Here is a 61898-nt window from a genome sequence, read left to right as displayed (position 1 = left end):
TTCAATCCTTGAGAGGGCCACTTGAGGATCTGGGGCAAAATCAGTACTTGGTCCTGCTAGTGAAGGCAGGGGGCTGGACTCAATGACCTTGCAAGGTCCCTTCCAGTTCTAGGAGATAGGATATCTCCATTAATTTAGAAGCAGCTGAATTGTACACATACATATAGCAGAACTGATTAAACAAAAAGTGTACTTTTTCTGCAGTCACAATAGTGGAATCTTTCATGTAGGTTGAGAAACCTAATCCCAAAGGAAGATAAAAGCACGTCACTCATCACTACAGCCACCTCTAGGGTGGAACACAGCTGTTGAGTACATAGCAACACTGTGCAACAGCTAAGAGAAGGGAGGGCGGGGGAAGTATCAAACCAAAACTGCAGGGGGAATTTAAGCCTCTCTGTTTATAAAACAGTACAAGGATATTTCCAATGACAGTGGTCAATATCTCTCCTTTATATATATGCTGAGATTAGTCTCACAGCCCCCTGTTTTTCTAGACCCTCCAACATGAGGTTACAGCGCCATCCAGCTACGAAGAGCCCTTAACTGTTAAGATTCCCAAATCTACATCCTTCTCATGACTCCATGTGGATGTGAAGATTCTGCACCTACAGTGGATTTTACATCTCTCATGACAAACTTCCATTCAAGGGAAGAGTGCCATGTATTGTATCATCAATATCCATTACTGCTTATTCTTCCCTCCAAATAGCAATTGAACTCACCCAGGCTTAGTATGAGATGACATGATCACACTGAGATATAGGATTCAAAATTTTATATGGTAAGTCTGCAGATATGCAAACTTATTAGGATTTTCAGAACTTGTCAATGTTGGCCTAATTCTATTCCCATCTGAAGTCAATAGGAGAGCTATTAACTTCAGTGGGAGATATGTTAGCCTATAATATTAGCATGAAGAAATATATTATGTAATAAAGATGTTATGTTCTTGGCTAGTAGTTGGAGTAGATTAATAACCAGGTTTATGAGGTAGCATAGTTGAGTGCTTAGAGTATGATATGCTAGCCAAGACCTCAGAACTCTAATCCCTTATTGTGCAGCCTTGGGCAAGTAATTTATTTTGGTTCCCCATCTGTGAAATGGGAGATAAAATCTGTCTCAGAGGGGGTTGAGGTTGAGCAGTGATTGTATAGTGCTTTGGAAATATGAAGTGCTAAAATTTAGAAAAGTGGTGTGTTATCTCATTAGCCCAATACAGTTATAACATACTACATTAGAAACTTTACTAATACCATATAACCTCCAGATCCTATGCAGTTACCTCAATGCCTGAAAGCACAAGGAAATTGCATGCATTTCTTCAGGGGCTGGGATAGTGACTAAGGCCTGGAGCATGTTCTACATAACCTTAAGTACAAAGCTTATATAACACAGTGTATACATTGCACCCATGTTTGGTTTCCACATGAAAACACTTGCTGTCCTTTCCCTTGCACTGTGTAATGACGTGTTCATTACATTTGCTTTTGAACACCCAGCTGCTGCTATGAAAACAGTTTTGTTTTGCTTCATTTACATAGTCACAAACTTCTAATGACTCATATGTAAACAACTGAAATTCCTCTCTTCCTCTCCTCTCCAGTCACTTTGGGAATAGGGTGTGTGGGAAGGAGCTGGGGATGGGAGGTGATGAGAATGGAGAGAAAAGACAAGGTCATTGCTTCACAGTAAATACACAGCCATATCAATCAAATGTTTTTAGGTAGTAGGCAAATCTTGTGTACTTAACAGGCAGGAATGCCAAGCAAAGCTAAATCTGCAGGCGTGTCCTTTCAGATCTCCAGAGAGGGTGGGCCAATTGTGGGGGCATGGGAGAAACTAAGCAAACAGAAGATAAATGTGGAACAGTAAAGAAAGTGAGACGGAAACAGAATAGTGGAAAGGATGATAATGGGGAACACAACAGACCCAATAGGGCTGACACTGAGAAACTACCAAATCTATTATTGACCATTCCTGTCTCTGCTATCCTAATAAAACCTGCACACTTATATCCTCTCTTTCAGCTGGAGATCACAAAGCGCTTGACTATCCAACTTACTAGATCTCTGCAAGTTAGGTACTAACCATTGCACAGGCAGGTAGACTGATCTGACTTGCCCAAGATCACACAATAAGTGCATGAGAGAGCTGGTACTAGAACCAAGTAGTTCCAACTCCTAGTCCTCTGTTCTAGCCATTAGACCACATTCCTTCCTTCGCTTCCATGACAAAGTAAAAATGCAAAGAATCCAAACAAATAACCTTTTGCATGTTTAAATGTAATTTAGTTTCTAAAAGTCTAGTGCTAAAACTATTAAAGACTAATTTGGACTTATTCTGTAAGGGGGGGAAATTCTGACATCTTTTCAAAAGAAACTAACAACTTTTCAGGTAGTCATTGCATGAGACCAATGTATGATAGAAAACAACAGATGGTTTAGGTCCCATATGCAAAATAAAATTATGCTAAGTCAGTCACTGAACTAAAATGACACTTTGCACTTCTGCTGCATAGGGTTCTTCAGCCTAGGATTTGATTGTGCTTTATAGATACTAATAAAATATTACTCGTGATAGTGAAGGTAGAATTATATCCCAGTTTTACAGAAGAGGAAATTGAGACACAGGGAGGTTATGACTTGCCCAAAATCTTAAAACCAGTCAGTAACATACATGGGAACAGAACTCAGATCTCCTGACTCCCAGTCCTGTGCTTCAACAACAAGCTCACGCTCTGTCACTAGAGAAGAATAAAAAATCAGGACTGAGTTACTCTCACAAGCAACTATTCATGTGATCAAGCTTTTGCTGCTGATGGAAAGATGTGATGGCCTGCAGGAAGTAATCAGTCCAGAGAAATGTGCTTGATGTGAATGACATGTAGATCAGTTAAAATAGCACTTAGGTTATGCTGGATAGTGACTAGGGTGGGAAGGCAAGCAGAATGTGGTGGTGTGTGAGGTCACATTTACTGTACAGTGCAGATTCCTAAACTTCGTAAGCCTTTTTATCAGCAAGAAGCAGAAACTGATCCAGAATGATAGTCTTCTGGTTAGGGCCCTATCAAATTCACAGTTATGAAAAACACATCACAGACCACGAAATCTGGTCTGCTGTGAAATCTGTATAGTATACGGTAAAAGCACACAAAAGACCAGATTTCATGGGGGAGACCCAAAAGGGAGTTGCGGGTGTGTGTGTGTCACATGGTTATTTTAAGGGGGTTGCAGTATTGCTACCCTTACTTCTGCGCTGCCTTCAAAGCCGGACAGTGGGATAGTGGCGGCTGTTAGCCGGGCGCCCAGCTCTGAAGACAGTGTCCCACCAGCAGCAGCACAGAAGTAAGGGTGATAATACCATACCAGGCCACCCTTACTTCTGTGCTGTGGCCTTCAGAGCTGGACAGCCAGAGAGTGGCGGCTGCTGACGGCCCAGCTCTGCAGGCAGCAGCGCAGAAGTAAGGGGGACAATACCATACTATGCCATCCTTACTTCTGCGCTGTGCTGGCAGCAGCGCTGCCTTCAGAGCTAGGCTCCCAGCCAGCAGCTGCTGCTCTCCTGCTGCCCAGCTCTGAAGGCAGCGCCGCTGCCAGCAGCAGCGCAGAACTCCTTTTTAGGTCAGGGCCCCTACAATTACAACACCATGACATTTCAGATTTAAATAGCTGAAATCATGAAATTTATTAACTCCACCAGAGAGGTCCTTTGGGGCCATCTGCCTGTCCCAAGTCAGGATAAAGGAGGAGGGTTGGGCGTGGGGCTAGCAACTCCACCCCGTAAAAAATCAACCTGCTATAGAAACGCCAACAATAGAGATAACAGAGACTTTTAGCCTGGAAAAAGAAGGGTCTTCGACTCGAAGACGCATGACGCTGGGTGGTGAAAGTCGTGAGGAAGCCACTAAGCTGATTACCCTTCTTGCAACCAGGAGGATTACCATTGGTACATGGAACGTGAGGACCATGTACGAGTCAAGAAAGATGGCACAGGTCGCAGCAGAGATGAGGAGCAACAACTTGACCCTACTAGGCATTAGCGAGACAAGATGGACGCAAGCTGGACAAAGACGACTGTTGACAGGAGAGCTGTTGTTGTATTCCGGACATGAAGAGAGTGACGCACCCCACACACAGGGAGTAGGCTTCATGTTGTCCAAGCAGGCACAGAGGGCACTGATTGGTTGGGAGGCACATGGTTCCAGGATCATCACAGCATCCTTCAGAACTAAAATGAAGAGGATTAAGATGAATGTTGTACAGTGCTATGCTCCAACCAATGACAGTGAAGAGGGGGACAAAGACTATTTTTACAATAGACTTCAGAAAATATTAGAGATTCTCCCAGACAAAGACATTACCATCCTTATGGGAGATTTTAATGCCAAAATTGGACCTGACAACACAGGATATGAACAAGTCATGGGGACCCACGCTCTGGGAGAGATGAGTGAGAATGGAGAGAGATTTGTGGATCTGTGTGCACTTAACAACTTGGTCATAGGAGGTAGCATCTTTCCTCACAAGCGGATCCACAAGAGTACCTGGGTATCGCCAGCAGGCATGATAGAAAACCAGATCGATCATGTCTGTATTAGCAAGAAGTTCAGAAGATCTTTGCAGGACGTTAGAGTTAGAAGAGGAGCAGACGTAGCGTCCGACCATCACTTAGTGGTGGCCAGATTGAAGCTGAAGCTGAAGAAGAACTGGATAGACGCGTCAGATAGAAGAGTGAAGTTCAACGTTAGCCTTTTGAAGGATCATAAGATCAAGGAAGATTTTGGACTGATGCTGAAGAATAAGTTTTCAGTACTACAGGATCGGTCTGAGGAAGAGGAAGACAGTGTATCCAACAGATGGCAGAAAGTGAGAGAGACACTTAGGTCAGCATGCCAGGAAGTGCTTGGAATTAAGAAATATCAGCAGAAAGAGTGGATCACAGCAGAGACCTTGACTAAGATAGAAGATAGAAAGAAGAAGAAGGCAGTAGTTAATAACAGCAGGACTAGAGCAGCAAAGGCTAAAGCGCAAAAAGAGTATGCTGAAGCCCATAGAGCAGTGAAGAGGAATATTAGGAAGGATAAGAGAGATTATGTGGATGGACTGGCAGCAGAAGCGGAGCAGGCAGCATACAACGGTAATATGAAACAGCTGTATGACATCACCAAGCGACTGTCTGGAAAGTTCAGCAAACCAGAGCGTCCCGTCAAAGACAAGCAGGGAAAGTCTATAACAGAAATAGAACAACAGATGAATAGATGGGCGGAGCACTTTGAGGAACTCCTGAATAGACCAGCACCATTAAATCCACCAGACATTGACCCAGCCAACGAAGACCTTCCAATCAATTGTGATAGACCAACCAGAGATGAGATCAGAAAAGCCATCACTATGATGAAGAATAGGAAGGCGGCTGGACCTGACGATATTCCAGCAGAGGCCCTGAAAGTAGATCTGGATGTTTCAGTGGAAATGCTGTACCCCCTCTTTGAGAAGATATGGGAAGAAGAAGTGATTCCAGCAGACTGGAAAGAGGGATATCTTATTAAAATCCCCAAGAAAGGAGACCTCAGCAATTGTGCCAACTACAGAGGAATCACACTTCTGTCGGTGCCAGGGAAGGTCTTCAACCGAGTTCTCTTAGAGAGAATGAAGGATGCCGTTGACCCACAGCTACGAGATGAGCAAGCAGGTTTCCGGCAAAATAGATCATGCATGGACCAGATAGCAACGCTTCGCATCATAGTCGAGCAGTCTATGGAGTGGAACTCCTCATTGTACATCAACTTTGTTGACTATGAAAAAGCATTCGATAGCGTGGATCGAGAGACTCTCTGGAAGCTCCTTCGGCACTATGGCATCCCAGCAAAGGTGGTCAACCTGATTAAGAACTTATATGATGGCATACACTGTAGAGTGATCCATGGAGGGCAGCTTACAAACAGCTTCCAGGTGCGAACCGGAGTCAGACAAGGATGCTTGTTGTCACCATTTCTCTTTCTCCTTGTCATTGATTGGATTATGAAGACATCCACTTATGAGCGTAGGAACGGAATCCAGTGGACGTTGTGGACCCAGCTTGATGACCTGGATTTTGCCGATGACCTTGCACTCCTTTCGCATCGCAAACAGCAGATGCAAGAGAAGACCAACGTAGTGGCAGCCCTGTCATCACAGGTTGGCCTCAACATCCACAAGGACAAGACCAAGATCCTCAAGATTAACTCCATCAGTAATGACCCAGTCACACTGAATGGAATCCCTCTGGAAGAAGTGCAGTCCTTCACCTACCTAGGCAGTATCATCGACCAACAGGGTGGCACGGACGCAGACATCAAAGCAAGGATTGGTAAGGCAAGAGCAGCTTTCTTACAGCTCAAGAACATCTGGAGCTCTAGAGAGCTGTCTTTGGCAACAAAGATTAGACTGTTCAATTCCAACGTGAAATCAGTCTTATTGTATGGAGCTGAAACCTGGAGGATAATTAAAACAACCACCAGGAGGATCCAGACCTTCATAAATAGTTGCCTTAGAAGGATTCTCCAGATCCGCTGGCCAGACACCATCAGCAACATCTACCTCTTGGAGAGGACCCATCAACTTCCAGCAGAGGAAGAAATTAGAAGGAGAAGGTGGGGTTGGATAGGACACACACTACGCAAGCAGCCAACCAACATCACTAGACAGGCATTGCGGTGGAACCCCCAAGGCAAGCGGAAAAGAGGCCGTCCAAGAAACACCTGGCGATGCGACCTTCAGGCTGATAGCAAAAAAATGGGCTATACCTGGAACCAGCTAGAGCAAATGGCCCAGGATAAAGGACTCTGGAGATCTGTGGTTGGCGGCCCATACCCCGACTGGGGTGACGGGCATGAGTGAGTGAGTGAGATGAAATTTATTATTTTTAAAATCCCATGACCGTGAAATTGACCAAAATGGACCATGAATTTAGTAGGACCCTACATATGGTGAATTAAAGTGTGATGCAGAGATGAATTCTGGGGGTGGGGGTGTTCTCTCCTTGGTACCAAGTTTGACATTTGGATTTTTAAATATTGTAAAAGCATACAAAGCAATGTGGATGGTCACTTATTGTATGCTTCTAATCTAAATTAGTGATCCCTGGTTGACAGAATGGTTGGTTAGTGTGCTGACCCAGTCAATATTTCTTATTATATGCACAAAACTGAACTTAAAGCTGGGACAGATAAGTGTTATTTTCTTTCATTAAAAGTAAAGTTCCTGGAAGTTATAAATGAAGATCTGTTAGGTAAACTGATTAGATGATCTTATCAATGCATGACTGTCCCCTACAGTTGACTGTCAAAGGTGTTTGTTCAGTGTAGCTTTAAATAATTCAAGCAGTAATTCAATTTCCCTTGGGGGACTACTCCACAATCTAGTAGATGTCACTATTAATAAGCTTTTTCTTATATTCAGACTAACTTTTTTTCTTTTAATTGTCTTCCTATTTTCCCTCTAAACACCTCCTCCTCCTATCTTATATATGCTGCTATGACACAAAGCTACTTAAGAGCTGTGAGATTCACAGCAGAGGGAAAAAAAGATATTTCCCTAGGTGTTTTTTAAAGCTTCCCACTTAACAGTTCCAAATCTCAGCCAAAGTTGACAGAATCAGTCTTGAATAAGTATATGCACAATGGCTGCCCATAGTTTCCCCATTTCATAGAGCTGCTGCCTGTATAAAAGGGATCTTTTCTCATTTTGAAAAGATGGCAAACTCAAGGGTGATGCAAATTAATTTCAAGGTAATTTTATCTGCATTCTAGACAGCAGCACAATCTACAACAGAAGTCAGAAACTGTCTGGTCTCTTTCAACACACTAACAGCTGAATTGTACCTCCAAGTAAACATGAGTTAGCAAGTGTACCTTAGAAGTGAAACATCTGTAAAATGGGACAAAGAACTATTTACAGTAACACCTAGAGGCCCCAACTAAGATTGCCTTTACTGCTATTGTTACCTGTGCTAGCTCAGGTAGACTAGCCCTGTGCACAGTACTAGCACACAGCACTTGGTGAAACATCGCATGCTTTCCTCTTTTGAGCCCTTTTTAACTGACAGGGCACCACACTGTATCAAATTTGTGGCTCAGCAATGCCTTCCCCCTTGGACCTCTGCCAGAACACTGCTTACCACCTGAAACTGATCATACCTATTGCCAGTTCTGAGCACTCCTAGCCCGATCACTGTTCCGGCTGATATTGAGTCATCAGATGGACAGTACTCTTTCATCATGTAGTGTAGAGAATGTGGTTGGAGAAAACAACAGGACAGGCTCACCCTGTATGTGGTTCTTTGTGGCACATTTGTAACTGTGTCTTAGTCTTCAGCCTTCAAGCTGATAGCATGTCAGGTCAAGACTGCACCTCAAAGGAGTCTGATGCCAATGTGAGCAAAACTGCATTTACCTTTAAAGTTGAACAAATAACTGTTCTCTTTAGAAATGGAAGCATCCAGTACAGAGAGAGAGAGAGTGTGTGTGTGTTGGTTTTTTTGTTTTGTTTTGATTTGTGTGTGTGTGTACAACAATCCAAGTTAATTGCAGGCTTCCAAAGAAATTCTCTTATATTTGCCCTCACAGTGATGTAAGAGGGATGAAAGGGTGCTTTGTGACTTAAAACACAGGTCTGAGACTCAGGAGATATGGGTTCTAGTTTTGTTTCTATCACTGACTTTGATAACTCACTTATCTGTGCAGTGCCTCAGTTTCCCTATCTGTATATTTAGCTTAATATTGCTCTACTTTGGAGGGTTTTATGAGGCAGCCCACCTGCATACGCTGTCTGCACAATCTTTTGAGATCATGGAAGGGATCATACTATAGATGTGTTAGTGTTCTATTTAGTTTCATGTTATATTGCTTTAAGCTAGTTTATAGTGTGTGCATGATAAATTTGACCAAATAGATAGTATATTTGTAGGGGGTCATGGAATTCACAGCCTTATGCTGGCATTTTCATAATAATTACAATTTAACACCTCACAAAGTGTTGTTACAAATATTAACTGAATGCTGAAAGCACTCCTCTGTGGTAGACAACATCCCCTTTTCTCAGGTGAGGAAACTGAAACAGAGGTTAAAGAGCAGCTTTACAGGGCTGCCTTTGAAAATGACTTGCTTAAGGGCATGCAGAGATGGTGGTGGGGCAGGGATTAGAATGTGGAATATTTTAACTCCTTGGTACTCCAGGCCACATTATACTATTAAAAAGGAGAGATACTATTAGAAAAATAGAATTACGTTTAAAAAAAAATACTAGCAAGGAAATGGTGTGTTTGTGCCTTTGCTAACACAAGAAATACTGTGTTAGTTATCCACATTCCTATAGAGCAAGAAATTCTGCAACAAAGTTATGTGGCAACTTCTTTAGGCTTAAGAATCAAATTACTTTGAAGAAAGCAGTTTAACTCTTATCAGGAGAAGGGTTTTCTGTATGATGCCAAATTAAATTTCTTGTGCTATGAGTCATGGGTTGGATAGAAGTAGTGGATGTTTCACCAATGTTTTCACCTCCTCCCAGGCAAACACCATTAGAGCTGGTTGAACATTTTCTATGGAAATGTTTTTGACAGAAAATTATTCTTTCTACAAAACAGAAATGTTAATGAAATGTCTATTGTTGTGGGGAGTTTTTGGTTGCCAAAACAGCCTTGTCAGGAAATGAATCTATAGTAACGCATTATATTTTATACCTCCCCATACACGAACCATCTTTAGCATAAAGCCACCCACCCTTATACCTTAAGCATCAGAGGGGTAGCCGTGTTAGTCTGAATCTGTAAAAAGCAACAGAGGGTCCTGTGGCACCTTTAAGACTAACAGAAGTATTGGGAGCATAAGCTTTCATAGGTAAGAACCTCACTTCTTCAGATGCATGAGGTTCTTACCCACGAAAGCTTATGCTCCCAATAGTTCTGTTAGTCTTAAAGGTGCCACAGGACCCTCTGTTCCTTATACCTTAGATGCATCAGGTATGTTGAGACAGGTCTTTCCAGGTGTGAGCGTCTTCAGTCTCATTTTAACTGGAAAGTTGGGAGTGAATCTTTAGGAAGGCTGTTCTGTCTCCTGCGGGATCGCTACGCCTTGGGTAAGTTAAAGAAGGGTTACTCCTCCCCCCAACTCAAACAAATTGGCTGACTCCGGGCCCTTCCCCAGCTCAGTTTTCCTGACGTTGTAATTTCACTGCTACTCCAGCCCTCGGCCGCAGCGCCTTCTCCCAGGTGGACAAGCCCTGAATGTCTAATGTAACCAGGCAAGCAGAAGAACCCCCCTCAGCCGCTTCATACTTTTACACGGCAACCAATCTGCCAGCGGGGCAGCCCCAGGTCCGAAAGCGGCACGGGTCCACGCTCTCCCTGCAAGCGAGGCGAGCCGGGCTCGAAGACGCTCGCGTCTATGGGTCTCTTGCAGGGGAGTGGGTGGGTGATAGCAAGGGGCAGGCACCGGGGGCTCCCCTTTGCCAGAACAATTAAACAAGGTTCCCAACCCCCTCCCCCAGCCTGGGGGCGCTCCCGGAGCTGCAGCAGGAGGGCGGTGGTAGGGCAACGCACCAGCCTATGTGCCAGGGTGTGCCATCCGCGGCTGCACTGAACGAGCTGCCCGGCCATGAGAGAGGGGCGGGCGGCGGCTGCTGCTGCTGCTGCCGGGGCTGCCCTAGGAGCAGAGCCGCGGCCCAGCCTAGGGGTCCCCACCGAGCCCTGCGCGGGGCGGGAAGCGCCCCCCAGCGGCCTGCGTCAAGCCGGGGCGGGCACGTTCGCGTTAGCCGGGGCCGGGGCCCAGCTCTAGGCCTGCGGGCAGCGGACTCCTGCCCCCAGGGGTAGCTCAGGCGCAGCCGGTGGTTACAGTTCCCGCCTCGCCCCGCTAGGTGGCGCCCCGAGCCCGGTGGCGGGGCTCTAGAGCGGCCGCAGCTGGAGGCTGCCCCGGCAGCTCGGAGGCAGCGGCTGGGCGCGTCCGGGCAGCCTGGCTGAGGGAAGCGCTCGGGCGGCGCTCGCTGTGCAGCCGCCGGGCCTGGGCGGGGAGGAGCCGGGGCTGCCATGAGCGCAGGCGGGGGCCGGGAGGAGGGAGCCGCCGCCGCGGTGCTGCAGCTGCTCCGGGAGCAACCGGAGCCCCAGGCGGAGGAGAGCGGGGCTCAGCGCTTCGCCCTCTGCCTGCCCCCTGGGGAGGAGGTAGGCGCGGGCCGGGCGGTCTCGGCGGGGCGGGGAGGCAGCGGGGTGTTAGGTTGCAGGGGCCGTGGCGGGGATTGGGGGCGTCCCCGGCAGCCTGGGGGCACTAGGGGGCTGGGTAGCGTGGGGGGTAGGATGGTGGAGGGGAGGGGTCCCCAGGTGCTCGGGGAGGATGCTGAGGGCACGTCGCTGCCTTTTCTTTGCCCCCCACTTTCAGCGGAGGGAGGGGAATAGCTCGCTCTGCGGCAGGCGGGGGAGGAGCGGAGGTGACCGAGGGTAGCCCCCCTCTGGCCTGTAGCTAGCTCCCACCCGCTAGCGCAGGGGCGGGCAAACTTTTTGGCCCGAGGGCCATATCGGGGTGCGAAACGATATGGAGGGCCGGGTAGGGAAGTCTGTGCCCCCTAAACAGCCTGCCCCCCGCCCCCACCAACTTTCTGCCCCCTGATTGTCCCCCTCAGAACCCTGCCCCCATCCAACCCCCCCCAGCTCCTTGTCCCCTGACCACCCCCTTCCAGGACCCCCACCCCTAACTGCCCCCCGGAATCTCCCCATCCAACCACCCCCTCCCTGTCCCCTGACTGCCCCGACCCCTATCCACACCTCTGCTCTCTGACAGGCCACCCGGGCCCACACCCTCTATCCAATCCCCCCTGTTCCCCATCCCCTGCCCCTCCCCCCAAACCTCTGCCCCATCCAATCGCCCCCCTGCTCCTTGTCCCCTGACTGCCCCCCAGGACTCCCTGCCCCATATCCAACCCCTTCGGCCCCCTTACCATGCCACTCAGAGCAGCATGTCTGGAGCTGCGCCTCCTGGCCAGAGTCAAACACATTGCCACGCTGCCCTGCATGAGCGCGCCGCCCAGCCGCCCAGAGCACTGCAGTGGTGTGGCTGCGGGGGAGGTGGGACAGCAGGGAAGGGGGCTATCTGCCTGGCCAGGATGGTCCCGCAGGCCGGATGTGGCCTGCAGGCCGTAGTTTGCCCACCTCTGCGCTAGCGGGTCTGGATGTGATGGGGGGTGATTCTCTTCTGTTCCTTGGCTCTGGATGTTGTCCCCAGGCCAGGCAAGATGATTAAAGTTGTCCCCTGACATGGGAAAATCTGCCCCCGGATCATTTCTCCTCCTATGCCAGCTCCTCTTCCTCTTTCCTCTGTTGGCAGTACAGTTCCCTGCTTATTTATTATCTAGGTCGGAGGTAGTGGTGGGGAGCCAGGGGATTCTTTACACTGCTCTAATTGTTCAAACACTTCCCAAGCCAAAAAGTGTAGTATCCCCTGTCACACCCCTGTTCCCCTCCCCGCCCCCCGTATGTTTTTTTCACCCTCTGACTCCTCCTCCTCCCCTTTCATCTCCCCAGGTATTTTTCTCTGTACTGTGCATTTTAACCAGGCTACTTAGCTGAGCCCACAGCTTTGAGATCTTTGCATGGCTTCCCCGCTGTACCTATTCAAGGAGATAAATCCATGCAGTTTCCCCGTCACTGAGATCCCCAAAGAATTTCCACTCTTATTGTACCATTGAGACCAGTTATCAGATCCAGAATTTGATCAGCTGAATTCTTCAAAGCTGTTTAAGTGGACATGGGGCAAGCATATTTTTAATAATACAACCTACAAATACATAAACAAAGTGGAGGGAATTCTGCCTAAAATGCAAAATAAGATGTTCTGAAACTTGACTAGCTATCCACTTTTGGTGTTTTGTGCTATCAGTCTCAGACTTAGAGCCATTCATTGCAGAAATAAGTTTTATTGCAGTGTTACTTTGAGTGTAAACTCTTTGGAGCAGGAACTCCATCTTTATCTGTCTTGCAAAGCACCATAAGTAATACTTACTAAAACCCTAATATGTAAGACTAGAACAGGGGTTCTCAAACTTCATTGCACCGTGACCCCCTTCTGATAACAAAAATTGCTACATGGCCCCAGGAGGGGGAACTGAAGTCTGAGCCTGCCCAAGCCCTGCCATCCTGGGGGGGGGGGGGGGGGGGGAGAGGGGGAGTGTCACAGCCAAAGCCCCAAGGAGGGGTGGGGGGGCGGAAGGAGCCAAAGCCCAAGGGCTTCAGCCCCAGGCAGGGGCCTGTAATCTGAGCCCCACTGCCCAAGGCTGAAGCCCTCAGGCTTCGACCCCAGTCAGTGGAGCTCGGGCTTTGGCTTCGGCCCCTGGCCCCAGCAAGTCTAAGCCAGCCCTTGCAACCCCATTAAAATAGGATCGTGACCCACTTTGGGGTCCCGACCCACAGTTTGAGAACTGCTGGACTAGAATATTGATTATCCCACATTGAAATTGGCTACATCTTCCAAGTTGCAGCTGAGCACCCAAGCTGTTTGGTCCTATAGGAATATAAAAACAACATAAGATCTTTTTTACTTGTAAGTAACTTTCCGTCCTGCCTCTCCAAGTGAAATTAACCACTTATTTTAGCACTGTTCTCTATGTGCTCTTGCATACTCTTGTATCCTGTTCAATATAGATGATATGACAGAAGAATCCAATCTATATTTACAAATTAACTATGGCATGTGTGGGATATTCTTAAATGTTTCTTTCCAGAGGGGCCTGCCCTTGCTAGCTCAGCTCTATGTTCCATCATCATCATCAGCAAGAACTGAATTTAAACTCAAAACACCCAGTAAACACCAGCAACTGTCTAAAACTCATGCTATTACATCTCTACCTCGATATAACGCTGTCCCTGGGAGCCAAAAAATCTTACCGCGTTATAGATGAAACCGCATTATATCAAACTTGCTTTGATCCACCGGCGTGCGCAACCCCCCCTGCCCCCCCCTGAGCACTGCTTGACTGCGTTATATCGGGTCGTGTTATATCAGGGTAGAGGTGTACTTATTAAAAAAAATTAGAAGGAAAAGTTAACGTACAACATATGCAATCTTCTTCATGGAGAAGATAATTTTCAATTCTGTTCATTGACTGGTCATGGTAATTGAAACATATGATGCTGGATGAAGAATGAACCTATAGAAGCATGACAAAAGCATTGTGGAGTCCAGAAGAGCATTTAACAAACCCAAAGTTACATCAGACTCTAAGGTGTGACTGCTAGACCCATGCTCCATGGGAGTAAATAACTTTATCTGGTCCAAATGTATCCTCTAGAGTTGCAAGAGACTCTGATTTATTTTTTGGTTTTGATCTAAAGAAATCTACTTGTCTCATTTACACAATTCTGGGCTCTTGTTTCCTGTTCTGTTTTGAATGTTTTTTTCCCCCTCTTTACGGTTTTCTTCTTGCAATATCCTGAACCTGACATTGGAGGGCATCTTACTGAAGAACCAGTTAATTTCCAGAAACATTGGAATGTTTCTGTGTGCACTTACAGTATTTTTTAGAGATGTGTAGTTCTTCAGTTCAATTATTTTGAAGAGTCATCTATTTCATTTGGTCTCCATTAGCTTCCCAGGGAGTCCTTCAGGTACTGACAAAGGAAGTTTAACTTTTGAGTGGGAGAGCTTGGAGGAAAACCTTGTAGAAGAAATTTGATATTGTTTCTTAATATTCCCCATTGTAAATTAATATTAGTAATATTGCCTGCTGTAACATGGCACTTTACAAACATTCCCTGCCCTGAAATGGTTACAGACTAAGATACACCAGACCCAGGACAGCAGTTTGTGTAAAGGAGGGAGTGCTTACTGATGTGGAGCACAAGGAAGACAGGCTTCCTGGAAGAAGAGTGTTTTAAAGAAGAGATAGAGAGGGCTCTTGAAGCACAAGAACTAGAAAATGGTTCAGGGATGAATAGGGGCATAGTGCTGAACCTGGGAGTAAATAAATGATGTTTAGGCAGGGCTGAGATTATATAGGACTTTGAAGGAGAGGCGGAGGAGTTTGAACTTGATGTGGTGAGAAACAGGAAGCCAGTGAAGGGGTTCACAGGGGAGTGGCAAGAGAGGAAAGTGGCTTTAAATAGGTGGGAGAAGTGCAGAGAAGAGAGAACCAAGTTGCAGAAAATGTTTCAGGCCTTGTGTTTTGGTCAGTGGTTTTGAATGAAGGAATAAGCAGAAAGGAAAACTCCTCTCAAGGCCAGACCCCACATGTATTTTTTTCATCTTAGTCTGAGAAGTGAAACAGTGATTGTTTTCATTTCACCTTTATTTGTTTACAACAAAGAGCATTGAGAACTTCAGAGGTCTTTATTTATTAAACACTTCAAGTTAAATATGACTGCAGTCCCAAAAGGGGACAGAGGCGGACTAATATGCCAACCTGAACTGGTGCTTTTGTGCCTTAGTTAAGAATCAAATGCCACCCTGTGTTGTTTCATAGCTCTGAAATGTTCTGAGTGGGTTTTCTCTCAAACCCTTAATGCTGAGATGCTTTGGGTATCTGTCATATAAATGTGATAATTTCCATAATCACCTGAAAGGAGCTTGTTACGGTCTGCTCAGTAAGTGCTTAATTACAGGTGGTTGAAAATGAGTGTGATTTATGCTGCAGTTTGTGATAGCCCCTCTGAGCCGTTACAGAAAGTGCTGTAAATACTTAATTAGGGGCTCAGACTACTTTTTCCTGTTTTCACAATTGCTATGAAACAGTTGAACACATGCAGCTGAGTCCAGTGTAAAAACAGGATGTTGGCTTTGTCAAAGCCTGCTTTGCCATCCTATTGGGGTATTTTAAAAAGACAGTGTCAAGTAATCTCTTAGAGTTTGTATCTCTTCTCTTTTTTTATTATGTCCTCATATGGAGTGCACATTGGTCAGTAATGCTTCCAACAGTAAAGCATTAAATAATATCAATCTCGCTGGAATTGGCTTAAGCTATTTTTTAATGAACATAAACATCACTGTCGATAAACATCACTCCTGTCCTGTATCCTTTCTTATTCCAGTCCTTGTGACCAAAGACTGCCAGTCACGGGAGGGTTAGTGATGTTGACAAATGCCCTCTCCTGGTGTGCCTGCTAGACTTTGGGCTGGTCTACAATACCTCTTAGGTTGATACAACTTACGTCGCTCAGGGGGTTGAAAAAGACACCACCCTGAGCAACGTAAATTACATCGACTTAAGCGCTGTCCACACTGCGCTATGTTGGCGGGAGACGCTCTCCCGCCAACATAGCTTCTGCCTCTTACAGAGATGGAGTAATTATGCTGATGGGAGAGCGCTCTCCCGTCGGCATAGCGCATCTTCACCAGATGCGCTGCAGAGGCGCCGATATAGCACAATAGTGTAGACTTGCCCTTAGTCAAAGCAGGCCAGGAGCCAGGGGGCCAAATGCAGTTTCAGTACATGGATGCAGCTTCCACTGAAGTTAGTGGAATGACACTTACTTTGGTTTTCCTGTGTCTCACTTGCTAGTGTGTTAACCTTTACTGCTTATACTCTAAAATGTACTACACCTCTTACCCCTATATAATGCGACCCGATATAACACGAATTCGGATATAACACGGTAAAGCAGCGCTCTGGGGGGTCGGGGCTGCGCAATCTGGCGGATCAAAGCAAGTTCGTTATAACGCGGTAAGATTTTTTGGCTCCCGAGGACAGAGTTATATTGGAGTAGAGGTATATTTGCAAACAGGCTAGAAATTGTGTGGGCCCACCATTCCTGGTAAGCTATAACTGGATGCATGCTGGGAAAAATAGATGAGTGTGACTTTTTTGAATCCCTTACAGGGCTTCAGTACAAGAAATAAAATTCTCATGAATTAAATGCGCACACATATCCACATGCTAAATCTGTCCTTTAGTGGTGTGAGCTCACGGGGAACAGCTGTAGGCTTTATTTGAAGAGAATACGTTGTGGTTTTCCCCCCCAGCAGTGGCCTTCTCCAGTGCTATCATGCACAGAACCTGCCGAGGGGAAACATTTCTCCCCTCTCTTCTGGAATAGAGAGTTCCACCTCATTGTGGTAAAAGTTATGCTAGGGAATTGCACTGCAAAAATCCTTACCTTATGATGGACATGATGGGCCAGATCCTCAGCAGGTGTAAATTGACATAGTTCCCCTGACATCATTATGCCAGTTTACAGCAGCTGAAAATCTGTTCTGGTAAGTCTTAGAGAGACAATGTGGGTGGGGGTAATATTTTTTTATTGGACCAACTTCTGTTGGGGTGAGAGACAAGTTTTCGAGCCACACAGAGTTCTTATTCAGGGCTGCACTGCATACTGATAAGTCCTGTTCATGATTCCTCAAAGAGTCCACAGGGCTGTGACTCCCCTTGGAGAGTCTCCTCCTATCCAAAAGGGAAAGAGAAAGAGGCTGTAGTATAGAAATATTTTTAATCTCTGTCTGCAGCTGGGCAGAAGATCCTTCTGATTGAGACAACTACCATTTAGACATTTAAGGCCAGGTTTTTAGCATTCTTTGGGCAAAACTTGTATGTGCGAATAGTGTGATGACCTATGCCATCACAGAGATTTCACACACAATTCAGAAAATCTAGTACTTGATGCGTGACTATACTTAAATGGCTACTTGGATGTTACGTGACTGTGTCGCAGATTTACAAGCTGTAACAATAAGCGCATGTTACCCAAAATTGGGCCAGCTAGTAAGCTTAGGGAGGACTAATGACCCACCAGAGTTTGGCAGAAAGCAGCACTTTTATTATACTGATAGCTAAGCTCAAAAGAAGATGCGGGAGGTCACACTCACACTTGCATACTCACGCACCCAGGACACGCACAGCACTGGAGATGACAGGATTCTTCAAGGTAAATGTCCCGCAGCACAACGATGGATGGTGCGATGAAAGTAAGTCTTTCTGAGGCACGATGGAATGCAATGTGGCAAACCACTGGCCAGGCGGTCCGGGCGAAGGGTCTTCACGGGAGGTACAATCTTGTGAGTGCACTCCTGAGCACGTGGCCCCTTCCCCTTTTAAGGACCTGCTCCTCCTGGCCTGTGACTAGAGATGACTTGGCTGCGTCTGATTGGTCACACTCCACCTCGGGCAGTGTCCGTGCAGCGTTCATGCACTGGGCGTGTGAGCGCTGCCTAATTAGAGTCCCAGACACCTTGTCTACCTGGGAGCTCTTCTGATCTTCCAGCTGTTCAAGCAGCCCATTCATTCCACAAGCATTCCAGGAGGGACGGGGAGGGGGAAAGCCACTTCACAGGTATTCAGAGAGAGAGAGGAGACAAAATGGGGAGGGGGAAGTGTAACAGACCTTTTGAGCATACAGATCACTGGTGCTCCTACAACAGCGCACACTCAGTAATTGCTCAAACAGATGATTTATCTATTTGCATGTGCAATTATTGTCATCCACAACCATGCAAATCACATTAGGAAATAAAGTGTACAAATCTGCAAGTGCAATTGTGAGACCTTCTGCCCATATTTATATGTGCATGTAGATAGGGCCATGTGATGTTAATGGGAGTTGTGCACTTAAATCTTTCCTTCTGTGCTTTGAAAATGCAAGGTGCCTCTCTCATGAATCAAGTTATTGGCTTATGAGGAGAGGAGGTTTTTGCTGCTGGCAGTGCTGCAAGACTGTGGAACGGTAAAGCTCCATTCTGTAATCTTGTGTATCTTCCTCAAAATTCCCTGCTGAATTTGGATTCCATGATCTTTATTACTGGTGGCACTTTCTCAAGTGGATAAAAAATAGCTTGGTTTCCAGACACCAGGTTGAGCCTGTAAGTGCTGCAACTTAGAAAATTTCTGCCCTGACTTGTAAACTGAACAAATCTGATCATTAAATAAATTGGTGAGGTGATCTAGAGCATTCAAGATGCTGTTGTTGTATTATTTTATTGATTGTATGTTCATATTGCAGTAATATCTAGAGACCTTGATCAGAATCAGGATCCCTTTGTCCTAGGTGCTATACAAGCACAGAAGACGACATCGTTTCAGGCCCAAAGAGTTTGCCATCTAAGAAGGCAAGCAACATACAGAGGGTGAGGGGAGGGATACAATCAAACATATGGGCTTATGTGTACATTTGCTTTTTATATATAAGTACATAAATATTGTCTCTCTCCAACTGCCTCTAGATGTCATTAGCCAGCTGGCTACTTGTCTCCTTTGTACAGTCACTTTTCTGACTGTTGCTGAGGCTTTCTAAAGATAGCCAAATTTCCTTCCATTCTTCCTTCCTGTTACAGTGCTTGGTCTATGGAGGAGGTGGAAGCTCTAGGGCAGGGGTAGGCATCCTATGGCACGCATGCCGAAGGCGGCACGTGAGCTGATTTTCAGTGGCACTCACACTGCCCAGGTCCTGGCCATCAGTCTGGGGGGCTCTGCATTTTAATTTAATTTTAAATGAAGCTTCTTAAACATTTTAAAAACCTTATTTACTTTACATACAACAATAGTTTAGTTATATATTATAGACTTATAGAAAGAGACCTTCTAAAAACGTTAAAATATATTACTGGCACGCGAAACCTTAAATGAGAGTGAATAAATGAAGACTCGGCACACCCGTTCTGAAAGGTTGCCGACCCCTGCTCTAGAGACACATTACAGGTTAAGCATATCAAAGACCTACAAAATATGGGGATATTTGTGACCAGAGTGTATCTCATTTATTGTGGCCTTTATACTTTAGCCTTCCCTCCAAAGCAATAGTATCTTAAGAATAAAGCAATTGTGGAACCTCCAAGATGCATCCCCTAACAAAAGAAACGTGATCTTATTAGTAGCACGAGTCCTGCTTGTTTTCCCCAGCCTTACTTGCCAAATGCTTATCTTCTGTTGTCATGCAATGTCATAGGGTCTGGTCTACTTCCTGTTGAAGTCATGGCAAAACTTCCACTGATGCCAATGGGAGGGGAATCAGGGCCCTTAGAAAGTAAGCTAAGGTAGGGATTCTCTCTCTCCTTTGCCAGGCCTGTTCATAGTGTTGTATGAACAATACACTTATTTCATAAAATTATGGAAATGTAGGGCTGGAAGTGACCTCAACAAGTCCTTATGTCCAGCCTGTGCTGAGGCAGGACCAAGTAAACCTAGACTAGGGTTACCATACATCCGTTTTTTCCCGGACATGTCCGGCTTTTCGGCAATCAAACCCCTGTCCAGGGGGAATTGCCAAAAAGCTGAACATGTCCGGGAAAATGCCAGCCGGGCACTTCCCCTCCCGCGGCGGCTCTGCTCCTCCCCTGACTCTTCGGCTCTGTTTACGAGCCGAGCTGCCCAAGCGCTACAGGCTTTGGGCAGCCCCCATGCCTCCGGACCCTGCGCCGCTGGAGCCCGGGAGGGCAAGTGCCCGGCCGGGGGCGCAGGGTCTGGAGGCATAGGGGCTGCCCGAAGCCCAAGCGCTACCGGCTTCACGGTTTGCTGGGCAGCCTCCAGACCCTGCGCCCCCGGTTGGGCGCTTCCCCTCCCAGGCTCCAGCTGCACTGGGGAAGCGCTGGCCGGGGGCGCAGGGTCTGGGGGCTGCCCGGCAAACCGTGAAGCCGGTAGCGCTCGGGCAGCCCTTTTCATGTGGCTGGGAGTGGGAGGGAGGAGGGGGCAGAGTTAGGGTGGGGTTGGGGCGGGGCTGGGGTGGGAAATGGGCGGGGCCAGGGGGTCCTCTTTTTTTATTTGTTAACTATGGTAACCCTAACCTAGACCATACCTGACAGATGTTTGTCCAACCTGTTCTTAAAAACCTACAATGATAGGGATTACACAACCTCCCTTGGAAGTCTATTTCCAGAACTTAACTATCCTTACAATTAGAAAGACATATGTGAAGATTTTTATCAGGTCCTCTCTCAGTTGTCTGTTCTCAAGACTACATGAACCATTTTTTTTAACCTTGCCTCATTGGTCAGTGAAATAAAACTAAGACTTTTTGGCGGAACTTCATACAATATCTGACCAAGAACCCACACCACTCAGTAAATGGTACATATACATTTCCTGTGCAAATACACACTGCATCCCGTCCCTCCTCTGGTAATGCTGCCATGACTGAGTTCTTTTGCCAAAGCTTTGGTCTTACCGGCTGGGTAGGTGTATAAGTCTTAGATTCCTTCCTTAATTTGAGCAGGTGCCTGAGAGGTCTCCTACTGCCTTAGTGCCACAGACTCACTGTGTGCTTTAAGGCAAGTCATTCTGCTACTCTGTGGCTCAGTTTAACCATCTGTAAAATGGAGGTGGGCTTTGTAGCTTAATTTCTTAATGTTTGCAAAGAGTGAGATATCACGGAGATGCAAAATATTACCATTAGTAATTGTGTGTTTGCAGGTTGAATTGATCTTGTTCCTTTGTGCAGCTTATTGTGGTGTTGCTGCTTTTGTGAAAACAGATGTCAGGTTTATTTCCTGCCTCCATGTGCTTGGTGCCTTGTTCTGCTCCTCCCCTCCACCCATTTTGTGATTTCATGCTTTTCCCTTCATGGCCTCTGAGTGTTGCTCTCCTGAACTTTTCCCCTCCTACTCCTCCTTAGCTGCTGCTGCCGCCCTTGCATTCCATCCAGACTGCGTTCTCTTCCCTTAGCCACTGATCTGCTTCTGCCTTCAGTAGTAATCTTGCTCTAGCTGCATAAAGACTCTCATTAGTTCGTGGGTTCTCAGATGGAGGGGGGGTCATGACACCCTGTCCTTTCCATGTTGCTAAGTGGGAAGGGTCCTGCTATAGAATAGGCAGTAGTATTTGTTTGCTTTATTAATTATGTCTTTTGCGATAGTGCCTAGGAGCCCCTGCCATGGGAAGTGAATTTACCTTACACACTTGTAGTTTTTAGTGTGAATGGCGTCAAAATCTTTAATCCAGAGTGTGTTGTAATTTTCTGCTGCTAAGATTATACAGTTATGTTGACCTTTTCTCTTCTGCTTATCCACATATGTAGTGAGCGAGCTGGTGCTGCCTAAATATCATCCTCACTCCATAGGAAGCAAGTTTCCTATCCGTGTCTGGATATTACTCAAACTATTAATTAACAGTGTGAATCTTTGTTCACTAGGGGTGAAATGCAGATACCCAAGAAGGCAATAGCCTGGATTAGTGGCCACAGTTTACAAGGAGGGTTTGTTCCACTGAATGCATGTAGTCCTGTTGTCTATCCTTGGGCTACTTCCAGTGGCAGACCCTCCCCGAGTACTAAGAATGCAGAGCTGATGTTTGTGCAGCACTTGTATTTCCTTTCTTCCTCTCCCCCACACTTGTGGCATTAGGCTTTCCCCCTTCCTTCCATGCAATCTTATCAATGTTGGTGCAGGAGCTGTCTCCTCTGCAACTCCTGACATCTGGAACAGACTCCCTGCCTCACTCTGCTGCACTATCCTGACTGTTTCACTATCAATCTCAACTGCAAATTGCTCTTATGCTTCCGAAGGTCTTTGACCTTTTGCTGGGATATTGAGTCAAACTATGTGAAGTATTTCGGTTGTACTGTTTGTATAAATGACATTTTGCAAAGTAAAACTGGATGATGAATTGCACGGCATGGAACCCACCTTCAGTCCATTCAAAATAGCCTCCAAGATCATCTTCCTTGCCTGTTTCCCTGACCACATCACCCCCTTCCATTGGCACCTGCTCCTCCACCATATCAAGCTACTGTATTTTACTCTATTAATAAAAACAAAGTTTGTACTCCACTATGCTGTGCACTAGCCCTCACTAAGAAATGTCATTGTTATTACCCCATCCTTCCTCCTCCAACCCCCTCTCTTCCATCTTGTACCTTTCCTTTATTATGTAGTATCTGATATTAGCATGTAAGCTCCTTGGGACAGGGATTTTCTTATCTGTATTGTCAGGCACCAGTACGCTGTTGAGTGCTGTAGTGATATCTACCCAATCTGAAGCTCATGGTGGCAACTTAAATTAATCTTCTTTTCTCCATGCAAAATAATAGTAAATTTAGGATAAAAGCTGAACAAATCATTGTTAGTATGAGTTAGAATGATAAAGGACCCTACTTAGACACCTTTACTCTTGTTTCTCTCTTTAGTTGGCTTTCTCAAAGGACATTGAAGCAAACTAACCTTAACAAATGGGATAATTTCCCTTTGATCTGTAAAACTTTCTTCAGTTGCAGTATTTTCATGATGTGGATTGTGTGGGGAGAACTGAGGCTGTGTTAGAAATCACCTGTTCACTGCATGTCCCAAGACAGAGGCAGAAGGTTGGATCCAGGATTCAAAAACTGATTAAATTTGAGGGACAAATTGTACTGAAAATACACTTTTTCTGTTTACAATCTCTCTATTTTTAATATCCCGATGATTTAATTTATTTTTTAAATTATTACCAGAATGAATTTTCAGGCTATGGATAGTCCTGTCTGCCTTATAGGTCACACCACTTTACCGAGATCTTCTATGATCACAGCTTTTTACTGACAGATTTCATATAAATAGCAATAATTCGGCAGGTTTCCTGTCTCTCTGCAAACAGAGGGTATGTTGAGTGTCTTGGCTTCAGACAGCCAGCCACACGTGTAACTCTTCTGTTGAGATCTGCAGTATTTCTGAATTTTTGCTTCATCCTTGATAAATTTATGAGAAAACAGTAAAGCGACCCTGCCGAAAAATGTATTCCAAGATTTTTTGGCTTTTCTTCAAGTGAGTTGTGCATTAATATATTCAAAGTGTTTTTTTTTCTAGGTATGTCATGTAGGTCTTTTAATGGATTTTTTTTTTAATTCTGTCAGTAAAAATAACATGGGTTATAACAGGTGTTTGAGTTTTAAATCACACTTTGGTATTATTTATATCCAGGTGTTAGTGATGATTTTGGAATGGAGTGATTTATTCTGTCTTTGAAACACAGGCTGAGCTTTTAAACAGTAAGGGCTGTTCCTGCAACGAGCCGTCTCTGGGTGGACTGCCATTAAAATCTGTGGAGTGATATAGAGAACTTATTGCAGGATCAGAACCTTAAAACACCTATTACATGTGCAATGGAGTCACCTTACATAGTGGTATACCCAGAAGATACCAGGCTTGGAAGAGAATCTGGCTGATTGCATTGTTGCCAGCTCTTATGTCATTATCTCAAGTTTTGTGATTTTTGGAGCTTTTCATGAAGCCCCAGTTCCTGGAATCTTCTTGTATGAGAGATCTTACTTTTTTTTTTTTTTTTTTTAATACATGAAAGTCAAGGTAAGTATCAGGACCTCCTGACTGAGGAAGTAAGTTTGAAAACATGAAACCCAAAAGCTCAAAAAGCAAATAAAAACAAAAACTAAAATTATTTAAAATCTCACGATTTTTAAAACAATCCTATGATTTTGGGCATCCAACTCATGGTTTTTGAACTCTTGGATTTGGCTAGACTGGTTGCTTGAAAATTCCTCAGGTTGACCTAGATTCTGTATTTCTGAGTAGGAAAGAACGATGTGCCATATCTTATGGATAACCTGAAATCAAAACATTTCCTTCCATTCCCAGACTTAGCTTTTGACAAATAAACATACTTTTGATCAAAACAGGATTCGGCTCACGCTGATGTTCATTCTGACAAGGCTGCACTGCCTTTAATTCACAGAAGCAACTAAATACATACATACGTACATATAATAAATATATATAATTTGTTTTTCAGGTAAAAGAAGTAGAAGAAACCATAGAAGAGATGTTAATAAGGCTGGATGAGTTCTGTGGCATGACTGATGTGGTATGTGCTTAGCTTATACTCTGATTCACCCCTACTGACGCTATTATCAGCTCTCTCCAGTAGGTTTCTGAGGAGGCCATGTTGGTAGTGATTTAGAAACCATGCTGCTCAAACAGGGCAGCAGTCAGCAGTGGGGAGGGGAAAAAAACACACACAAGTATTTCCTGAGGCAGCCATCTTGATAACTCTTCCCTCCCCTGAGATGGTTTTATTACACAGAGCAGTGACGGTTGAGCCACAAGGTGGCAGTCTCGTGCACTAATATTTAAGACCCTAGAATGGAGCACTATATTTAACTTTCACAAGCTCCATACAGTTCACTGTACAGGCATCTAGGAGATCTCTTGATCTGCTGTTATTTGTACATGTGAAAGTGCAACACGCACAACTTTTACTTTTTGCTTCTTCTTTTTTTTAAGTTTCAGAGTAATAGCCGTGTTAGTCTGTATCCGCAAAAAGAAGAACAGGAGTACTTGTGGGATGCTCTAATAAATTTGTTAGTCTCTAAGGTGCCACAAGTACTCCTGTTCTTCTTTTTTTTAGTCTTTTCCCCAGCTTGGTTAGTATCATGCTATATTTTTCCCTCTGAGTTTGATAGATATAGTCAAATAAACCCTAATGACATACCAGAGATAGAATTGAATGGGTTTTTTTTTTTTCAGAAGACTTTATTTCTCTTGGGAAGCTTCCCTTTATTTAAGAGGCGTTTTATGGAACATTCTTTGAAGACTCCATGCTCTAGTGTCTCAATATTTGGATCACTTCCAGGTGGTGGTGGTGCCAGGCTGGCTGATGTGGGGGCAATGGCATCATTTATTTAATATTATTATTTACTGTTTGCACTATGGTAGTAGCCAGAGGCCCTGGTCAAGAATTAGGGCCTTTTTGTGCTAGGTGCTGTACAGACATAAAACCAATCTCTGCTCCAAAGAACTTGCTGTCCATGTGTAAGATGAGACACAACAGGGATGGGTGCAACAGACAAATCAGGGGAGACCACGGTAACACAGGGATGATCATGATTGTGTGTTGAGCAGTGGTTGTACCATACAAGCTCCCCAGCCATTGTCATTCCCTAATCATTTGTGATGAACTTGAGAACAGCAGGAGAGTGGATGAGATACCGTTGGACCAAGGAAGTATATTGCTTTGCTTCTCTGTGGTCTCCTGCACTGAGAGATCCAGGTGCATGCAGGCTATTTGGAGGTGGTCATGATAGAAAACAATGTCATTTTTCAGACAACTTTACCTCTTCCTTCCTCCCCCTGATGTGGAAGAGTTCAAACTGCCTAGGGCAATCCAAAGCTGCAGTGTGCATCTTCCTTACACATTAGCGGGTAGGACGCTATTTCAGAGGTTCTCTTACAGTTTCATAGTGTGGATCATGTTTGAATAAAGGGATTATCTCCCTTCCTATTCACTAATGTGCAGACCATCTCCCTGTTCGTTAGCAGCCACACGCATTCCTCCTCCACACCCACTTGCACTACTGCATACATACCTGTGGCAATTACTACATGTGAAAGTGATATTGAGTAAGTGTTAAATGTACCTTTAACAATCTTGGTAAAGAAATGTAGCAACTGGAAAGCAGGAGGAGAGCCAGTTGCATCTGACCAGCCAACAAATTCTCCATGAACCAGAGCTTGGGGAACTGCTTCTTTATGTGATTCTTGGGAATTATGTAGCATAAATGAAAGGGGCAGGAAAAAGTCCTCACCATCCAAGATCTCCTGTGATAATGAGGAGGGGCTATGGGAGAGTGGGGGGAATTAGAAGGTCAAGGTTGTTTGGGCAGTTGCAAAACAGATATTCCCCATTTTATATTTTCTTAAAGTGCAAGTGAAAGGTCTGACTGACAGCCCTGCAGAGTGAGTCCTCTGCTATCCACTTCTTCTTAGCATATGCACAACATGCCTCAGGTGTCACGTAACCAGGATTCATCCCCAAATTTGGTTCGCTGGTTGGATCACTAGCTTCCCTGGCCTGGGCCGAGTACTCACACGGAGTGCGATGTGAACACTGATCGATGCACCCCCAAACAGATACCAATAGGCAGGCGTGTGAACTTCCTTCTGCTGCCCTGCCCATGAGTCTCATTGTTGTCCTGGAGGGAATGTCATTTCTAAGGGGAAGAGGATAATTCTGTCTCCAAACCATTTGGTCCTTTGCTTTCACAGTGGAATGACCAGTCCTGGCGGCAGGCTTCTTGAGGAGAATGCCCACTTCAAAACTTTAGTGCTGAGAATTTTCAGAAGCTTCCTGCAAACTGGATACTGGAACACTGTATCCAGTTGCCACTCCTTTTCCTGCTCCCACTCAACACTGAATGTAGCTGTGTCAGGGGCATAGCCATTTGTCATGAAGAGAAAGTATCATTATTTTCGGAAGAAGAGATTTTGCATGTTGATAAACAGAGAGAGGTCTTCTTGGGTTTCTGAGGAATTCAGAGGAGAAACATCTTGAAAGTACAGTTGAGCATTAATGGGCATTCACGCAGTCCTGTTTCCATTCTGCTTTTGACAAAAATAGCTGTAAAGGAGCATATGAAACTCAGAAGTCTGAGTATCTTGGCACCTATGTATAAGTTTAAGATGCTCTAATATGGCATTTATAGTCTGTCCAAAATGTAGTATATTCTGACCGCTGAGAGAAATCACTCAGGTTTCAGGACCAAAAAGCCGTCTAAGGTCTTTTGTAAGATGAGGACTGTTTCAATTCTATGTCAGGAGCTGCTCAAGCCAAGTGATTAGACTTGATGACTCTGCGCTGCTGGTGGTTTTATAGCCGATGAAATAAAGGACGACCAAAGAAATAGTCCATCTCTCATCTGGATTTGTCCTGTGGGAGATTTTCATTAAAGCTTCTGTGAGCATTGAATCCTTCTGCCTGTTGGTCAGGAGCACACCTTACGCTGTTGGCTGAATCCTGTAGGAAATCATATCTTGCTCAGGTGAGGGGTCTGTGAGCTTTCAGAGCTCCCATGAGATTTTCCATCTTTCCAACCTCCTCTACAGCAAACACTAACCTAGTTTCCATGTTTCATCTTTGCTTTACTCATGAAAACATTTTTCCACAACCTGCAGGCTATGAATAATTAGCTTATATACAGATTATTGACCTTATCTGGGAACATCAAAGAGCTGCACTTTGTGTGCTGATTTTGTGCCTTGCAATGCAGTACCTGCAGTGACCGGTTCCTTGCAACAACAACACATTAAACAGTATCTGAGAATCTGATAACCATCATGTAATCTTTGGATTGACTCCAACTTTTGTATTTAACAATAATTTGGCCTTTTAACATGGCAACAAGAGGCAAGGGGAATTTTTTGTGTGTTTCATTCAGGTGTTCCGTAAAGCATTTACATAAGGGTAATTTTTTTTCTGCTTTGAGCATGCTGCTTGTCTTCACCAGTAAGTGCTCTTGACACACAGGTTCTAGTAGTAAGAGGCATAGATCCAGCCACAGGAAGATGTAGTATATGAGAGCTTCCATCTTAGGACCACAGATGGTGTACCTTGGGAGGTATAGTACTTTAACCAAGAAAACTGAACTCTTCTATTTATCTGTAGAGCAGGTAACATGGGCAGAGCAGGGTTCTCACAACATCATTTTTGCTGGTCTCAGAGTGTGGCCAGTCTCGCAGTCCTTGCCTCCCGTGGCCCTTCAGCGAGAGCCTGCCTCAGGGACAGTGGTCGGGAACTCACTGGTCACCTGTGGAGTCCCAGGCTCCCCGTGCCCTGGTCAGGCAGGAGCGAGTGAGCTGCCCCAGGGAGCGTCCCAGTGACCAAACGCCGCAGCCGCCTCCGGCGCTGTGCACATTAGCCCCATGTGTCTCCAGAGGTGCTACCTGGAGCCCTCGAGGAGGCTGTGTGGTGCAGGGCACCAATCCCTGCTGGCAGGGCCAGCATAAACACCACTGTAGCACATCTCGCTGCCCTGGGTAACAGCTGTTCAGGAGCAACAGCTGGGTGCTGCAGGGAGAGGCTGCCGCTTTGCCCCCCCAATCTCCTCCCATGCTTTGGGGGCTGTCGTGGCAGCAAAAAAATCTGCTGCTGGCCCCAATTAAGAAACACACACTTCATTGTTCTTCAAATCTGCCTTGAACACATCGGGGTGGAGGGTTAGACAGTCTTTGGTCTCCCTCTGGGACTGCCAGCATGGGTGCCAGTTGTAGAGCTGTTTTTAAATGTACAACTGTCCGTAGCACATGGACTTGGACCCAGCAAATTAATTTCACAGCCAGCCAAGTATAATTAACAAGTTCTGAGTTGGTCCAGATTTGAATTAGTGACCTAAGGGTGAAATGTTGATATCCTATAAACAATCTAATTCTACTCTCTTCATTTCCTTCTTGGAATTGCTGGGGTCTTCATACCCGCTGCCCTTCTCTCCTCTTAAAAACAATTCATCCTCCCCCTCCCCCAACCTACTAGCTTAGTCATATGTGAAAATTCACAACTTTGCTCTGATTTCTAATCCTTGAAGGGAATGCATGGACACCTGGAAATCTCTGCTGGTGTAATCTCTTGCAATGGGATATTTCCCATCAAGTAGAATATCTATTATGGTCCTCCAGAGCTGGATAGTCTTTCTTAGAAATAAAGTACAGACACTGAGATGTCACCACATGGGAGGCTCTGAAAGCAGAATACCCCAAAAGAGGTGTGAGATGTTACAGCTGTATCTTTTCCCTATTTTATTGCCCCCACTTGTCTTTTTAGACCAGTGATACTCAAACTGAGGCTCGGGAGCTGCAAGTGGCTCTTCAATGTATCTCCTGCGGCTCTGCAGCACGATATTAAAACACTGTGTGATTTAATTATTAACCTGTCTAAACTATTAACCAATCAGGATGCTTTTACTATGTTATTAACCAATGGTAGAATACTTGGTCAGTCATTTTGCTGTGAGAATAATATATGTAAATATATAAAAAAGGTAAATGAAACAAATTCAAGCTACTGTACCTCTTTTGGGTAATGTTGATCACTAATTTGGCCGCTGAACCAGTGAGATCTGAGTATCACTGCTTTAGAGAGCTCTATGCTGTGTTTAACCCTTCGTACATGACAATGGCCACGTAAAGTGTTATATTAAAAAATAAAGTGAATAAATCACAATGGACGATGCACTTGAAGATTTTTGGATCAGACTTAGAGGAGATTTCCGTGTTGTCTTAGCTTATGTGCTACTGAGGGTAGTTTTGTCCCTCATTGGGTGCAAATCCTGAATTCTTCACAGGGCTCTTCTTGCAGACAGCTTTGCATTTTGTTCAAATTTCATTTGACTTTGTTCTCCACCCCACCCATTTCTAAGGATGCAGACTTCTTTCGGCAATTCTTTTGTCTTTCTCATTGTGTGCATTGATTCAGTATTGCATTATAGTCCACAGCAAACATTTTCTTTAGGTGTGTTTGTCTAACTGTATACCAGATCCATCTAGCTAATATCAAGAAGCACCTTTCAGAATTCTATAATGTGTTTCCAGCTGAGGTAAGATGTTTTGTTTATTGTGTGTCATTTCTGAGGATCTTTTGTTTTTCAATAAATGACACCCCCAATAAAACGTGCTAAAATCTTATAACTAAAGATGGATAAGACTGAAATCTTATTTGGCCATTTCACTTGTGTTTTCATTGTTGAATTGTCATGAATTTGTTTTTTTAATAAGCATATTAGGCACACAACTGTGCACTCACAATTTGTGTCTAGTGTGCTCATGCGATTACCATGATGTTATCCATAAATTTTGTGAGATCATGTGCAACTGGCTAATTGTGCATAGCTGCACACAATTACCTGGTTTAGCAGCACAGCAGTGGTAACTCTGCATGCAAATTAGGTGTGTGATTCAAAGACTCTCAAGCCTATCTCAAATTCATGCTTAATTCCAACTAGAATCTTGCTGGCAGGATGTTGGTTTTTAACCTATAAAACCTAGATGTTTTGGGACCTGTTTTTGTGACAGATCCCCTTTTTCCCTCCAAGACCTACAGCCACATTTGAAATTGGCAGAGGCTGCCAGGCTGGAATGTCCTTGATCTAAAGGAAAGGAAATCCATTCTTTCTGTGTTTATTTGTTAGGACGGGGGCAACTTATTTCAGAACTCACTCCCCTCATTGATCTTTCCAAACCTGCATTTGCTAACCTCCCACCTTTGCTCTCTTTTTTTCCAGCAATTGGGGAGAAAGTAAACTGAGGGCTAGGGTGGCTATATTTATGGATAGTCCCTTTTGTGTTATTTTGTGTGTTTTAACCCATGGGTTGGGTGTCCAGAGCAGAGGATGGGAACCTACAGATATAGCTTCTAATTTCAAATAAATACATCTCTGGGATTACCAGATTTTGGACATAATCTTTGACTTCCAGTTATTGTTCCAGCCACATACATGGATTCTGCGTTGAATATGACTTCATTTATTAACTATAAATTTGTTTAAAAATATTAAGATATCAAAAATCTATCCATGTTTAATTGGCACCCTTTAAACTCCAGTGTGTGCTTTGGTTCTAAGGTTCCAACGTTGGCACAGTTCTTATTTAACTGATGCCACTAGAACTCCACTGCATGTTTTGGTTCTAAGGCTTTGACCTTGATACAGAAGGCTCTCCCATTCAAGGATGCCATTTTATGTGCAGCATTAGGTTTTGCTGTGTCTGGATAGCTGTCCTATTTGGAGCTTGCATGCCGTTCCTGGCTTGTGTTTTAGTTCTCCATTATTACTCGGTTTACTCTCTGTGTTAGGCTATTGCTCTCAGCCTGTTCCCTCCCTGAGATTAGTCTTGCTGACTCGAATTGTTGTTAAACAAAGCTCAAAACGTTTTAATCTTCCAAGTTAACATAGCAAAGCTTAGTAATGGGAATAAAGATTTTTCCTATAGACCATTGTGCTCTGGTACTTGTGCTGAGCACCCAGTTTAATCTTCAGTAAAGTAAAGTATAACAAATTGCATGTAGGGGAAATTAATCTTGTTTTATCGTGTGGAATTTCCAGACCAGTCATGCTTTCTCTGGCTGGAAAAAGGTTACTATACCAAGAGAAGTACTTCCCTTCTTTGTTATGGGCTGACTCCTCTTGAACTTTTCTGTTGCTGTGGTTCTGCAGACGACTGCAGAATGACTCTTCTTGAATCATATTTGCATATCATTTCCTTTCATCACTGACTGCTTGCTGGAAAATTTGCTCTCCTGCATCTTGTACTAGTGGTTTGTTTTTGCCCTCAAAGACAATTTAGATTTTATTCCATGGCTGCTTTGACCTTGCTGTGGTGATAATTTTTGCCCTCACTGTACATGGTCTGAATAACTTCTTAGTTGTTTTGGCTACATCCCCAAACTGTGTGTGTATGTATTGTAGTTATCTAGTGGTAGGCTCTCTAAGTGGTTTCTCCCCAGCTCCTTCATGTTAACCAACACTGGAAAACATGGTTTGCTGCCTTATCTTGGATAATATGAGGGTCAATTTTCAATCTTACGCAAATTAAATGACTTACCCCAAACTTGTCACCAATCAGTGTTTTATAAATATTGTGTAACAGAGTGTTCTGTCTGCCCCTGGCCTAAAGGGCACTAACTAAACGATCCCCAGACTCCTCTGTATTAACTGTCCCATTCTGTATTTTTGTTTAACAGAAATACCTTTCTTTTAAAAAAGGAAATGAGAGAATCTGGTTCCCTTTTGAGGGGATCTCACTGTCTGGGCTGGTTTTCTGTCGGATATAATGTGCATAATATGTTGTTCTTATCCAAATGTGTAGGTATGGGTGCGTGCATTGATGCATACCATCATACCAGACCAAATGGTAAGACCATCGCATGCATAATGTTCTTATGTTCTTATAAGTGTTTATCCATGCAAAGAAAAGTCTTGATTTAATTTGTTCATGTTAGGAGTTGTGCCAGTATAACTATTTTGTTAAATCACACCCTTCCCCAAAATAGTTCCACTTAAAAGTTTTTCCAGTATCCATCACCCCAGAAAGCACTGTGTAAGTTTCTTTACTGCAGGCACGTTTAAATTGGGGAAATCTCAAAATACACAGCAAACTCCTGCAGGGTCAGCCAGCACAGCTTCATTCCCTTATCACCTCAGTTGAAAGACCCCAATTCCACTCTAGTCAGTTCCAATAAAACCTTGTTTGCCAGTGGTCTGAAAAGGGCCTGGGGGAGAAAAAAAATCCTCAGCCTCTGGGACAAAACATCTGCCAAAAAATGCCTCTGGGGAAGGCTTCCCTGAGCTCCTAGAGTGAGGCAATTATAATTCTAGCCAGAGCCATGACAGCCCACAGGTTATGTAAACCCTCTTCTGCTCCATCCCACTTAGGCCCAACGAGATTCCTTATATAAGTAGGCCCAGCTGCCCTTTTTGTTCCTTTGGTTCATGTGTTGCTACTGTGCGCCGTTTATCTAATGTCATTGTTTGCTTGGGTGCTTTGCTGCTTTGTTTTTGTTAAATGAAGGCCTGAAGTTAACTGGAATTCCTTTAACACTCATATTCACTTAAAAGAAGCCACTTCTTTGCTGGACAGAAGTTAAAGCCGCTTGGAGACAGTCCCATCAAGAGTCCTCTTCCACAGCACTGCTTCCTTTTGAATGAATGGCTTTGCAGCAGTTGTTTGGGGTGTCGCTTGTTGTGTTGGGCCCTTCATTTTTTGGTTCCTTTGCTGCTACTTTTGATGCTTCCATTGTTGTTCATTTAGGAGGGGAGAAGTCAGCAAAAGCAGAGAAGCATTAATTACAGCCTTTTCACTGCTACTGTACAACCTTTCTGGAAGTGCTCGCAATCTTTTTTTATGGCAGAACCTATTAGTACACAGAGAGGGGCAGGTTTGCGCTGATACTTTAAAATGAAACGAGCATCATACTTTTAAGAATATGCTGCTGCCTGTACAAACCTCCACACTCTAATGGCTCAATCCAGCAGTCCTTACTCAGGCAAAACTCCCACTGATGACAATTCAAGGTGTGGGGGGCTCTGCCTGAGTAAGGACTGCAGGGTCAGGTCCCTAATCTGCATAATAATATAAATGATTTGGCGCAGTGTACAATTTTATAGATTCATTTTATAATATACTAGTCAGAAGTCATGGTGCATTAGATCTTAGAAGTGAAGAGCAGGAGGAATAGCTGTTTCTCAATTCCTGCCTTATCCCTCACTTTATTTTGTATTCTCTGTACTACTTGCGGTCCCAACATTGGAGGACAGGTATGGTATCTGACTAGTTATCACTCAGCTAATCACTGAAGGCTGTTTATATGCCAAATAGGGTAATACTCAGTTTTTACTAACTTCATGCTTCGCAGAACTCCAAATAAGGAACAGACATTTATATAGATGATGCCTCCAAAAAACTTGAAAATGATTAGGCTGCTGGTGCACTGATATCACTGCTGATCATGATGGCCAATACTGTGTCGTTTTCTTGTACTCCCCATCTCTCTGTATCTAGTTGCTGTCTCTTAGCTTTCATACTTAGACAGTAAGGTCTTTGTAGCAGGGTCTATCCTTTGTTTTGTGTTTGTACAGCACCTAACACAATGGGCCCCCGATCTCTGGCTGAGTCTCCTCGGCCCTACAGTATTACAAATAATGTTAATACAAACAGCCACCGTTCCCATTCGATAAAATAAAAATGTATGTAAGGGGTATAAACCCTCCTGCTTCAGGGCACAAGTTACCACTAACTGACAGGAGTTAGGAAGGAACTTCCTCTGTGCAGTTTATGCCATAATTGTGCATCATGGATATTCTCGCTTCTTTAAAACATCTGATACAGCGCACTGTTACAGACAAAATACTGTACTAGATGGACCACAGGTCTGATCCAGGATGACAGGTCCTACATTTCTGGGCTTAGTCCCTGTCTACAGCACAAATTGAACAATGTTAGTTAAGTTTAAATGGTCTCTGCCTTTCTTATTGGGTTTGGTGACGGCCAAGGCACTGGGTCTACACTAGAAAATTAGGTCAGTTTACATTTGTCAGGGGTGTGAAAAATCCACCCCCCTGAGCGGTTTAGGTAAACTGACCTAATCCCTGTGTACACAGTGGTAGGTCAATGGAAGAATTCTGTCTCAGGGAGGTGGATTACCTATGCCAATTGGAGAACCCCTCCCATCAGCATAGGTAGTGTCTGCACTGAAGAAATGCAATGGCGCAGTGTTTTAATTGTAGACAAGCTCTAAGAATCAACCTGGTTTTTTCATCAGCTACCAGGGCTGATAGCTGGAGGCTAAACTACAGGTTATCCTTATCAAAAACTATTTGAAATTGTATTCCACCCAATATGAATCAACGCCTCTCAGATCAAATCAAAGTCGGGGGATGGAAGGAAAATAAATACATTTTTAACCATGATTAGCTGTATTGACAGAACTGCTGAACAGAAAATGTAAAGCTCTCTTGAGAAAAGATTTGTGGGGAAGTAGTTGGGGTCTAGTGGTTAGATTGGGAGGCGGGCAAGGACTTGCACTGAGTATCATGGGTTCTACTCCTGGTTCTTCCACTGACTCCCTGAACAACTTGGGAAAGTCATAGAACTTCAGTTTCCTTATTTGTATCTTGGGTAGAACAATAGCTGTTTCAATGGGGTGCTTTGTAATTTGCCTAATTAATCATAGAATCATAGAAATGTAGGGCTGGAAGGAACGTAAATAGGTCATCAAGCCCAGCCCCCTGCGGGGAACCAGGACCAAGTAAACCTAGAGTCCTAGACTATCCCTGACAGGTGTTTGTCCAACCTATTCTTAAAAATCTCTAATGATGGGGATTCCAAAACCTCCCTTGGAAACCTATTCCAGAACTTAACTACCCTTAGAGTTAGAAAGTTTTTCCTAATATCTAACCTAAATCTCTCTTGCTGCAGATTAAGACCATTACGTCTTGTCCTACTAAAGCTTGTGCTTTGAAATGGTCAGTTTAAAGTTGCTGTTGAGGTGCTATGTATTTATCATGATGATGCTTTCTGCTGTGAGAAACTTTTGTTTTCTGTGCAGATTAGAAGCGATACATCCCAGATCCTGGATGAGACCATTCCGCTCATTAAAGCCAAGGTGGTAGAAATGAACAACATCTATGCCAAAGTTGATAAATTAGAGGTTTGTTACATTGAGATTTGCATTCTTGGGGCAGGGGGCGGGAATGTGCTTCTGAGGTTGCCCTTCCTCTGGAATTGTGCGGAGTGCTCACATATTTGCAACTAATTTTGTTCCGTCAGGCAGTATGTTTTTTGTTTGCTTGTTTGTTTTAAATCAGTGGCCTAAAATACAGCACTTATATAATAAGTGCTTGCGGGATTGGGGCCTTAAAGAATCATTTATTTTCTAATTCACCAACTCCTAGTATTAGATTTAAGGTATCCATAATGATCAGGTCTTTGTGACTTGTAGGGGGATTTATGCCATGGTGTTTACTGTTGGTTTTTTTTTTTTTTTTTTTTTAAAGGTCAGGTCTCATGTCCATAAGTTTCAGCTTGTTGATAATAGTCTTGTGTAATTTTGTAAAAGATATCTCTGTGCTTCCCTCTTCTGCAGCGTTTTAGTGTTTGGTGTATCCTGAATGAGGGAAGCCAGTACGATTCACTAAGATGATGTCCTCACCATATTTAGTAAGCAGTATATTAAAATTACAGTGTCAGCTCAGGGCAAGGTTGCCTCTGGGATGAATATAATTAAAACATGACAAGATAAATCACATAATGTTTAATATCACTTCTAAACTGACTTGGAGAAGTGGAAGAAGCTAAATGTTCATGGCATCAATTCCAGGTGGGCAGTTCACAAGCTTTGAGCTCAACCCCTGTACAAAGTAGCAAAATAACTCTCCCCGCCCCCACCCCTCACACGAGGTTTAGTGTTGAGGGCAGGAATGGCAAGTGATTTATTTGTATTTAAAGCATTGCATTTTCCAGAGCAAATTTCTTTGCCCTTTTATGCCACCTTTCATCCAAGGGCTCTGAAGTATTTTATATCCAGCTACAGAACTGTGAAGCTGGTAGGTAGTCCTATTTTACAGATGGGGAAACTGAGTCATGGAGCTTCAGGGCAAAATTTTCAAAAGTAAGAGTCTAACGCTAGGGTCCTAAGACAATTAGGTACCACCCTGGTTTTCAAAAGTGCTGAGCATCCCAACCTCAATAAGAGCTATTGGGTTCTCAACACTTTTGAAAATTAGGGAGGTGCCTGAATATTGACATAGGCACATTTTGAAAATCACACCCTAAGTTTATTTGGGCTTCTGTCTTAGCAAATCTTTGCTCTAGTGACATGCCTAAAATTATAAGCAAGTAAGTGGCAGAGCCCCTGACTCCTACCTCTCTTCTCTAACAGTGAGAGAGAACCCTCTTTCACCTACTATTTCTTTATCGATAGTTACTACTTCAGTGTTTAATTTGAATTGAAAATTATTTAAAAAACAAACTTGGATTACCACTTCTTATTTTTTGCCAAGGGCTACAATCTGAGATTTGTTTCTTGGCTAGCTGGGTCCTAGAAAACACTTTTCAAGCCAAATGGAGTATTTGATGCGGTTACTCTCAAGATGGACAGTAATTTTACACCCTGTTGATACCTGTGCTGCCTCTTATTTTATTTGATTCTACTGAGTAGGGATAAAAAAAATCTCCATTTCATCACATGAATTCAGGGTCATTCTGGCTCGTATTATAACCAGTACTAAAAAATTCTGCAGGCCAGGTTCTGTCCTCAGTGACACCTCTGCAACAACTTTGCCATCTGGGGTTTGCACAGGTGTAGCAGGACCACATTCTGTCCCTGGTAAATGGAACTGAATTGACAATTCTGTGGTTATACACAAGCAGGAAGTAAACTCCACTTTTTTCTCCTGTAGCTCTGCAAGGCTAACTAGAGTAAAAAAGTAGAAAAAAAATCACTTTTGCCAGCAAAGTGAGCAGATCCAACTCAAAATACACATAGGGTACTGATCTGTTGAATAAGAAGGTGTCATTTGTACAGGATTTATTTTCAGACTAGAGCTACTCTTCAGAGCCTTGATTCAGCTAAGTAGAAAGTGGGTTCTGTAGAAAGATAAAAAAAGAGAGTACCTGCTGTGAAGAGCTCACAATTAAGACAGTCCTATAAACTCTGCCTTGTAGCAATTTGTGTGTACGTGGGAGAGTATTACAGTGGAATTTGGGTTTTAGTGATCATTCTATTGTGATCATTTGGATATATGGATCAGTTTTTTTCCAAAAGCCAGTTTCAATGTGTGTCTGAAGCTTGTGCTGACCAGTGGGGGGGGCATTCAGCTGAAAGAATCATATGGGAAGTGATGTATTATTGTATTTGATGTTTACAAAAGTAGAAAAGAATTTCACACCTTTGAGTGTCACTGGGCTGCAGGTAAAAAAAAAAAATGTTATAGTTGATGGGAGCTGTTTTTATCCTGACTGCTCTGATTTGGCATTCTAGGATGTCTAGTAGGACTCATGCTGTCCTTGCTAGATGGAGACTCTGTTTCTCTGCTTGTGATTGATTTGGCGTTTCACTGTTCTATGGATCTGGATGGTAGTGATCATTCAGCTAGAACACTCCTGTGCCCAGCGCCTCTTACAACTGGATTCAACAAGAAATCAGAGGATGTCTTAGGCCAGAAGTTCAGAGACCTCCGTCTAGTCACTAAGACTAATAATAATTTTGCTTCTGCCGTTTTCTACCCACAACCAATTATAAGTGCAAATGAATTTAGTCTTCTGACCACCAGTTTGCAAGTGCAAACAAATAATGTAGTTTGGAGGTCTATGGTCAGATTTTCAGCCAGTATGCAAGTGCTCATCTAGTCTGTTTGCAAACAAGGAGCAAAATTGTGCATTTGAAAATTTTTGTGCATTGGAAAAATTGGCGCTAAATCATTTGCCCCTGTGAGTAATTACTCATCTTACTGGCTATAGGTGGAAAATTAGAGTCTGGGTTTGAAAATGCATCCCTATTGCTACTCCTATTAATAATAGTGCATTCTGACATCTGTCTGAAGCCATTGATTTGACTCTGGATCAGTAGCCTGGATAGTATTGAAAACCAATGTGCCGATGCTAGTAATTCTCATTAGATTTTTTTTCTGTCCCCTCCCACAGGCATTTGTTAAAATGGTTGGACGCCATGTCTCGTTTCTAGAAGAACAAGTGCTTCAAGCGGAGGGGAACCACAGCACTGTGTTTCATGCTGTTCGCAAACTACTTCAGTCTGCAGCTATACCTTCTTTTAAAAATGTGAGTGTTTGAGAGCTGTTTATAGCACTTGGGGAAAGTGTTGTCAGAAATACTCCACCCTCCTACCACCAGCATGGCCTAGACAGTCGGTTTGATATTTCCGGGGAGTGTTGTAAACATTACATTGGATAATTGATTGTAACTAACCAACACAACAGAAAAATTATTATTTCTTGTAGTGAAATTGAGTAGTTAAAGAAGTCCTTTTCTAAGCTGTTATGTGGTGTTGCTGAGGGTTAAATAGCTTTTGTGTTAAATCTGAGAGACGTACACATTTGGTGGATGGAGAATGGAACTATTCCCCTGTGTGTGTATGTGCACGCGCGCGCACACACACATATATATAGTTTGTAGAATTTGTACATCATCTTGGGATGAAAGATGCTCTATAAGCATCTTGTGTTGAAATTACATCCTCTCCATAGACTTGTCATCCTCTGTGAACCAGCACTAGAGGGGGATGAGGCACATGCTCTTTGCCAGTGGGTTTCAGTAATATTTACTGACAACAGAGGAATGTTGAGACTCAGAAAGCTGGATTTCCTTTCCAGGCACCCTCTTCTCTCCTCCCCTCCAAACCTGTCTCTGTGCCAGTGCTGTCTTGCTCCTCTCTTTTCCTCTTCCCCCTCCAGCTCCTCATCCCAGTCTCCTCCCCTAGCTGGTCCCAGTCCCCCACCCCCCCGACTCTAGCTCCCAGTTTCCTTCCCCTGCTAGTTCCAGTCACCATCTCCATCCTCTTTGGCTCCTCATTTGAGCTGTCCTCCCACGCCCTGCACGCTTGCAGTCCCTCCCTGTCCCAGTTCCCTCCCTCCAGCACCCAGTCTCCTTGTCAGCCTGTCCCAGTATTCCCTGCCCTCCCAGGCTTCCTCCATCAGACTGCTTGTCCTAATCTGCTCCATCTACCTTGCCTCCTGGTCCAGTTTCTGTCCCCAGCAGAAAGGCTGCTTCCTCCTCCTCCTCCATGCTGCCTGTGTGTCAGACAGGGCAGCACTGAGAGCACAAGAGGGACAATCTGCCTGCTTTCAGTTTCTGGGATCAGTGCCACAGCAGCCCCTGCACCTGCAGTTACAGGGAAAGTCCTGCTTAGCCTCTGCCACACTGGGATGGAGCATGCCCAATCACGCTGTGGGAATGGCATGTACACAGTCTGGTCAGTACATAGGAGCTCTCAGGGGACAGAGCATGCCAAACTCTAATGAGTCTCTGCTGAGCATGCGTGAACTGTGATTGTTCAGAGGATTATAACTTGATCAGAGTCTCACCGGAACATCCCTGACACCAGCACAACCCCCTGGCCAAATTTCAAATCCCTCCTCCAAAGCATGGAGGCACAAGAGCTTCTCAATGGTTCTAATAATTTTTTTCACATGGGCAAAGCAACCTCTTTTGCTCTGATTTCATTTGATGAAATGGACGAACCATTTTTGCTATTATTTAAAAAAAAAAAAATTCAGCCTGATGCAGATAAACAGCTTGGAAAATTTCAGTCCGAATGGTTAAAATTTGGTAAGTTATAAGCAACTGGCAACAGGTTCTTATAATGGGAAGTGTTGAGCAACCTTAACTATAGGTTCCACCTATAATAATGATATTCATGGTAGGGAAACATGAACATTCAGCAAAATACACATAGCAGGGAAAACATTGAGGTTCTCTCTTTCTGCATCCAGAAGTCAAACTGGGCTGGGTCATGGCGAACTTGTTCTTTTATCTGGGCACTTTTTAAAAACATGAAAGCATACTCTAAATGAAAAGTCTCTCTCTCTCGTGGTTGCAAAGAAGACTTTCAAACTATGAAGTGAGAGTAACTGATGTAGTGATACCTGCTTGAGTTTGCAGACAGCTTGGAACAAGAGGTTTGAGAACCATTTGGTTTATTTCAATGGGTTGTCTGTATAAAATAAATCACTTTGATTGAAGCATGCAGGAAAGGATAGGTACTGTCTTACTATGAAGATGAGCTGTCAGTAGAGTCTCATTTTGGTGTCTCAAGTGGGAATTTCAGAGAGTACCACTTTTTTTTCCACTTTGACCCTTGTCTGAAACCCAAGGCTCCAAACTGCCATTTCCTTCTTCCTGACCTTTAGCAGCTCCCCGTATCACTGCCACCTTCCGATGGTTCATCACTCCCTCTCATCCATTCTGGAAGATCCCATTCAGTGACCCAGCAAATTTGGCAGTTCTCTGTGCTGGGGGGCCTGTTGCCACTGAATGACAAATGTGCGTGATCTGGGATTACCACCTCCCCTTTGTCCCCCCACACCCACACTGAGTGAGACTTGAATCTTACAGCAGCCAAGGCGCAACAGGGGAGCAACATGAGTGGCTGAATCTTGTGATGAGACCTTCAAGGATAGAGAAGGTGGGATCCTGCAACGTGGGTGGGTGTCACAGGCAGGTTTAACGTGTTTGTCTGGTTCTGAAATGGCAGGCTGCCCAGATTTACTCTGACCCATGAAGAAAAAGAGAGGGGTTGCGCTGACGAAATTTCTCTAAAATAAAATCAGGCTTTTCCTCTTTCTCTGGGCTGGAATAGATGGTGCATTCCACCTATTGTTTCCCTGCTTTTAAATTAAATATACACATTGTAAAGTGCAAGGAAAATCTCATTCTCGCTCTTTGCTACTATATCCCAAGGTGCAGCAGCAGTAACAGAGTTTTGGTTCCTCTATGCATACTGTTAGTTTAGGCTCTCCCCTTCAGGACTGGTACCATTCGCTGCATGGCAACTTGTTAAATTGTTGGTCTGTGATTCTGCGTTTTGGGCATTGAATGGTTAGTTCCATAGCTGTCTATTCAGGGCCTTGTTGAGAAAAGTGTAAAATCTGTGGAAGAAATGGGCACTGATACAGTTCTGTCCTCATGTTAGGATCATGTAAGGGGTTGTTGGAGAGGAAGGGCAGCATGGCTAGGCAGGAAATGGGTGGAGACTTGCTGATTTATTCTGCCCCTCCCCCCCCCAACAGAAATGTGAGAGAACTTCTTAATTTCATGCATGTTATTGTCAGCACTTTGCAATGTAACTTGCACTGCAGGGACTTGCCTGGGGTGTTGCTAGTAACTGTGGTAGAACAGAGCTTCTGTATAGGTAGTGGGGGGAGTGGGAGATAGAGATTCCTCTCCCTTTTTATAGGGATTTTATAGTTCCCATTACCATATTATTTGAGCCCTTCACAAATATTAATGAATTTATCCTCTCAGCATCACTGTTGAATAGAGAGGTCTCACTTTCCCTATTTCGTAGGGTAGGAACTGATGCATAGAGAGGTTAAGTAACTTCCCAAGAATACACTGGCACAGCTGGAAATTGAACCCAGATCTTTGGAGTTCCAGTCTAGTGCCTTAAGCATGAGATTATCCTTCTTCTCCAGGAACAGGGACCTGTGTCTGGGTTGGAGCAGGAGGATGAGAGTAACAGCTGGGAGATGAGAATTTGTACCTGAGTTCTTTATAGGTGGGAAGAATGGGCAATCTGAGTTCTTGCCTGTATGGCGTGTAAGAACTCTGCAAGTGTGTCGCTCTGGCCTCGCTGAACTGTTAAGCATCTCTATTGCCCTAAGCTGAAAAGCTCTACAAGGACAGAGCTCTGGTCATAGAGTTAGGAGCAGTAGATGTTTGACTGAAAACTAGTTTTTGTTACTGTTTTACAGGATTTATTATAAACCTTCCCTCTAAGCAGGATGAATATAGAAGCTGCTTCTTTATTTTTGCTTCATGAACCTTCAGAAAAAACAACCTGACGCAATTTGTTTGTGACCCTAAGTATTTGTATGGAGTATTGGAGTCCTATATGTGCAGGTTCTTCTGAGTGGATAGTAGCTCCAATGGCTGTGTCAAAAATGGAGTTAAAGTTGCTCCATTTTCTTTTCCTCTTTTACCGTGTTCTCTGGGTGTATATTATAATTAATGGAGATATCCCATCTCCTAGAACTGGAAGGGACCTTGAAAGGTCATCGAGTCCAGCCCCCTGCCTTCACTAGCAGGACCAAGTACTGATTTTGCCCCAGATCCCTAAATGGCCCCCTCAAGGACTGAACTCAAAACCCCGGGTTTAGCAGGCCAATGCTCAAACCACTGAGCTATCCCTCCCCCCTATGTGCAATCTCTCTCTCTCTCCCACAGTGTAGGAAATAGTTTTACTAGTGATTTCAGAACGTGTTAGAACACTTCCAAAATTTGCGGCACTCTTATTTGAGCAGTACTCTTAGTTCTTTGTGTTTCCCATTCCTTCTTCTTTCCTGCTTCTTTAAACTGTCCTTTACGTATAATTTTCAATAGTTCTCCATTTAGCAATTTATAGAACATATCTTGCAGGCAACCGTGTAAATGATTTTACACCAATTATAAATATACATTGCTGTACAAAATTGACAGATTACAAAATATAATGTCACACTGAAAGAGCTCACTCGGAAATTACAGAGCAAAAGAAATGCCTTCTCCTGTGAAGTCCATATACTCTGCAGAAGAAAAGCAGAGTTTGGGCTCTGTAAGGGAGAAGCTGGCTGGTTTTTGATACATTTCATACCTTTTATCCAAAGATTTAACCTGTGCCCTGGGATGAATGGGTCTCTTCCACCATCCAGAGGAGACAGAAGAATTGTATTTTAGAAAATATCAGAGTTCTGGTTATAAAGAATCAATACCATCTGTTTCTTTCAGTGGATCAAAACCCTGTATTGCCAACTCTCACACTTTTATCAAGGATCTCGTGGTATTTGATGTCTTTCTAAAAGCTCTTGCTTCTGAATTCATTTGATTATGTGAGAATTACTTTTTTTTTTTTAAATGAAAGCTGTAAGTTTTGAGACTTTTTATGGTTGTAGAGAAAAGTTTGAAATTGTTACCCTAAAGGCCCCCAAACCTCAGTAGGCAAATATAAAGAAGCCCAACACTTACTATTTTTTAAAATCTCAGGTTTTTAAGCCAATATTATTCTGGGGGGCCTGACTCATTATTTTTGAATGTTTAGGGTTGGCAATACTGAAAACCCTCTCCAGCGTGTGATTTCATTAGTATCTGGCCTGCCAGAGCAATACTGTGGGAATTCAGAACCACACTAAAGCCGCTAGAGCTTTGATACAAAATATATTCCTTCTCTCACAACCAAAACCACATTTAGCATGTGGAAACAAGGATAGAAGCGGTTTTGAAAATATATTGAAGGAAAGTAAAAGCTATTGGCTAAATATTTGCATTTGATGCAATTCCTTTATCACTCACACTTTAGAAAACCAAAACACACCTTTTTAAAGGGAAACTTCCGTTCAGATTCAGCTTAATTGTAAAACAATTAAGAACATAAGAATACCTTCTGGATCAGACCAGTGGTCCATCTAGCCCAGTGTCCTGTCTTCTGGCAGTGGCCAATGCCAGATGCTTCAGAGGGAATGAACAAAACACAGTAGTTTATTGAGTGATCCATTCTCTTCCATCCATGCCCAGCTTCTAGCAATCAGAAGGTTAGGGATACCCAGAGCATGGGGTGCATCCCTGACCATCTTGGCTAATAGCCATTGATGGACCTACTCTCCATGAATTTAGCTAATTCTTTTTTGAACCCAGTTATACTTTTGGCCTTTACAACATCCCCTGTTGTCTATAAGATTTAAAACCAATAGAAATGTTTCCATGACTTTTTATTAAATTCCATGGAAACAGTTGCTTTTTAAAAAACAGTAAATGCTCTCTTGTGTCCAAATATTGCAGCATTGGGAATCTGAAAGTGAAACCAACTATATATTTTTTAAAAGCTAAATGAATTTGATGAATGTACATAGTCAAAGCTGAGACAAATGCAGAAAAGGAAAAAAGCATAAAATATTAGAAAGTAAATTGGATTTTAAAAATTCTTTCAATAGAATTGTGTGTTTTGTTAAGACCTATTCAACTCCAGTGTCTAACATTTTAGGTAAATAAAGCTCTTGTTAAAGATCTGAGGCCGCCAGCCCTTTAGGCTGCAAGAGCTCTCCATTAACATCCCAGAGGTCCTCCGTTAAAACTTGGGAAGATTGGAGTTGACATTCATGATATTTCTAAAGTTTAAAAAATAAATTAAAAACTCCTTTCAGGATTTTATTATCCATCATAAAGAAGCAAAACAGGCACAAGCTCATTTAAAAACAATCCTTTACAAGTCATCTTTCATAATATACAGTTATGTTAATGACATTGTAAGCAAACATGTTTATCTGATTTTAGTTGATAGTGTCCCTTTAAAATATACAGAGAGGAACATTCCCATTTTTCCTTGCTTTCTTCTCACTTACTCATAACTCCATGCCTACAGCATCATTAGTATTTAGCTTTGCATTGCACTTCCAAGCAGTGAGTGCAGGTCCCTTGCAGAAATTAATGCTCTTTCATTTTCTTTGTAATAACAGCTTTCAAGTTAATATTAGAGATATATTTATGCCAGTTGTCAGGAGCATGATAATTATTGACGATGCTTTCCTTCTATGAATTATCAGAATTTCTCATTAGACTGAGTAGAATAAAATAGGCAGTTTCCTTTCCATTAGAATTGTAATGTTATCTCTAGAGCAGGAGCTGATTAACTTAGTCTTCATTCATCTGCTTCAACTGATGGGCTAACCAACTTTTTTCTGATGCGTAAGGGAGAGAATGATTTTCTAAATGCCATTGTTGGAAAAGTGGCTCGGGGATTGAGAATGGGAGATGACGCTTACTTTGTGCTACAGCATCAGATCAAGCTCAGCCCACCTTGCTAGTGCTTACGAGTCATTGCCACTGCAATGATTTAAGTGTCTAAGATAGAGATCCCAGGGGTACAATTCTTTTTGTGGTTGCCTGTGTGAAATGGGTTGGTGGGCTCAGTCCAGATTCTGGCTGGCAAGTATCCACAAAGGTAGTTACCAGTGGCAGTAATATGCTTCTTTGAACAGAAAGGTCACTGCTCAAATGGATCAGGAGATTGAGCTCTTCTGTCTGTCTAGGAGAGCTTTTTCCCCATGTCAGGACTGAGGTTCTGATTGATTTCCTGGGGAATTAATATTAACAAAAACAAGGTTATAAACTGCCGGAATAAGAAGTCCTTCCCCTATCAGTTGCTCACATTTCACTTCCGTGGTACTTGTCATGTCATAATCTTTGTAGATCTCCTTTAAAATGTAATTGGATGGTGTGCGTTTAATATATGTCAGGATCGCATTTTCCAATGTCCTTTCCCCTTCATACGAGACTCACAGGAGGCACGGTCTAAGTTAAGACTGGGAGTCGAGAGACTTGTGTTCTACCTCTGCTTTTGCCACTGACTCTCTGGGTATCCTGGGGCAAGACACTTCACTTCTTGTGCCCTAGTTTAATTTCTGAAGACAATGTTCCTGATCTCCTGGGAGATCCTTGCATGGAAGGGGCTAAGTATTGATGAATCTTTTTCCTTCATTTGTATTACATAGCATAGGGGAAAGGGGCACAGAGAGAGCAAGTAAGGCCAAGATTTTCTAAACTAGGACCCTAAAGTTAAGCTCCGATGTCCATATTTAGGCACCTGCCTGACTTTCAATAATGCTAAGCACCCATCAGCTCTTACTGAACCTACTGGATGTGTTGGGTGCTCAGGACTTTTGGAAAGCAGACAGGTGCCTAAATATGGATTTAGAAATTTAGCTTGAGGCTCCTAGTTTTGAAAATCTTAACCTAAAGGCCCGGACAGTTACTGTAGCAAAATGCAGGCACTAAAATATAATGAAGAAATAAACACTGGTAGGAAAATTCTTATCTAGGTGAATGCTGTCCTGGTTAGCACCCTGCTCTGCTCTGCATTTGTGTATTACCCAAGAAAGTCTTGAACTTCTGGCTACATATATAGCTTTTATGAGACTGATTAAAACAACCAAATAAGTAAGATCTGTGCCAGAAGGTGGAAACCCCACCTCTGTACTTATTGAGTTCTGGAGGTGCTCTGTGTCAGTTAATCTATTGGTGTTTATTGTTGAGCTTTAAATAGGCTTCACAGTGAGTGGTTTACCAGGCTTTGATGATAATTTTTTGTGGGCTTATAAATTCCACTTAGAACATTGCTCTGTGCAGAATTAAAGTGAATTAGCTGCTGCTGCAGAGAAGAGACATAGCTGGTTCCAGGGAAAGTAAGGTGGGTATTCCCCCTTGCCTTGGGTTCCTATTGGCTGCTGCTGTGAGAAATGCAGCAAGCAGTGGCTACTGCTGCACTATTTACTAAGCATCTGCATGTTATACATTTCAGCTGTGCACATGCGTGCCTTCTGGGGGGAACAGAAGGTGGTGCCTTGAACTGGATCTGATTCCTCTTCTCCTCGCAGTTACGTTTCCTCTCTTCATCTGGGGATCTACTCTCTATTTCCATTGTTAAATAGGCTAGATACTCTCTGCATTCTAAAACTACATGTATAAAATACTCACTTAGCTCTTGCTTCTGTAATGGTTGAGTCTCCGACTCATGAAACCTGTTCTGCCCTACTTACTTAAAAAAACCCAAACAAAACCGAACTGCTGTGTCTTCAATTTGAGTTCCCTCAGGGCAGAGAGCAGCATATTGAGAAGAGGTGCCGTTAAGTTAGGCTATGGCTACACTACAGATCTTGCAGCGGCACAGCTGCACCACAGTAGCGCTGCTAGAGAGAGCTCTTCTGTTGACTTCATTATGCCAACCCCAGCAAGTGGTGATAGCCATGTCGTTGGGAGAAGCTCTCCTGCTGACGAAGCAGTGTCCACACCGGTGCTTAGGCTGGTGCAACTTATTTTGCTTAGGGAGTGATTTATTCACTTCCCCTGAGCAGCATAATTTATACTGTACTGACATCAGCTAGAGTGTGTACATATTTATTACCTGTAGTAGTAATCAACAGAATCCCATTTTAGTTATTCCCAGAAATAATTATGAGTATTTTTGCTGTACTAGAAATGGGATGTATATATCCACTATTTCTAGGTCTCTTGGGTTATTTCATTTTCCTTTATTAATTTCCACTCTTTTCCCTGAAGCCAGTTGCCTCCTGATCAAGTCTTGTTGACATGCAGAAACGTGCTGCAAATAGCACCTGAGATTTTTCACCCCAACATATTGTGTTATTGTTTACTGAGAGAACTTTCTTGCTAGTGGTGAACTTGTACGGAAACTTTGCTTTACCATATTTCTGTAGGTTTTCTTCTTCTCAGCATGGAATATTCTACCAGTTCCTGTTCATTATAAACTCCATTATAAAATGTGAGTTATACAAAGGCATAATTTTAAGCGTGCCCAATTGATGTGTTTGCATAACTCTGAATGGGCACAAAATTTTCCCTTTTGAACTGATTCTATGTCTTCTGATATTTCTAGATTATTATTATTATTATTATTATTAATTTTATTTTATTAATATTCTAGGGCCTAAAGGCCCCAACCAAGATAGCGGCCCTATTTTGTTAGGCACTGTATTTATTAACCCATAGTAAGGGATAGTCCTGGTCCCAAAGAGCATACAATATAAATAGACCAGAGAGACAGAAGATGAGAGAAGGGAAATGTTGTTATCCATCATGCAGATGAGGAATTGAGGCACAGAAAGATTAAGAGATTTGCCCCAGGTCACAAAAAAATCTATGGCAAAACCTGGGATTAAACTTGTATGTCCTAAATCTCAGTCTAGTACGTTAGCTTCAAGATTCTCCTTTCATGAGGCTTGTCTGCCTGGCCCAATATATTGCCCTTTTCATCTGAGGATCTCTTACATTTTACAAACAATGAACAAGCTAAATACAGGAGCTTAGTGAAATAGGTGAATGTTCTACCCATTTTATAAATGAACTGAGATTAAGCCCTAGAAAACACTGAGTTAGTAGCAAAGCTGAGAATAAAATTGGGGATCCTAACTCTCAATATTCCATTTACAATAATTTCTATATTCAGACTTGGCATGATGCATTGAAGTAATGTTGAAATGGAACATCTGGTTTTATGTGACACTATCCTAAAGGCGTAGTTTGATTTCTGTATTTGGGGGGACAGCTCCAGTCAGGCCAATGGGGCCACGTGTGGGATTGGGGGTGGAGGGTAAATTCCGCCCCTGCCTCAGACTTGCAGTTTGGGTGGGCAATGCCCACCTGCCCCGTCCAAATTACACCCATGCCTATATCATTCTAAAGTGATGTGCAAACAGAAGTGACTTCCTTTGTAAATCAATTTATTTTCCCTGGCCACTTACTGGAAGTGTGGTTTTTGTTTTATAAGGAAGAATCATATATGAGGGAAACCTGAGAAAATAAGACTCTTATCCTCCATAAACACTTTCAAATGAAAGTAACTTTAAGCATGGGTATAGCTGGGACAGTGAAGTTACTCAGAAGGTCCTATTATTTGCAGGATCAGGCCCAAAATTTGAGCTCTCACAGTAGTAATTAATTTGGATATTTTTATAATTAAATATCATGAACATAAGACATAGCGTATAAGTCAGAGGGCATAGCTGTAATTAAGTACTGTACAAATCATGTGTAGCCTGGTCCCCATAAAGAATGTAACTGAGATCCATTTTTAATGCAGGGTGATTACCGTTTTATGTTTGCTAATAATGTTACCCTCCAAAATGACTATTGGATTTATAAAGCATACGCTCTCAAAAACGGGCATACCACAAGACCAGAAAGACAAACAATGATAGGATATAACAAAACACAGATAACGCAGAGGTCAGCCACCTCCAGAGTTTCTTGTACTTTAGCTAAGGAGGGCAGCTATGCCAATAGAAGGATAATATAATCTCAACGCAGGTACGTTCTGGAGTATGTGGATTCTTTAGCTTTGCTCCTAGTAAAGCTGGGCTCTTACTTTACTCCTGTGGCATGGTCTGGTTTATGGAGTTTTACAACCTTCCTGTTTCCCCTCCCCCTACCTCACACACGTCCAATTAACTCCCCACACCCTATTTCCTCCATTTCCCAGTGGCTTAGCGCTACCACTTAGACATTCTGACTTTTCTTAGGCACACACCCCCTTCTAAAGGCATTTTGTCAGTTTATTTCTGATTTCACTGGCTCTCAGTGGGAGGCTCTGGTGTAGACAGAGACACTGCTTTTCAGGTCCAGTCATCTCCTCTGTTGCTGAATTACTTGAATAATTGCTCCTGGTTTTCTGTATTTATTCATGCCTCAATCACTTTTAATTTTTGTTCAGGACCCAGATTTGGAAAATGGTTGTGTTCTTGTTTGTGAATGTTATATATATAAAATGACAAAGATACAGATGTGCATAGGAAGATAAGTAAATAAATGGGAAATCCATTTAAAAATGTGATTTTACAATATTGTGGTGTCTGCCTTCTGAAGTAGAGTATCAGTGGTGGTGAAACTTTCCTGAAGAAGTTGTTAAAAAAAAAAAAAAAACAGCCCTCCCCCCATTCAATACACACTATTTGAATGCTGTTCTTTATAGTTATTGTTATGTGTTTGTTGCCGTTTAGATCATAACTGTGGCTTTTCACCTTGTGTTCCATAGTGATTGTTTCTTTGAGTCAGTTTGCCTGGTAAAGGCTATAGCAGGGTGCGTGCCAAAGGCGATACGCGAGCTGATTTTCAGTGGCACTCAGACTGCCCGGGTCCTGGCCACCAGTCCGGGGGGCTCTGCATTTTAATTTAATTTTAAATGAAGCTTCTTAAACATTTTAAAAACCTTATTTACTTTACATACAACAATAGTTTAGTTATGTATTATAGACTTATAGAAAGAGACCGTCTAACAACGTTAAAATGTATTATATTACTGGCACGTGAAACTTTAAATTAGAGTGAATAAATGAAGACTCGGCACACCACTGGTTGCCGACCCCTGGGCTATAGCCTTGTTAAGAATGAAACATGAAATGACTCTAAAAGCAAAGAAAGATTATAGGCAACTGAATGGTTTAGTTTACCTTATAACCTGGGCCAAAATCATCCCTGTTGTAACTCCTTTAATATCAGGAGTTATACCTGCGATTGTACTTCTGAAAATAGGACTTTTCTTTTTGTAATACGAAATGTGTCCTGATTGGCTTTTCTCATTTCTCCTAGAATCAAAATTGTCCCCTGCTGAACAATCAATTTGCATAGTAAATTTTCAAAATTATGAAAGGGGTAACAAAATCAATTAGACTTCTCCCCCCCCCCCCCCACCCCATACTGGCAAAGGGGTTCAGAAAACTCTGCCAGTCTAAAAATTAGGAAGAGGGCAATAAAGAGGGGACTAATATAAGATGACTTCTCTCAAGATCATAAACATCTGGAATCCACCAACAGTGAGGGTGATAGAAATGATGGAAACTCTAAATGAGTTCAAGGGACACCTAAATTTTATTTGTGGAGAAGAAAGGTTATTGAGTGATCTGGTGTAGAAATAGGAAACCTCTTCTACTTCCAAAAATGTCTTTGCACTCTAGCAATTGTAGCGTGAATAACATTCAGAAATTGTCCTCTTCTCTTTTTAGTCATTAGCATAGTCTGGCTTTTGCTGCCTTATTTTGGTGAGTACTATTTTGTTTTGTTTGCAAGATGTTATTTTGATTAACTTTTCCAGTAGTTCAGAGTAAGATCACAGATAAATGACATTTTATCAACATCTCATTTTGTGGTGGATAATATTTGAAATGATCATGTTTATGGAACACCATATAAATTAAGTTACTTTGCAGTCTTATGGAGACCTGTAGGGTCCTGAGGACTGGTAATGGGATATAGAGTTTTTCAGCCATAGGTCACGGGTTCAAATTCCCTGCAGTGACTTTGTCACTACTGTCACAGTTTCAAGATAATGGCATCTGTATTTCCTCCTCCTTGGTCCCTTGAGGGCACCCACTTAAAGGTTTCTGTCTCCCAGCCATCACCTCTGCTGAGTGGAGATCCCCATCTCATGCCTTTGTGACTGGGGGTTTTAAGGCTTTACAGCTCCCTGAGCTATACCGTGATATCCCCAGCAAGCCAGTCTGCCTAAAAGGTCAGTGCCTGTGCTTTGCTCTCTCACCAAAAGCTATGACCAGCGTATTACCAGCAGTTACAATTTACCACACTGCTCTTTCTAAGCAAGCACATTTTTTCTGACCGTATAAAGCATTAACACAGACAAGGCGTATAAAAACAAAAGAACCTACATGCATGCTAAAAAGCTTACCACCGGTTTCCCTCAACTCCAACAGTCTTTCAAACCCCACAGTTGGGTTTTCCTTGTGGTTACAAGCCCATATCAGTCTTTTAGATCAGGAACCAGAATGAAGGCCCCGAGTCAGTTTAAGCTTGGGCTATTTATCCCAAAATCCCTTCTCCATCTGTTGGTCTCCGAAGAATCTGTTCTGAACCAAAACATATAAGCCTCCCCAGGAAGTGTTACCTCTCTGGAAGTGCTATAACCTGAGTGATTTGCCTTAATCATTCCCTTTTATTTTCAGAGTGCATATAATCCCAGCCCACAATGATACATAAACCATTCATACTCTTAATACAATATGGTCTCCCATAGATTTTGCAGGAAGCTGCCTTGTCTGTCACAATTACCAAGCAGGGGAGTGTGTGGGACGTAAGCACTGACATATCAGCTGTTCCGTGGCATGCAGGAGGCGCTGGGAGGGAAGGGGAGGAGCAGGCCCGGGGTGAAACTGGGCAGGAAGAGGCAGGGTGGAGTGGGGGTGAGAAGAGGCGGGGCAGGGGTGGGGGCGCGGCTGGGTTGAGCACCACCGGGACCCCAGAGGAAGTCCCCTGGTGTGGGAGCCAGGGTTGGTGTCCAGTGGTCATTCGGTGATTTGCATGAAAGGAGCTTGGTGGGTCATGATCCAACTTCCAGTGGATGAGCATCCACATCACAGAAACCACCACCATATATTGTGCTAGTTGTCCTCCTCGTTGGCAGCCAGTTACAGCAGAGAGGCACGTTTTAGAGGTGGTCTCTTCAGGTCAGGGTTATGGCCCATTGATAAGGGGAAGTTTACCCTGCTGCTGCTCATAATGCACCTGGTCTATTGATAGAAAACTTCAGATTCCGGAACTATCAGTCCAGAACTTTTATGAGCCACTCTTTAATATACACAGATTTTAGAAGGAATCAGAGTGTTTCGAAGGATTTTGTTGCTGGTAAGACATTATGAGAATCTCTCCTTGTGGCAGTTAACTTTAGGAATGTTTACTCCTTGATGAGCTCTGCATCTGATCTATCATTTTTCTATAGCGTCCATCACTGTGGCACCTAACTGCCTAAGTGTTTTAGAGGGAGATCAGCCTTGCAGAGTATTGATGATACTACACTCCATTCAGGTTTTGAAGTCCACGTAAAGTATGTTAAGCGTCAAAGGACATTTTTTGTTGAGATTAAAACAAGATTCACTCTTACCCTAATACTTTCCATGTCCTTGCCCATGCTACAGAGAGCAAGCACCTTGATGTATCATAGGGATAAGAAGTTTGACTGATATATTTCCTTAAAAAACAGAAAAGTTTCCCATTGTAGGAGTTGAAAAATTATTTAAAGTCTCCAGGCACCCAGAGAGGAGGAATGTTGTGTCTGCTGGAATCTGCTCTTGGCTGGGGATTATGGCCATTTTCTGTGGTCTGCAAGCAGTTCTGCCTATGATGTAATGTTGTTGCAGGAAAGGTGTTTGCTCTGCTTCAGCCTGTAGGAGTCGTAATGCCTAGCAATTCTCTCCCCCGCCTCCAACGCGCGCACATACACACACACTGTCTCTCCCAGAAAGTTGCCCTTCCCCCACCCCTTTTCACAGTGCTTCTCCCTGAGGCAAATTTCTTGCTGTCTGGAGTATCAAGCATGCACGGGTGCTTTCCTTTTTCTTTCTCCTTTTTTGAATTCTCCTGTGTAGTTATTATAAAGCAGCAATAGCTGAAAAGACAGTTTCACCCTGGTTCTTTTCTCCAGTTGTGTGTGTGTGTAACTGCGTGTATGTGTAAAATAAATAAATAGATGAGAGGCCAAGTTTGTGTTTTTTTAAGTGCCTTTCCTCAACATTCATCATTTTTTCTTGTGGTAAAGATACAACATAAGCAGAGGGCAAATATTAACACACAATACAGTGCCTGCTAGAAGTGATTTAACAATGCTCTAGGTTTCTGTGCCTTTCAGTTAGTTAAGTCATGTTTACAAGTTAATGAATTTGTTCCACTTGAAATATTTGATGGTATGTACTGAGGTTCAGCGGTAAAGGGAGCCTTTAGGAGTAATCGAGGAACGTTGTGTGTTTCTAGGCACTGTGGTTATGGGTGATCTATTTTTTTTCTCTGTTCAATTTTAGCATTTTCCCTATGGTGCCTAAAAGAGAATCAGAATGAGCAGTATTATTAGGTAATAATACACGGCTTTTCTTTAACTTCAGTGATGCTGCTATGAACCTGGAAGTGATACCATGCATCATTGCAACCCCATCCTATGCTATAGAGTTTGCTCTTGTATTTGTATTGGATGTCCATAAGCCTTAGGCGAGGATTTGAAGAACAAATGCAATTTGGGGTAGCAAATTGGGCAACATACTGTGTTTTTGAGTAGCCTGTTTTCTTGTTTTGGAACTATGAATGCAAAATATTAAATAGGATGTCTCATATATAAGTTAGCTTGCATTTTGCAGCAAAGGTGCTTGGAAGGGCATGATATAACTCAATATATTCCAGACCCCATGTAAGGTTTCTTGCTAACATGCTACCTGTTATGTACTTAGCACAAAAATCTAAGCCTTCTTCTGCAGTTGTACTCACGTTGGGAAACAAAAATATCTGTTTAGATCTAGAAGCTGAGGGTCTTGTATTGTAGAAAGAGTACTGGTTGCAAGCTATGGTGCAAACCTTGTGCGATTAATATTTTACTGGAATTCTCCAGTCATGCAGTAACCATGTAAATGTGTTTGCACTTGGAATATGCAAGGTAGGTGTAGTTGTGTCAGTCCCAGGATATTAGAGAGACCTGAAGAAGAGTTTTGTGTGGCTCGAAAGCTTGTCTCTCTCACCCACAGAAGTTGGTCCAGTAAAAGATATTACCTCACCTACCTTGTCTCCACTTGGAATATGCAGTCTATCAAAACTCCTGAAGCTGCAATCGCAGACAGTCTTCCTAAACAGTCCATTGACTGGCAACCTGTAAGCCTCACTGCATTTAAAGAGTTAATGCCATTCACTATTATTTGACCACTTGAGACCAAAAAAAAAGTTTTTAAAAGGATTTAATTGATGGCTCTGGCACAAGCCCTTGTCTTTTCGTAGGGCTTTTTTAAAAAAATGCATTGCTTGGTTTAATAATACCTTTATTCAATAAGAAGTGAAAATGCACAGAATCTGTTTCCCATTTGAAGAGGTACAGTACCTAGCTCAGGGGTTCTCAGACTGGGGGTCGGGACCCCTCAGGAGATCACAAGGTTATTACATGGGGGGGTCGTGAGCTATCAACCTCCACTCCAAACCCCGCTTTGCCTCCAGCATTTATAATGGTGTTAAATATATAAACAAGTGTTTTTAATTCATAAGGGGTGGGGTTCGCACTCAGAGGCTTGCTATGTGAAAGGGGTCACCAGTAAAAAAGTTTGAGAACCACTGATAGCTCATCATTGACTTTACACAGGATGCCATACCAGGCAAAGCTAAGTTGCTTAAGATGTGCCTGTGTATATCTTTCATAATTTAAATTTGACAACAATTTAACATATCCTTAAGTAAGGCTTCCCTTAGCAGAAACAAACAGTGAATAATTAAGCAATAAGGCAGGCCAGTGTGAGTGCATTTCTGCATGACAATAGTAAGCTTGCATAGCGTTAGGGTTTGAGGTCAAATGACTTCAACTACCTGAGAAGCGCTATAATTAATCTGCAGTATGTTTCCTGGAGTGTCACGGATACTCTTATTACCTGGAATTTATATGCAGAAATTAGACTAGTTAACCCGTATTTTATCAGCATTATGGATGTCTTATATCATTGGGAGCAAATCAGAAAGCACCCTCTAGGGCAGAGTTTTAAAAGCCATTTCATAATATATTTATATTCAGTGCATATACACTTTTTTTTTTTTTAACATTAATTTTGCCGCAGAGTCCAAGTGTCAATGTGGTTTGAAAATGCATGAAAAATAATTTATTCGCTCTTGGTTTTTAATTCAATTGTGCACCTAAATGCTCTAGGAAGCATAGCTGGTACACTTGGGGAAAAAAGTTATTGTGTAGTGATTGTATTTCTGCAATAGCAGTATTGCTGCAAGCTCATCTTTGGGGGTGGTTAATCCTTCTTCGCCACATTGCTTCTGTTCAGATGCACCCTAACCTGCAAATATTTCTAAAGCTGCTTCTGAAACAGTCTGGTTTGCCAACAACAAAAATACCAAGATAGTCTCCAGAAAAAAAGAGAGAGAGCGTGTGTGTGTGTGTGTGTGTGTGTGTGTATTTGTGTGTGCGCACACGCCTCTAGCCAATAGAAATAAAGGATTCTTCCTGGCCTGCCTGGAAAATTCTAGTCCTTTCTCTCTGGTTTAGCTGATTGCAGTTGCTGTGTCTCTGGCAGTTGCTGTTACACAGCGTTTCAGTGTAGTTTACCCAGTAGAGCTCAGCCTGCAGGAGTCGCCGCGATTACTGCAGCTTCTCGTCTAGCTGCCCATCCCCCAACCATACTGCAGTGCCAGTTCCATGGTGTGTGTGTGTGTGTGTGTGTGTGTTTTCTTTCACATAGGCACACACAGACTATTTTTATCCTTCATTAGCAGGCAGAACTTTGCCATATTGAACAGGAACTTTCAGGTCCTATTCACTAATATTGAATGTTCCAAAAGTCTAGTTAACACCTCCCTAATCACCAGGTTTTGTGTAACTCTTCCATTGCCTGAGTATACCTTCCATCCTGTAAGCATATGGGTTTGTTTGGGGTTTTTTGACCACGGTAATTTTCAGGCCACATTAATGACCCTTTGGTATAAATTTTTATCAGGCAAGACCTATATTTCGTTTTGTAGCAATGTCTCTGTGATGGGACCACCCATCTCATTGCAGCTGGGTAGGCATGAGTACCTAAGCACTGCATCTAGGCCTTTGCTCCACACTTAATAGGCCACGTTCCCTAATGGATGGGATATGGGGGCCTGGCTGGAGGATGAGTGGTAAGAACTGGCTTCGTTAGCCTGTTACTGTTGAGAACAGCTACCTCTAAAGTGCTCCCTGTCAGAGGAAGGGTGTGGAGGAGGGTTTTCATCTTTATGCCAGCTGATTCCAGCAGGGCCAGAGATCCAGGTGCTCAAAACCTGCCACATCTCCCCTCATGCTACCATGGGACAGGCCACAGCAACTGACTTGAAGTTTACACTTGTGCCAAATCTCAACTCACTTTATTTCCTGCCATGTCGTACCAGAAGCTTGTACGCAGTTTACTGTCTGCTCTTGCCTTGGGTGTCTGTCTCTCTCTCTCTCACTGCTATCCCAGAACCTCCCTCCCATTGACCATCAGTGTTCAGAGTATTATTGGACTTTTCCCAGGCTGAATCTTATTTTTCTCATTTTGACCTATCATTTCTGATCAGTGTGAGGGCTTAATCCTGCAAGGAACATGAGTACCCCCAACCCCCATTGCCTTTGGTGGGAATTGAGTGGATTGCTCTGCACTGTACCCTATGCCCCTTTATATTATTTCTTAGCCAATGTTGTTTTTTGGCAACCTATCCCAGTTTAGTATAATTAATAATATGTTTGGTACCCTGAAACATCATCAGAAATTCACATGAAAACCAAAAATGTTCCTAAGAAATCCTGACTTTTTACAAAGTTCTGGCATGTCCCTGGGACCGGAATCAAATCCTGGTACAATCTGTAAACAGTATGTTTTTGAACTAGTTTTTAAGTTGTACTACACACACGTGGTCTTGTGCTGTAGCATGCCTTAATATAACATTACTAAAAATAAACTCTGTACACTTCCCCTTTTCTTAGTTTATCAAGAGAAAAATTAGGTTATTATATAAGTATGACATAATTTACTCATCTGTCCGAATACTGTATATCTTCTTAAATATACCAGAATACTAGTTTTGGGGTGTTTGCAAGGGGCATCTATTTTACTTTTACACATACACATATTCTGCACAGATGGCCGCTAGAAAATGCAGATGGTAAATTAACACAATCCATATTTTATACTAAAGCCTTTTCCAAAGTGTCCCCATTTTACAGATGGCAAACTTGAGGCACAGAGAAGTGAAGGGTCTTGCTCAAGGTCATAAAGTGAATCACCGGCAGAGTCAGAACTAGAACCCAGGAGTCCTGTCTTGTTGTGCTGTGCCTGTCCACTAGACCACTTACTTATTAGGGAGCTGATCCAACTCCCATTAGTCAATGTGATTCTTTCCTGAGTAATGCTGCTTCATATTTCAAATGGGTTTTATTATTTTGTTTAGCTTTTGATTGTGACACTGCTCCAGAAAGACCTATAATGGGGGGCAGATTATTTCATGTCTGCCTGTTGTATGGGGTGCTTACATATTCCTGTGAAGCATCTTCTTCTGGCCACAATTAGAGACCAGGATACTGGACTACAGCGACCTTAGGTCTGATCCAGTCTGGCAGTTCCTATGTTCACAAAGCAGAGTGTACACCTTACAGCTTGAATGCTTTCAGAAGTTTGGATCGTCTTATTTTTTGTGAAGTAGAGTGATGGTACATGGGAAACATCCCTGGGGAAGGGTTTTTTCAAGCATAATTGTAATCTATAGCTCACTTTTATGCTACTTTTATACATAGTCTCAAAGCACTTAATAAAAGAGGGTCAGCATCATTGTCTATATTTACAGATGGGGAAACAGAGGCACAGGAAAGTGACTTGTCCACATTCACACAGTAATTCAGTAGCAGAGCTGAACCCAGAGTGGTAGAACCCAGATCACTTGATTGAGTCCAGTGCCTGAATGTGGGAAGCAAAGGAAGCTTATACATTGTATCGAGCAGGTGGCCTTCTAGAGAGATTACAAGGGGCAGAGTAATGTACAGCCTTGAAAGTGAAGCTATACTAGATTCTATTACTTCAGCTCGAAGTCCAAATGCTCAATCATTTGGCTTCCTTGCTCCCACTAAAGGATAAATGAGGTTGTCTGTTCCTTGTCTCAATATATCTGTGTGGGCATGTGGTCCTAAGTGAGCATGTAAACCAGGTGTCGTCTTCTGCATAGCTCTTCAGGCAGATGGGCCTTCTGCTTCTTTCAAATGCAAAGCTGTGGGTCTGTAACTCAAACAAGGTTATCAGCAAAATTGCCCTGACGTAATAAACGTTGCTTTGCTTTTAATCTCCCACGTCTTGAATATATGTATAAAAAAGTGTGCTCGGTTGGTGCAAATTATAGATTTCAATCGAGGTAAGAGGTAAGGGTGCGTAGTCTCTGGTCACAGTTCTACAAACCCACCCTTGAAATGTTCATTTTGCCAAAATCAAAAATGCAAGCACAACCCCATTTTATCACATAATCCAGGGACAGTCCGAATTGACAGGTGCTCATCTTTGAATTTCTGTGGCTGCAAATATTAGACAAAGCCACCTGTTGTCACGCCTCTTTTCAAACCTCTTGGCTGGCTACCCATTACATTCAAGCTTATTATCCTTACCATGCACATCTCTGTTCTGCCTATACCTCAGCGCTTAGACCTTCCTTCATGCATTAACTTATGCCATGCTCCTGCTGAAACATCTCTTCATTCCTCATTGTGGTCTTTGCAGTTTGCCCCGTAGCTGTGATAGTGTCTGTTTCCTCATTCAGAGCTTTGAACTCACTTTTCCTGCAGTGCCTGTTAACCTATAATTTTCCTCTGAAACTTGATTTCACTACAGAAATTTAAGAAGCCACCTACGATGTCACCAGATATATTCCCTTTTTTTGTCTTCGCCCTGCAAAGGCTGTATCCCCTTCCTTTTATTTGCCTTTGTGCTTTCTGCGTTGTTCTTTCATTATTTCCTCAGTCTTAATTGTAAGTGTCTGGTGGTAGGGAACCTCCTCTTTACATTTACCTGCAAAGTGCTGTGTGTGCCTGTAGCACCATAAAAAAATAATTTGAAAGAGGCATGAGTTCTGATTCTAATCTTGGCTCTGCCACTGACTTGTTTGTGTCTGGGACAAACCACTTAACCCCTTTGCCTCAGTTTCCACAGCTGTGAAATGGGGGCAGTAGTACTTACCTACTTGCAGAAGTGCTTTGCGGATATTAACTCATGTCCCTGGTTAAATCCCTTGTGTGCAGCTCCAGAAGCACAAAGGGGAGTAAAGTTCCCTTGATCAGGCAGCTGAGGATTCTCCCCAGTATGCTAGGAGACATTCCGAGCCACGTCTTCAGGAGAGGCGTGAGCTGTAGCCTTCCACCCAGCCCTATGATGCCACTAGCCTCTAGCATGGAGAAAGGTACTGGGCATAGTTGAGGAGCCAGCTCCGTAACTGTGACATGAAAATTAGTCAGAGCAAACTTAAGGAGAAGTGTTTCTAGACATGGTGCTGCTGCATTTAGGACCCCTTTGTACACTTCTCAAAGGAGCCATATTAACTGAACTCCTTGGTATACGCTTGCAGTTTGTCTGATGAAAGATGGTAGGTCTCAAAGCTTTAGAAGGGCTGCAGACAAGACTCTCAGCATTCCATTTGTGGTATAGATTTTTTTTTTTTTTTTTTAAGTGTGAGACTGTCCCAGGGACACCCTTGGCATTGGTGTTTGATATTGAGAATAATGGGTTCTGGGTAGAGGGGACAGATGTGAGAAAAATAAAATTATTTCAGGCAGGGTGAAAGATCATGAGAATTCCTGTCATCCAGAACTTGTCAGTGATGAAGTGTGTATGAGACACCATGGAAATCTGGACAACAGAAATATTCCCCTAGTTTAAAAAAAAAAAAAAAAAATCCGGTGTGTTGAAGACAAATTTAGATGTGTTGAAGATTCATACCATAGAGTGCTTGATGAAGGCAATTGGACCGAATGTCTCTGGCCTGTAGTCAGGGGTGGCCATACTTACTGACCTTCTGAGCCACCTACAACAATCTTCAGAAGTTTGAGAGCCGGAGCACACCTGCTGGGGCTCAGGGCTTCAGCCCTGCGGGGAAGGAGGTCTCAGGGCCCTCCTCCCCGCTAGGCAGAAGCAGAGGTGATGTGTATGTGTGGGGTCACATGCTCCACCCTTCCCCCCCCCCAATTTTTGCCAGGGTTTGCTGGCTCCCACTCTCAGGAGGCACCAGTCATCTCCTGCAGAAGCCCCTGGCCCCAGCACCCTACCGCAGGGCAGAAGCCCTGAGCTCCCTTCTCTCCAGTCTGGTAGGAAGAGAAAGGAGAGGGCGTTGGAGGCGCTGTAAGACGCACTTTAAAGAGCCACATGTTGCCTTTGAGCCATGATTTGGCTACCCAGTGCTATAGCAAAGCCTATTGTCATCCAACTACTAGTCTAGTATTCAATACGACAGCGACCAGAACCAAGTGCTTCAGGGGAAGGTGCAAACAGCCCTATGGTGGATAATTACAAAATCTCTCTCCATAAGGAAATTGTATTTCAATGTTATCCAGATGAAATATTTCAGTGGTTCTGAATTAAAAATGTTCAAAATTTTAATTGTGTGGGAAATTTAGAAATTTCAGTATTTCATTCCAATTCATAACAATTTTTTAAATTTTTTTAGCATTTCACATGGAACAGAAACTCCAGTCTTGGACCAGCTCTACTCAGAGCTGTACTTAATTAAATACATGTGAAAATGATCAAGTGCTGGGAATAATTAGCCCCACCAAATATCACTTACCGATCTCTCCTTAGTGCTGACCCTGTCCTCTTACCTGAATATCAGATTACTCTTTTTCCTAAGTGGGTCACCTCCAGTCCCTCATGTCCTTGGAGTTCAGACCTCTGTAGTGCACATGTCTCTCTGGAACAGAGTTCCTGAACCTCTTTGTTTTCTTTGCCTGCTTGCAATGGTGCTGATACTCCCATGAAGGCTTCTCTTAGTGTAA

The 61898-nt window shown here is 43.2% G+C and overlaps 1 protein-coding gene across 1 annotated transcript; it reads left to right on the top strand.

Annotated features, from left to right (window-relative positions):
- Positions 1–11061: 11061 nt before the first annotated feature.
- On the top strand, positions 11062–38974 carry BCAS4 (breast carcinoma amplified sequence 4). The gene is made up of 4 exons (XM_054045961.1): positions 11062–11193; positions 24657–24728; positions 35733–35834; positions 38828–38974. The coding sequence occupies exons 1-4, from the start codon at positions 11062–11064 to the stop codon at positions 38972–38974; spliced, it is 453 nt and encodes a 150-aa protein (XP_053901936.1).
- The last annotated feature ends 22924 nt before the right edge of the window (positions 38975–61898 follow it).

Source organism: Malaclemys terrapin, chromosome 12 (assembly GCF_027887155.1).
Source record: "Malaclemys terrapin pileata isolate rMalTer1 chromosome 12, rMalTer1.hap1, whole genome shotgun sequence".
Classification (NCBI taxonomy): Eukaryota; Metazoa; Chordata; order Testudines; family Emydidae; genus Malaclemys; species Malaclemys terrapin.
The sequence above is the reverse complement of the archived record's forward strand: the minus strand, read 5'-3'. Positions and strand labels throughout refer to the sequence as shown.

Bases quoted from the DNA above. Each gene is read 5' to 3' on its own strand.
- BCAS4 (XM_054045961.1), top strand. From the start codon at position 11,062: ATGAGCGCAGGCGGGGGCCGGGAGGAGGGAGCCGCCGCCGCGGTGCTG. The intron at 24,729-35,732 runs GTATGTGCTTAG...TTTTCTGTGCAG, and splicing joins TCTGTGGCATGACTGATGTG to ATTAGAAGCGATACATCCCA. The intron at 35,835-38,827 runs GTTTGTTACATT...CCCCTCCCACAG, and splicing joins CCAAAGTTGATAAATTAGAG to GCATTTGTTAAAATGGTTGG.